Consider the following 72,089-nt stretch of genomic DNA (forward strand, 5'->3'; position numbering starts at 1 on the left):
TCTTTCTTCCCCATGGTTTTACCCCTGATATCACTGTAACTAATTTTGGTATCCTGGATATTGTGTATACATGTACTAGAACTAGGGAAGGGAAAGGAAATACTAAAATTGAGAGACAAAGGAAAAAAGACAAACCAATGCAACAGCAATACTTACAAAACTATATGGTGTAAGGAAGGAGAAGATGGCGCTGACACAATAGGGAGGCACCCCAACTCGCTCCAACCAAATAGTGAGCTGGGACCTTCAACACCTAATGCCCCATCAAGAGACCAGCAAACCCAACAACTAGAACAAATAGAGAAACACACAAAATGAAAAAGAACAAAGAAAGAAAAGCCTATAACCTGCACAGAGCCGGAAAATCTCTGGGGTACCCCCCCCCACACCCCTGCCGACCCCGGCCCAAACAGAGCCAGGCTGGGAAAGTGGCTCCAGTGCTGGTGACCAGGACCGCAGATATTCAGCGAGTGCAGAAGCAACAGCAGAAAAGTCCCTCCGTAAGTGCAGAGACCAGACAGCAGGAGCTCCACAGGACCCAGACCACACACAGACCGGACCAAGCCAGACAGTGGCGCAGAACCGACCAGACCAGTACCAGACAACAGTGAGGGAGCTGGGCATTGCGGACGTGGAGAGCCGAGGCCACCGCTGCCACAGGACCACCACACTTTGCCCCAGAAAATCACACAGCATTGGGGGACACACACACACACTCCAGAACCAGTAAGTTCCCCACTCCCCCACCCCAACCCAACGGGAGATCAGCTCTGGCAGAGACCCAAAACCTGACATGGACCTCATTGCAAGGGGACAAAGAAATCAGAGCTCCCTCCTGCCCCCTTCCCCCACCCTCCCAGCCTCGAGGGAACAAAAGTCACCATATCTGGTGGCTCTGGGACCCTACATCTCCTGGGAGAACACAGGAGCTAGCAGCAGGTGGAGCAACTCCCAATAAAGAGGCTGGGGAAACACATTAGGCTATCATCCCCCAAAGCCCTAGCTGGGGAGCCTGAATCTGCATGCACCAGCTCCCCCAGCAGAGACCCGGGGACTGGTGGGCATTTGACCTCTGGTTGAGGCACTCGGGTTTGCGTGGACTTTTTGAACAACAGTCACACTCATTCTCTTGTGCAATACCAACTCAGCAGGGTCAACTGGGCCCAAGGACACGTCCCCCTCACAGCGGAGGCACAGAGAGGCCATGAGCACAAACCCATGCCCAGACACTTGAACCTGCTTGGGGCCATGCATACCGCCCCACAGCAGAATCTGGAGAGGGCACAAGCACCCTCCAACAATCCAGACAGCGCATCCCTAAAAGAAGCACGAGAGCTCACATGAACGCACCCCCTAGAGGGCCCACATGGATCAGCGTTCTAGCCCTCCGGGAGGAGGGACCCACACCCACTCCCCTGCAGGAGCACACAGGTGGGAGAGCCACCCCTAAGTGGCAACACTCACTCTGAGAGGCGAGCACTCTTGACCCACAGCAACTAGTGGGGAAAGAAACAAAAAAGAGAAAAGTCTCCATGCCACGCTGAAACGTCAAGCTGCGAACCCCTAACAGGGGCTCACAAGGGTCAGCACAGCACGGCGGCAGTCCACGGATCCTCAGAGAAAGCCACAGAACCTACCCTTCCCTAACTGCGGCAAGGGTAACCACGTTGGCAACAACCGAGATGGTCACGCTCATCCATAGGGCAGTAAGATTCAACAGCAGAACTCAGGATACAAACCAGTCCCCACTAGTAGACCAGCAGGAACCAGCACAAAGCCAAGCCAAGGCCGCCACCTACAGGCCCCTGAAAAGAAGTACAGGGTTGAATCAAAAACTCATGACATCCTAGATGTGTAAATCAAAAAGAAATATTTCAAATTTTATGAAAGGTCAAGCCAACTAGCCAGCTACAAGAAAAAGTACGACCGAAGAGGTGATGGAGAATAAAAAACACTTGAGACTATGATAGCAGAAATGATCAAAAAGCCTCAGGAATAATTTTTTTTTTAAATTCCAGGAATTTAGAATGGAATTCTTGAAGGATCTTCAGGAAATCAAGAAAGAAATGGAAGTAAAGATAGACACAGTCCACTCCTCACTTAAAGAAGACCTTAACATCCTAAGAAACAAAATACAACAAAAATTGGAATCAAAATGCAACTCATTAAAAGAAGAAATTACCACAATGAGAGCTGATCTGGCAACCATAAACAGCTCACTTGCCTCAATGCAAACCACACTCGAAGCCACATCACTAAGAATTGATCATCTTGAATCTCGTATCTCACTCCTGGATGATGATTCAGCTGATAAGGACTAGAAGATTACTGCACTCCAAGAATAGGTAACCTCCAAAGCAGACTAATCCAGGAGATCGTGGACAGGGAGAAGAGATATAATCTGAGTATAATTGCAATAGATGAAGGAGAGGAGTATCAGAGCAAATGACTACAGCACATATTCAATAGAATTATTACAGAGAATTTCCCCAACCTCAAAAGGCAAAATCTCACCCAAATAAGAGAAGCTATAGAACACATAGTAGACCAGACCCTAGAAGAAACACCACCAGACACATCATAGTCAAGGCCTCAGATTTTAACAACAAGGAAGATATTATGAATGCAGTCAAAACAAAGAAAGAACTACAATGGAAAAAACATCGGAATCACGGCAGACCTCTCCACACAAACTTACAATGCATAAAGAGCCTGGAAGAACACCATCCAAGTCCTGCAGGCCAACAACTGCCAACCTAGACATAGATACCCAGCAAAATTAGAATTTACTTTTGAAGGAAAATCTAAATCTTTCCATAGCAAAAAGAAACTAAAGGAATATGTGAACAAAAAAAAAAAAAAAAAACAAAAAAAAACAAAAAAAAAAACACCCTTACAGAGAATTCTAAGAGGAGTACCCCCACCCAACAGAAAACATACAGGGCCTCCAGAAACAGACATAGCAGAAACAGAAATAGCCAGAACCCAATAGGAAAAACAGCTCAATAAAGGCAAGAAAGAAAGGAAAGGAAAGAAGCAACACAGCCTAACAGGAAAGTGGAAGGGAAAAAACCACACCTATCCATGATCTCTATAAACATCAACGGATTGAACTCGCTGATATAAAGGCAAAGATTGGCAGAGTGGATTTGCAAACAAAACATATGTATCTGTTATCTTCAAGAGACCCATCTTACAGCAAAGGACAAAAACACACTCCAAATGAAAGGATGGAGCAAGATCTTCCAAGCAAATGCACCTACCATAATGGCAGGGGTAGCCATCCTGATTTCAGACAAGCTAAACTTCTCATTAAAATCAGTTCAAAAAGACAAAAGAAGGACATTACATAGTAATACATGGAGATATCCAGGAAGAAGGGCCTCACCACCCCTAGCTCGCACGCACGCATGTTCATTCTCCATTCTCACGCCCGTTTTCCTACATTTTCCTCTCCTCTTCGAATGAGGAGCCACTCTTGCGAATGGTGCATTGTGGGAATCGAGGCCGATCCTGCCACCGACATGGCAGCCGCCACCGCCTTTGCTGCCTTCGCCTGAGGGGAGCTAGAAGAGGCCACGACCGAAGAGAAAATGTCGAGAAAATGCCAGAGTCGCCACACCAGAGGAGTTGACTTCTCAGCCGCCACTGCCGCCGCCGCCAGAGAGGCCCAACCACCCGTTTGCCCGTCCCCCTGCCCTGTTCACCATGCAGCCTGCTTCTGCGAAATGGTAGGATGGAAGGGACTGTGTCTTCATTGAATTTTGTGTTGAAGACAGTAAAGATGTTAATGTAAACTTTGAAAAATCCAAACTTACTTTCAGTTGTCTTGGAGCAAGTGACAATTTTAAACATTTAAATGAAATCGATCTTTTTCACTGTATTGATCCAAACGATTCCAAGCATAAAAGAACAGACAGATCAACTGTACATGAACATTTACCAGATTCCATGAAGCTGTTGAGGTACTAGGCAATTGACCACAGCAGTTGTGATTTTTTTTTTATTTTTTTCACCTAAATCTCCTTTACTCATAACTTAGTTACTGACAAGGTAGGAAGCTCTCAACTTAGGGAAAGATAACTAAACTTTAAATTCCTAGAACATGGATCCAAAAGTGACTGACACAAATTGGCTGACACCATAAACTAATAAAAACCTGGTCCTCTGGTGTATCCTTGAGGATTGTTTCACTGAAGTTTATATTTCAAATAAATTACTTAACATTATTGTAATAAACGATCACTTTCACTGTTCCAGATGTATCTTAGCTAAAACTAGTGAATGCCCTAAATTAGATGGTTTCTGAAGTCTATACATTTGGTATTGTTTGGCCCTTAATCTTTTACATCTCTTAGCATGGAGGACAAAGAAAGCTGTACATTGTTGCTTGAGAGTATGTACATTTTAGACCAGATTGTATTTGCACTGTCAGTATGGCAAATGAGTACAAAAACGTTAATACAGTATTGGGGTTTTTTCTATTTCTTTTTTTGATTCAGCTTATAAACTGGGCTGAAAAACCTCAATTTATGTTCATGACAGTGGGGATTTTTTTAAATGTCTGCATTCTTTCTAATAAACTGTTGGAACATAAAAAAAAGAAATCCAGAAAGAAGACATCACCATGATAAATTTATACTCACCAAATAAAAGTGGCCCTAAATATGTCAAACAAATTCTTTCAGAACTACAGAACAAGATGGACCCAAATACAATCATAGTGGGAGATTTTAATACTCCACTCTATCCAAGAGACAGATCCAGCACACAGAGGATTAGCAAGGGAGCCGAAGACCTAAGTAACACCATATCCCACATGGATCTGACAGACCTGTACAGTTTTTCACCCTACAGAGACTCAATACACATTCTTCTCAGCAGCCCATGGAACATACTCCAAAATAGATCATATCATATTCCACACAAAGAGCCTCAGAAAATATGAAAGTCTTGACATCTTCCCATGTATTCTATCTGATCACAATGGAATCAAGGTAGCCCTCAATAACAAAGGATACTATAGAAACTACACAAATTCTTGGAGGCTAAACTCCTCATTGTTTTCTAACATTTGGGTCACAGAGAAAATTAAGGATGAAATTAATGAGTTCATAAGCCACAATGACAATGAAAATACATCACAAAGAAACCTATGGGATACAGCAAAAGTAGTGCTGATGGGCAAGATCATTGCCGTCAGCACACATAAAAAGAATGGAATCAGATCAGGTGAATAATCTCATGATACAGTTAACATCCTACCTGAATCCTTGAAACTACTGAAGGACAGAATAGAAAAGACACTGGAACTTACAGGCACAGGTAGGAACTTCCTGAACAGAGTCCCACGGGCACAACAGATAGGGGAGAGACTCGACAAATGGGACTACTACAAAATAAAAAGTTTCTGCACAGCTAAAGACATAGCCACTAAACTAGAAAGACAGCCAACCATATGGGAAAGGATCTTCACCAGCACAGCAACAAAGGCCTAATATCCATCATCTACAGAAAACTCAAGAAACTAACCCCCTCCAAACCCAGCAAACCAAATATTAAATGGGCAAAGGAGATAAAGAGAGACATTACAGGAGAAGAAATAAAAATGGCAAAGGGGGCTGGGGATATAGCCTAGTGGCAAGAGTGCCTGCCTCGGATACACGAGGCCCTAGGTTCAATTCCCCAGCACCACATATACAGAAAACGGCCAGAAGCGGCGCTGTGGCTCAAGTGGCAGAGTGCTAGCCTTGAGCGGGAAGAAGCCAGGGACAGTGCTCAGGCCCTGAGTCCAAGGCCCAGGACTGGCCAAAAAAACAAACAAACAAACAAATAAAAATGGCAAAGAAACATATGAGGAAATGTTCAACATCCCTGGCAATAAAGGAAATGCAAATAAAAACAACCCTGAGATACCACCTCACTCCAGTTAGAATGGCCTATACTCTGAACTGAGCCAACAACAAATGCTGGAGGGGATGTGGGGAAAGAGGAACCCTTCTCCATTGTTGGTGGGAGTGCACTTTGGAGAACAGTATGGAGGTTCCTCAAAAAACTCAGCATAGACATAACCTATGACCCCGCCATACCACTCCTAGGCATCTATCCTGAACAACAGGTCTCAGGATATCATAAAGACATCTGTACATCCATGTTTATCACTGCACAATTCACAATAGCCAAAATATGGAAACAACCCAGATTCCCCACTATAGATGAATGGATTCAAAAAATGTGGTACCTGTACACAATGAAATACTGCATAGCAATTACAAATGATAAAATATTGGTATTTGCAGGGATATGGTCAGAGCTTGAATCATGTTGAGCAAAACAAGCCTAGAACACAGAGAACAAAAGGGCATGGTTTCCTTGATATGTGATTGTTAGGGGCGGGGGTGGGGGGGCGGGAAGAAGGAGGGGTGTGCAGGGGACAGTAGAGACCAGGTCTGCAAAATAGCAAACTTCTTTTCAAATAGTATTTCCACATGTTTGGGTCAGCGACTTTATGTCTCTAAAAACAAACAACTACTAAACATTAAAAGGTCTAGAATAGACCTATCAGTGGATCACAATAGCTCAACAGCTATGTACACATGATCATATAAGACGAGGATAAGCCAAAACATCTCCAAGAGAAGGACACAGGAGGATTCTATTGTTGACGTTACATTTAATGTTCTAGGTGAATTTCCTTTGGCGTACCCTACATGGTTACTGTATATGATTTTGGTACACTGGATATTGTATATATGCCTACCTGATCTAGGGAAGGGAAAGAAAAATGAGAGTGTAAGATATCACAAGAAATGTACTCACTACCTTATTATGTAACTGTACCCCCTTTGCACAACACCTTGTCAATAAAATTTAATTAAAAATTTAAAAAAAAACCTATATGGTGTAAACCAACTTACAGCTCATTGTGGGGAGGGAAAGGAGACATGCAGGGGAGGGGGGAATGAGGAAGGAGGTAACAAGTTGGATAAGAAATGTACTCTCTGCATTATGTATGAAACTGTACCCTCTCTGCACATCACTTTAACAATAAAGAAATGACCAAAAGAAAAGTTAAATACTTCTTCAGCATAATGGAAAAAAAAGAAATGTACTCAATACCTTCCATATGAAACTGTAACCCCTCTGTACATCACTTTGACAATAGAAAAATAAAAAAGAAAAGAAATGGGAGTTACGGAGTCCCTGGATGCTTCTTTAAAATTCTTTGTGCTTCTTCTTCACTTGGCCATGTCCTCTTCTATTATGCTTATTTGGAAGAAGGTGCATTACCATTTGCACTTAAACATCTCTTCTGAGTAGTTGGTATAGACTGAATGTTTATGTCCCCAAAAATTCACATTCAAAGCCCTACCCCCCACCATAGTTATATTTGCTGATGGGGCTTCGTAGAATTTAATGAGGTTAAAATTATTAGTGTCCTTGTAAGAACAGAAATCAGCAAGAGCCTGTCACATGGACATCCATCTGAGAACAGAGACTTGCTTCTGAAAGTGAGGAAGAGGGTCCTCACTAGAAATCAGCCCTTATGGGTCTTTATTCGGGATTTCTGGCTTCCAGAACTATGCAAATTTTAACTTTTGTTGCTCAAGACATGGCAAGGTGTTGTTTTATCAGCCCAAGAAGACTAATAGAGGAGCCATCACAAGATTTGTGGTGTTTGTTTAGGTTCGTAGCAGGTATAGAGTAAGATACTATATTCTAAAGTACCTTGAAGAAAGAAACATAATAAGGGGAGGGAAGATGGCGCCGCCACAGTAAGGAGGTACCCCAACTCACTCCAACTGAATAGCGAGCTGGGAACTCCAGCACCCAACACCCCATCAAGAACCCAGCAAACCCAACAACCAGAAGCAACAGAGAAACACAGGAAATGAAAAAAAAGAAGAAGAAGAAGAGCCTATAACCTACATGGAACTGGAAAATTTCGGGGTACCCCCCACCCGCCGTCCCAGGCCCAAACAGGGCCAGGCTGGGAAAGGGGACCCAGCGCCGGCAAGTGGGGCCACAGACCTTCAGCCACCAGAGAAGCAACAGCCAAAAAGTCACACCAGTTGTGCAGAGCCTAGACAACAGGAGTTCCACGGACCCCAGATGGAGTGCAGACCAACCAAGACAGGTGGCGGCACAGGACCAAGTGGCCAGGCAGTGGCGCGGAACCAAGTGGCCGGGAACTGGGCAGCACAGACGGGGAGAGCCAGGACCACCACCACCAAAGGACCAATCGCCACACCCCGGCACCCAGTCCCAGAAAGCCCACAGCAACATGGGACACACACACAATCCAAGACCAGTAAGTTCCCCATTACCCCCCGCGCCAAACGAGAGTCCAGCCCTAGCAGAGACCCAAACCCTACAAAGAAGCTAGAGCTCCCTCCCTACCCCTCCCTACCCCGAGAAAACAAAGGAGCAGCGCCAAGTCATCCCCCCACCAAACCCATAGCAGAGGAGCTAGAACCTGGCCTCACTGGCCTCACCACCTCCCCAGCAGGGGCCCGGGGTCTGGTAGGCACTGGAAGCCCCACCTGAGGCACCTGGTCCTCACAGTCTTTTTGAAGAACAACCACAGGCTCGAGGGTGTACCAGCCCAGCAAGGACATCTGGGTCCAATCACACGCCCCCCCCTCACAGTGGAGGCACAGAGTCTGTGGGCACCAATCCGCGCCCGGACACTTGATCCTACTGGGGCCCAACCATACCGCCCCCACAAGCAAACTCATGAGAGGGCACAAGCACTACCAAAAACTTGGGTCAACATGCCCCCAAAGGAAGCACTAGAGTACACACGCACTTTCCCCCTGGAGGACCAGCATGCTAACCCTCCAGCAGGAGGATCGGCTGCCCAACCCCATCTGAGAGCGCACAAGCAGGCAAGCTGCAACACCAGCCACACAGGTGGGCAGGGCCCCTCAATGGGAGCGCCTGCTCGCATAGGCGCTCGCCACACAGGTGGGCAGGGCCCCACCAGTGGCAGCGCCCACAGTAGGTGCACTCCACACAGGGAGGCAAGCCGCCTCTCAGTGGCAATTCTCAATCTGAGAGGTGAGCTCCTTTAACCACGGTACCCAGTGGAAAAAAGAACCAAAGAGGGGCTGGGAATGTGGCCTAGTGGCAAGAGCACTTGCCTCGTGTACTTGAAGCCCTGGGTTCGATTCCCCAGCACCACATATATAGAAAATGGCCAGAAGTGGCGCTGTGGCTCAAATGGCAGAGTGCTAGCCTTGAGCAAAAGGAAGCCAGGGACAGTGCTCAGGCCCTGAGTTCAAGGCCCAGGACTGGCCACACAAAAAAAAAAGAACCAAAGAAGAGAAAAGCATCCATGCCACGCTGAATCAGCAACCCGCAAACCACCACCAGGAGCACTCTAGGGTCAGCACAACACAGCAGCAGGATACTATCTTGCATAGAAAGACACAGAACCTACCCACCCCGAAGCGCAAGGAGGGTGACCACCTCAGCAACAACCGAGATGGTCACACTCACCTATTGGGCAGTAAGATTCAACAGCCAAATTCAAACCCAGAGCCAGGTCACAAACAAGTCTCCCACTGATGGAACAGCGGGAACCAACACTAAGCCAACCCAAGGAAGTCACCTACAGATCTCCAGATGCGCAAATCACAAAGAAATATTACAAATTACACCAAAGGGCAAGCCAACTCACCAGCTCCAAAAAGCAGTACCACCGAAGAGGAGATGGAGAATGAAAAAACAACTGAGGCTATGATAGCAGAAATGATGAAAAGCCTCAGAAACAAAATCAGAAAACAATTCCAGGAGTTTAGATTAGAACTCTCGAAGGACCTCCAGGAAATCAAGAAAGAAATGGAAGCAAAAATGGAAACAGTGCAAACCTCTATAAAGAAGACCTTAACATCCTGAGAAGCGAAATGCATGAAAAAAAATAGATATAAAATACAACTCTTTAAAGGAAGAAATTTCCACAATCAGAGCTGATCTGGCAACCATAAATAGCTCCCTGGCATCCATAAACTCTACATTGAATCCACAGCACAAAGAATTGACCATATAGAATCCCAAATCTCTCTCTTGGATGATGATGCAGCCGATAAGGTCCAGAAAATTACCACACTCCAAGAAACGGTAAAGCTCCAGGGCAGACAAATCCAGGAGCTAGTGGAAAAGACAAGAGATATAATCTGCACATAATTGGAATAGAAGGAGACAAATACCAGAGCAGAGGGCTTCAACATATTTTCAATAAAGTGATTGCAGAAAACTTCCCCAATCTCACAAGGGATCACACACAGGTAACCGAAGCCTATAGGATGCCTGGCAAACAAGACAATAGAAAATCCTCACCCAGGCATATAATAATCAAGACTTCAGATCTCAAGAATGAAGAGCAAATTTTGAATTCAGCCAAAGGGAAGAAAGGGATTTATTACAACGGGAAAAAGATCTGAATAACAGCAGACCTCTCCACACAAACCTACCACGCATGAAGAGAGTGGAAAAACACAATCCAAGTCCTACAGGCCAACAATTGCCAACCTAGAATCAGAAACCCAGCAAACTACATATTAGTTAGACTACATATTCGAGGGAAAAACCAGATTTCCATAGCAAAGAGGATCTAAAGGAGTATGTGAATAAAAAAACAGCACTACAGCAAATTCTAAGAGGGGAAACCCACCCAACAGAAATTGTGCAGGACACACAGACAGAAACAGAAAGAAACTATAATAGCCAGTGCCCAAAAGAAAGAGCAGCTCATTAAAGACAAGAAAAAAAAAGAGAGGAAAAACACCCTAACAGGAAAATGGAAAGGGAAAAAACATTCTTATCGTTGATCTCTTTGAATATAAACGGTATAAACTTTCTGATAAAGAGGATCAGACTGGCAGAGTGGATCCGCAAACAAAAAGTTGCCATCTGTTATCTACAAGAGACCCATCTTACAGCAAGGGATAAAAACAGGGTCCGAATGAAAGGATGGAGCAAGATCTTCCAAGCAAATGCACCTATCAAAATGGCAGGAGTAGCCATCCTGATCTCAGACAAGCTTCTCATTAAAATCAACACAAAAAGACAAAGAAGGACACTACATTTTAATACAAGGAAAAATCCAGAATCAAGACGTCACGGTGATAAATGTATACTCACCAAACAAAAGAGGCCCTACATATTTCAAGCAAATTCTCACAGAACTACTGAACAAGATAGCCCCAAACACATTCATGGTGAGTGACTTTAATACCCTACTCTCTCCAAGAGACAGATCCAACACCCAGAGGATTAGCAAGGGAGGTGAGGGCCTAAGTAACACCATATCCCAAATGGAGCAGACAGATCTATACAGAAGCTTCCACCCTACAGAGACCCAAAAAACCTTCTTCTCAGCACCCCATGGATCATACTCCAAAATAGACCATGTCATAGCCCACACAAAGAACCTCAGTAAATACAAAAGTATTGACGTCATCCCATGTATTATATCTGACAAGAGTGGAATAAAGGGGCTGGGGATATAGCCTAGTGGCAAGAATGCCTGCCTCCATATACCCAAGGCCCTAGGTTCGATTCCCCAGCACCACATATACAGAAAACGGCCAGAAGCGGCGCTGTGGCTCAAGTGGCAGAGTGCTAGCCTTGAGCGGGAAGAAGCCAGGGACAGTGCTTAGGCCCTGAGTCCAAGGCCCAGGACTGCCCCAAAAAAAAAAAAAAAAGAGTGGAATAAAGCTAACCCTCAATAACAGCGGTTACCACAGAGGCTATACACACTCTTGGAGGCTAAACTCCTCACTATTATCTAACATGTGGACCACAAACCAAATTAAGGATGAAATTAATGAATTCATAAGCCACAATGACAATGAAAATACATCACAAAGAAACCTATACGATACAGCTAAGGCAGTACTGAGGGGCAAGTTCATTGCCCTTAGCACTCACATTAAAAGAATGGAAGCAGAGCAGGTGAATAACCTCACAATGAAAATAAAACAACAGGAGAAACAAGAAATGACCGAATCTATAATAACTAGGAGGAGAGATCACAAAGATTAAAGAAGAGATAAATCTGATAGAAAATAGAAAGACCATTCAACCAATAAATAAGATTAAAAGCTGGTTCTTTGAGAGAATAAATAAAATTGACTGACCACTTGCAAGACTTACAAAAAAAGAAGAGAAGAGACTCACATAAGTAAAATCAGGGACTCCACCGGAAAAATTACAACAAGTACACATGATATTCAAAAAATCATAAGGACCTATTTCCAGAACCTCTACTGACTAAAAAACAATAATTTTACAGAAATGGATCAATTCTTAGAGAGTAAAAACTTCCCAAACTGAACCAAGAAGAAATAAATCAACTAAATAAACCAATCACTTACAGCAAGATACAGGAGGTAATCAAGAACCTCCCAACAAAGAAAAGCTTAGGCCCAGATGGAGTCACCTATGAATTCTATAAAACCTTTAGTGAGGAGCTAATAGCAATACTCCTCAAACTCTTCTGCGAAATAGAAACAGAGGGAGAAATCCCAAACTCATTCTATGAAGCTAATATTATACTCATCCCCAAACCAGGCAAAGACCCAAAAAAAAAGAGAACTACAGACCAGTATCACTAATGAACACGGATGCAAAGCTCCTCAATAAAATATTAGCTAACAGTATCCAGAAACTGATCAAGAAAAATTATACACCATGACCAAGTATGCTTCATCCCACAGTCACAAGGATGGCCCAACATCCTTAAATCAATCAATGTAATTCACCACATCAACAGAACTAAAATCAAGAATGACATTGTTATCTCAGTCGATGCCCAAAAAGCCTTTGACAAAATACAACATCCATACTTATTAAAAGCTCTGGAGAAAACAGGAAAAGATGAAACATTCCTCAAAACAATAAAAGCCATCTACAACAGACCAACTGCTAATATCATATTAAATGGGAGAGACCAAAATCATTCCCCCTAAACTCAGGAACAAGACAAGGATGCCCACTCTCCCCACTTCTTTTCAACATAGTTCTGGAATCCCTAGCCATAGCAATAAGGCAAGAGAAGGACATCAAAGGGATCCACATTGGCAAGGAAGAAATCAAGCTATCCCTATTCGCAGATGACATGATCTTATATCTGAAGGACCCAAAAAACTCAGTCCCCAAACTCCTACACCTAATAAACCATTTTGACAAAGTAGCAAGATACAAAATCAATCCACAAAAGTCAGCAGCTTTTCTGTACACCAGCAATGTAAAAGCAGAAAAGGAAATTATGGAAATAATTCCATTTACAGTAGCCAAAAAAAGAATAAAGTACCTAGGGATCAACCTAACCAAAAACGTGACAGACCTTTTTAATGAGAACTATAAAAATCTAATAAGGGAAATCAAAGAAGACAGAAGGAGATGGAAAGACCTCCCATGCTCATGGGTAGGCAGAACTAATATAGTGAAAATGGCCTTATGCCCAAATTGTTATACAAATTCAATGCAATCCCTATCAAAATCCCAGATACATTCTTCACTGAAATAGAGAAAGCAACCCATAAATTTATATGGAAGAGCAAAAGACCTAGAATTGCCAAAGCAATTCTAGGCAAAAAAAAAAAAAAAAAAAAAAGCAGTGCAGAAGGTATCACAATACCAGACTTCAAGCTCTACTATAGATCCATCATAACAAAAACTGCCTGGTATTGGTATAAAAACAGACCTGAAGACCAATGGATTAGGATTGAAGATTCAGAAATAAAACCTCACTCTTAGAGTCAGCTGATATTCGACAAAGGAGCTAAAGACATACAATGGAATAAACAGAGCCTCTTCAACTACTAGTGCTGGGAGAACTGGGCAGCCATATGCAGAAAACTCAAGGTGGACCCTAGCCTATCACCATGAACTAAGGTCAACTCAAAATGGATCAAGGACCTCAATATCAGACCTGAATCCTTGAAACTACTGAAGGGCAGAGTAGGAAAGACGCTAGAACTTATAGGAACAGGTAGGAACTTCCTGAATAGAGTCGCAGGGGCACAACAGATAGGGGACAGACTCGACAAATGGGACTACTACATATTAAAAAGTTTCTGCACAGCTAAGGACATAGCCACCAAACTAGAAAGACAGTCAACCATATGGGAAAGGATCTTTACCAGCACAGCAACAGACAAAGGCCTAATATCTGTCATCTACAGAGAACTCAAAAAACTAAGCCCCCCCAAGCCCAGTAAACCAATTAAGAAATGGGCAAAAGAGCTAAAGAGAGACTTCACAAGAGAAGAGATAAAAATGGCAAAGAAACATATGAGGAAATGTTCAACATCCCTGGCAATAAAGGATATGCAAATAAAAACAACCCTGAGATACCACCTCACTCCAGTTAGAATGGCCTATACTCTGAACTCAGGCAACAACAAATGCTGGAGGGGGTGCGGGGAAAGAGAAACCCTTCTCCATTGTTGGTGGGAGTGAAAAATTAGTACAACCACTTTGGAGGACAGTATTGAGGTTCCTCAAAAGGCTCAACATAGACCTACCAATATGACCCAGCCATACCACTCCTAGGCATCTATCCTGAACAGCAGGTCCCAAGATATCAAAAAGATATCTGCACTTCCATGTTTATTGCTGCACAATTCACAGTAGACAAAATATGGAAACAACCGAGATGCCCCTCCACAGATGAATGGTTCCAAAAAATATGGTACCTATACACAATGGAATACTACATAGCGATTAGGAATTTTGAAATATTGGTATTCGCAGGGAAATGGTCAGAACTTGAACAAATAATGTTGAGCGAGACAAGCCTAGAACACAGAAAACAAAGGGGCATGATCTCCCTGATATATGATTGTTAAGATGTGGTAACGGAGAGACAGTAGAGACCAGGTCTATGAAACCAAAAACCGCTTGTCAAATGGTATTTTCCACAGGTTTGGGTCAGTGACCCTATATTATGTAACTAAAACCAAACTCAACATATAAATGTCAAAAATTGACCTCTCAGTGGATCACAACAGCTCAAAAGCTATGTATGTATGATCATATAAGACTATTGTCGTCATATTGTCTATTGTAGACATTACATTTAAAGACCTAGGCAAATTTTCTTTGGCGTAGGCCAGGTGGCTACTGTATATGTTCTTGGTACATTGTATATTGTATATATGTCTACCTGACCTAGGGAAGGGAAAGAAGAACACGGTGTAAGATAGCACAAGAAATGTACATACTGCCCTACTATGTAACTGTACCCCTTTTGTACAACACCTTGTCAAAAAAATTTTGTTTAATTAATAAATAAATCATAAAAAAGAAACATATTAATAGAAAGTAGTATTCATTTGACTGCGAAAAATGAGCTTATTGGGTTTTAAAGAACACCTTTGTGCTGTATTTGAAGATATATGCTTTTGTGTTTTCATTAATTAATGGTGGCTGTAGTTTCTTTTAGGTCAGCATTGCTTCTTTCTGTGATGTTTATGCCTTTTTCTTGGCCCTAACAAAATCATTTGTGCAATCAAAAATTAAGCTTCCAAAACAAATAGTTTAAGATTTTACTGCTTCCCTCAATAACTTACAACTACTTCAGTAAAATCCTACAATGCGAGTTTTTAAGTTCATAATATATACTTTACCAACTTTATACAAGTTAAGACACACTAGACTCACCTGACAAGGATCACATTATTCAACAGTGTTGTGGAGACTGCTGTGATTTTTATCTGAGAGATGCTTTCAGAATTCAAGGTAAGAGATGCTTTCTAAAAACTGTGATAAATTTCCTCTAAAATGAGGAACAAGACAAGGTTGTCTACTCTCTCCACTCCTCTTCAATATAGTATTGGAATTCCTAGCCAGAACAATAAGGCAGGAGACAAATATAAAGGGGATCCAATTAAGAACCCCATAGACTCTTTTCTCATTACTTGAGCTGATCCAAAACTTTGACAAAGTAGCAGTATATGAAATTAACCCACAAAAATCAGTAGTTTTTCTCTATGCCAGCAATGAGAAGAGAGAGGCTGAAATTTTTAAAAAGGGACTTGTTTTGTAATATCCTCAAAAAAATAAATAAATAAAATACCTAGGCATTCACTTAACCAAAGAGGTGAAAGACTTTATGATGAAAACTTTTTAAACCTGAAAAAAGAAATTAAAGTAAACATAAGGAAGTAGAAAACCCTCCCATGTTCCTGGATTGGGAAGATTAACAGCATGAAAATAGCAATACTTCCCAAGACTATCTACAAGTTCAATTCAATGCCCATCAATATCCCAGCAACATTCTTTAGTGAAATAAAAGAAGCAATCCAGAAATTCATATGGAATAACTGAAGACCCCAAATACCAGAATTCTTAGCAGGGAAAACAGTGCTGGAGAAATATCAATACTAAACTTCAAACTAGATTATAAAGCCATAGTTACAGGAACAGCTTGGTACTGGCCTATCAGAAGGCCTAAGGACCAGTGGAATAGAATTGAAGACCCAGAAATGATCCCACAGATCTATGGCCACCTAATCTTTAATAAGGGAGCCAAAAACATCAGATAGAAGAAAGACAGCCTCTTCAACAAATGGTGCTGGCAGAATTAGCTATACACATGTAGAAAACTGAAGTAAGATCCTTATATATCACCCTGAAACAGAATCAATTCTATGTAGATCAAAGACCTCAAGATAAGAGCAAATGCCTTGAAAATATTACAGGAAGGGATACAGGAAACACTAGGGCTCCTTGGCACAGGCCCAAACTTCCTAAATAAAGATCCAGAAACACAACAAATTAAAGAAGAGCTGGATAAATGGAATTGCATTAAAGTGCAGAGCTTCTGTATGGCAAAGGACATAGCTAGCAAAATAAATAGAAAACCTACAGATTGGGAGAAGATTATCACTAGCTGTACAACAGACAGGGGCTTCATATCAAAATTATGCATAGAGCTCAAAAAATTAAATCCCCAAAAACAAATCCTCAAAGAAACAACCACCCCATTAATAAGTGTGCTAAAGAATTAAAAAGAGACTTCTCTGGGTGTAAATAAGAATAGGCAATAGACACATGAAGAAATATTCAACATAGGGCTGGGGATAGGGCCTAGTGGCAAGAGTGATTGCCTCGTATACATGAGGCCCTGGGTTCAATTCCCCAGCACCACATATACAGAAAATGGACAGAAGTGGCACTGTGGCTCAAGTGGCAGAGTGCTAGCCTTGAGCAAAAAGAAGCCAGGGACAGTGCACAGGCCCGAGTCCAAGCGCCAGGACTGGCCAAAATAAAAAAAGAAAGAAATATTCAACATAGCTGGACATAAAAGAAATGCAAATCAAAACAGCATTGAGATTCTACCTCACCCCAGTTAGAATGGCCATTATCAAGAAAACTAATCATAACAGATGCTGGCAGGGATGTGGCCAAAAGAGAACCCTACTACACTGTTGGTGGGAATGTAAGTTTTTTCAGCCACTCTGAAAAGCAGTATGGAGTTTCCTCAAAAGACTAAATACAGAGCTCCCTTATGATCCAGAAATCCTACTCCTGGGCATTTACCTAAATGATCACAAACAAGACCACACTAAAGCTACCAGCATAACTATGTTCATTGCAGCATTGCTTACCATAACTAGGATATAGAACCACCCAGATGCCCCTCAGTAGAAGAATGGATCAAGAAAATGTGGTAGCTATACACAATAGAATTCTACGCTTCCATCAGAAAGAATGACATCATCTCATTCATAAGGAAATGGAAAGGCATGGGAAAAATCATATTTAGTAAAGTAAGCCAGACCAAAAGAAATATAGGCTCCATAGTTTCCCTCATTTGCAATAATTAATATATGTCTAGGATAGTCCTAGCTGAGGATCACAATAGCTGAGTAGCTATGTACATATGACCATAAAAAATGATGCTAATCAAAATGAACTCCAAGATATAGAAACAAGAGAATTTTTTGGTTTAGTTGTTTGTTTATTTGTTTTTGCCAGTCCTGGGTTTTGGACTCAGGGCCTGAGCACTGTCCCTGGCTTCTTTTTGCTCAAGGCTAGCACTCTACCTCTTGAGCCACAGCACGACTTCAGCTTTTTCTGTTGTTTATATGGTGCTGAGGAATTGAACCCAGGGCTTCATGTATGCTAGGCAAGCACTCTACAACTAGGCCACATTCCCAGCCCTCGGGTTTTTTTTAATGTACTGTGTGAAGTTATTTCTTTTTTCATTAATGTTTTTTTTCTTTTGGTTTATCCTGTTATTGCTGTTTTTTATTTTGGTACCCTGTGTCTTGTATATAAGTGATTTGGGGGAAGGAAGGGGAATAACAAAATGGTGAGACAAAGTACAAAGGGTGAAACAATGCAACAGCCATCAGTGATACTCAGAAGACACCATATTGGAAATGAACTTTACAACATAGTGGGAGGGGCAGGGGAGGGAAAGTGGAAGAAAACAAGAGAGGGAAAGTGGGAGAAAACGAGGGAGAGAGTAACACTGTTCAATAAGAAATGTACTAATTGACTTATGTAACTGTAACCACTCTGTACATCACCTTTACAATAAAATAAAATATACTTTATAATTAATTTTTTAAAACTGTGGTAAGAAGCAAATAGATGCAAAATCACTTTGAAATAAAAGTATTTATGTTGTAGAGATATTAAATACACCAATGGGCCTCACCATCAATCATAGTAACAATACATTGTTACTGTAATTCATAACAATAATAATATGTAAAACTAAATGAGCTCTTCCTATAGAATGATTGTTGTATTAAATTCATCACTGGTATTAACACATTTAATCTTCATGACAACCTCTTTAGGTAGGTGAAACCATTATCCCAATTATAGAGCCAAAGAAACTAAATCAAACAGAAATTAAATACCTTACTAACTAAAGATTCTAGTGTTAGAACATAAGATGCTCTGAGATACACTTGGGTGTAGAGAAAAGTTGGGAAACCTTTGATCTAGAATTAGATCGTAACAGCCATTGCTAATATTGTGTCACATCCCCTCTGCCTCCGCTATGTTCAGGTAGCAGCTGTGGATTCTAAGTACATTTTTGTTCAGCCCTATTGCCAGTGTTCTGCTTCCAGCCTGGGTAGCTCATCTTCCCATGTCATGCACTTGGGCCTTCTCTCCCTCTGCTAGAGGTCATATGGTGCTCTGCCAAGGGAGCTGAGTAGTTAATATTCTCAAAAGGAAATGCTTAACCACTGAAGGGCAGAGCTACTGGAGAAATGCTCTGATGTTCATCTTTCTGGGTACCAATTCTGAAAGGCCTCTGTCTGTCACATAGGTTCCTGAGGATTCAAGCCTTGTGGTCTATCCCAGATACAAGTAAGACACTATAATTGTCTGTTTTTCCTTCCCTACTTTGATGTGCCTACTCCCTCACTCCTGCTTGCTGAGTCACTTGTCAAAAAGACCTACCTCTCATCCAGCTTCTTACTGGAAACTCTACCCTGGAGAAACCCAAATTGGATGCATTTGCCCCACTTAACTAAATAAATGGTGTGGGATACCTAGGCTTGAGTTTAACCCACTCACTTTATGAGCATTAGGTGCCATGTTCATTATACAGTTCTGATTATTTTAATAATTTCTTAAAGACTTACAAAGCAGCAGATTTCAGGACAGGGTGTGAGTTTTTTTTTAGAAAACTATTCTTAGCACTTGCTGAAATGTTTCACACTAAAGAGAAAATCCTTTCACTCAACAAGACACTGATTAGATCTTTAGGTAACTGTTACTATGGCAACACTCCAGTTTGGAATATTCCGTTATTTTTCAATCCTACCTCTCAACCAGAGATTAGAGTTCATTACACACAGCCATCCTTTCTAACTCTGTCACTCAATATGTTTTCCACCTGTTACATTCCTCAAATTTTCCTTTATTTCTCTCAAACCTACTTCAAAAGTGGGTTTAATTAATTGAGAATATTTCATTAATCTGTACATTTCATGTGAGTATACATTTGATGATATAAGAATAATAACTTTAGGGGCTGGGGATATGGCCTAGTGGCAAGAAAGCTTGTCTCGTATACATGAGGCCCTGGGTTCGATTCCCCAGCACCACATATACAGAAAATGGCCAGAAGTGGCACTGTGGCTCAAGTGGCAGAGTGCTAGCCTTGAGCAAAAGGAAGCCAGGGACACTGCTCAGGCCCTGAGTCCAAGGCCCAGGACTGGCCAAAAAAATAAATAAATAAATAAATAATAAAAAAAGAATAATAACTTTAATGGTAATTATATAGTAATGAAATATTTTAGACCCTCTATAAAAGTGCTTCACTCTTTTATTGGCAGAAACTAAGATTGTGTGACATACTAAAGGACTAGAAAGCCCTCTTGCCAGTATTATATATTCATTCATTAGTTATTTACTCCAAGTTTAATAAGCTCAAGGAATATTTCAGAGACCAGACTTGGTAACAGTGACATACTTTGAGCAAGAAGACATGGCCACTGAACTCAGAGAGCTTACATCTAGAGGAGGCAGAGAAATAAGCCATCAGCCACACCTGTAATTAATTGCTGTAGTAGGAAAAGCACATACGTCTATAGAAGGGCAGTCCTGTTTTTAGTTTCTTTCTTTGGGGTGTGTGTGTGTGTGTGTGTGTGTGCATGCGTGTGTGTACATGAATGCACATATGTGTGCTCTCTCTCTCTCACACACACACACACACACACATACACACATGCTAGTACTAGGGCTTGAACTTTGTGCCTGGGCTCTATCCCATACTTTTTTTGCTCAAGGCTGGTAGCTCTACCACTTGAACCAGGGCTCTACTTGCAGCTTTTTAGTGATTGATTGGAGATGAGGGTCTTAGAATTTTCCTGGATAGGCTGCTTCAAATCTCAATCCACAGATCTCAGCTTCTTGAGTATCTAGGATTACAAATGAAAGCTATCAATGCTCAGCTAGTTTAGTTGCTTGAGGACCTCCATACTGATTTCGACAGTGGCTGTAATTACTTACATTACTACCACCAGTGTATCGTACTGATTGGACTGAAATAGAATTTCAATAATGTTTTTGTTATGGAGTCCAGGGAGAGGATTCCACGTAGAGTCCACCACACAGAGAGAGTCTCATGCAAGAAGATCTTTTTTAGGGGAAGGGTAAGCTGACTGGCCAGGGATGCAGCACAGACTCGGGAGCTGTAACTGCGACCGTAATCAGTTTTCAGGCTGGACTTATAAAGGAGAAAAACACAAGGCAGGTGGGCAATCAGACTACACAATGTTAATACAGTAAGCAGTGACTTATCCAGTTTGGATAGTTTCTACATATCCTGGAATCCGAGGTACTTAAGAAAACTGGCTGTTTTCCAACAGGGATGCGGTTGCTGGAGATAACATTTGAGCAACTAGCTCTGGAGATAACATTTGAGCAACTAGCTAATCAGTTGTTTTCAATTCTCAAGGGCAGATGAGTTCTCAGTGAATTTAAGATGGAGTCAGTCTTACTCTCCTCTACACTAACCCCAACAGTTTTGATTTACATTTTATGGCTAAAGATGTTGAACTGTCTTTTCACTAGGTTTGACAATTTATTAGCAAGATTATTTGTTTTTTCAGGGTTTCCTTTTTAAACTCTTACATATTCTAAATATTTATCCCTTAGCAGATGAATACTGGCAAAGGTTTTCACCCATTCCATAAGCTACTTGAGCAAAAGCTTTTTATTTATTTTTAATTAAGGTTTATTGACAAGGTGATGTACAGAGTGGTTACAGTCACATAATAAAATAGTGAGTACATTTCTTGTCCTATTTGTTACACTCTCCCTCATTTTTTCCCTTCCCTAGTTTAGATAAGCATATATATAATATCCAGTGTACCAAAATCACATACAGTGACCACGGGGGATACACCACAAGAAATTCACCTAGTACATTAAACACAACGACAACAATAAAATCCTCCTGTTTCCATCTCTTGGAGTTCATTTTGCTTAGCCTCATCTTATATAATCATATGTACCTAGCTGTTGAGCTATTGTGATCCTCTGATAGGTTTATCCTAGACCTTTTCTGTTTATGTAGTAATTGTTGAGTTTTAGAGACATAATGTAAAGTTGCTGACCCAAACATGTGGAAATACCATTTGAAAAGAAGTTTGTTATTTTACAGACATGATCTCTACTATTCTCCGCCACCCCACCAACAACCACATATAAGGGAGACCATGTGCCTTTGTTCCCTGTGTTCTAGGCTTATCTTATTCAACATTATTTGTTCAAGATCTGACCATTTCCCTGTGAATGCCACTATTTTGTCAATTGCTGTGTAGAATTCCATTGTGAACAGGTACCACATTTTTTAGTCCATTCATCTATAGTGGGGCATCTGGGTTGTTCCCATATTTTGGCTATTGTGAATTGTGCAGTGATAAACATGGATGTACAGATGTCTTTATGATATCCTGAGACCTGTTGTTCAGGATAGATGCCTTGAAGTGATATGGCTGGGTCATAGGGTATGTCTATGCTGAGCTTTTTAAGGCACCTCCATACTGTTCTCCAAAGTTGTTGTAGTAATTTGCACTCCCACCAACAGTGGAAAAGGGTTCCTCTTTCCCCACATCCCCTCCAGCATTTGTTGTTGCTTGAGTTCAGAGTATAGGCCATTCTAACTGGAGTGAGGTGGTATCTCAGGGTTGTTTTGCATTTCCTTTACTTCCAGGAATGTTGAACATTTCCTCATATGTTTTGTTGGGGTGGGAGGTTGCCATTTTTATTGCCTCTGCTGTGAAGTCTCTCTTTAGCTCCTTTGCCCATTTAATAATTGTTTTACTGAGTTTGGAGGAGGTTAGTTTCTTGAGTTTTCTGTAGATGATAGATATTAGGCCTTTGTCTGTTGCTGTGCTGGTGAAGATCCTTTCCCATATGGTTGGCTGTCTTTCTAGTTTAGTGGCTATGTCTTTAGCTGTGCAGAAACTTTTTATTTTGTAGTAGTCCCATGTGTCGATTCTCTCCCCTATCTGTTGGGCCCCTGGGAAGTTCTTGCATATGCCTATAAGTTCTAGTGTCCCTCCTACTCTGTCCTTCAGTAGTTTCAGGATTTCAGGTCTGATGTTGAGGTCTTTAGTCCATTTTGAGCTGATCTTGGTGCATGGTGATAGGCTAGGGTCCACTTAGAGTTTTCTACACGTGGCTGCCCAGTATTCCCAGCACCAGTAGTTGAAGAAGCTATATTTCAAGCCTATATTAATATCTTTGATCCAGTTTGAATTGACTTTTGTTTTTCGTTTTTGTCGGTTGTGGGGCTTGAACTCGGCCTGGGCACTGTCCCTCAGCTCTTCAGCTGAAGGCTAATGCTCTACCACTTGAGACAGAGTGCCACTTATGGTTTTCTGGCAGCTCATTGGAGACAAGAGTCTCATGGACTTTCTTAACCAGACTGGCTTTGAACCTCAATCCTCAGATCTCAGCCTCCTGAGTAGCTCGGTTTACAGGCATGAGCCACCGGCGCTGGACTTCAATTGATGTTTGTACACAGTGAAACAGGGATTGGTCTTAGTCTTCTACATATGGATATGCAGCTCTCCCCAACACCATTTGTTGAAAAGGCTACTCTTTCTCTCATTTAAGTTTTCAATGCCTTTGTCAAGAATCAGACAGTGGTATCTAGGTGGCTTTGTTTCTGAGTCTTATGTTCTATTCCTTTAGTCTAAGTGACTTTTTGTAGCAATGTCATGCTGTTTTTGTGACTATGGCTCTGGAATCATTTGAAGTCAAGCACTGTTAACATCTCTAGGATTTTTTTTTTTTGCTCAGGATTACTTTGGCTATTATGTTTCTTGTGCTTCCTTATAAAAATTAGAATTTTTTCTACTTGTGTGAAGAAAGTCATTAGAATTTTGATGGAATTTTACTGATTATGCAATATAGCTATTTTATTATATTCATCCTACTGATCCATGAACATATGAGACTTTTTTTCTATCTTCCAATGACTTCTTCAGGATTTTATAGCTTTTACTATAACAGTCTTTCACTTCCTTAATTAGGATTTTTGCTCATCATTTATGAGTGGAGTGTGTGTGTGTGTGTGTGTGTGTGTGTGTGTGTGTGTGTGTGTGTTGATCCTGAGTCTTGAACTCAGGGCCTCCTTTCCTTTGGCCTTTCGCTCAAGGTTGGTGCCCTATCACTTGAGACACACCTCTACTTTTTGCTAGTTAATTAGAGATAAAATTTCTCAGATTTGTCTGTCCTGGTGATTTTGAACTATGATCCACAGGCCTCAACAGCCTGAGTAACTGGGGTTACAGGCCTGAGCCTGGCTATTTAGTATTTTTTTTCTTTTATGCTATTATGAACACTATTTTCCTGATTTTCTTTTTCATGTTGTTTGTTACTGATATATATTACATTGCTGGAATGTTTATCAGATGTAAGAAATTTTTGGTGGAGAGTTTAGTCTTTCAAGTGTAGGAGCACATCACCTGCAAATAAGTATAATTTTACTTCATCCTTTCCTATTGGCATACTATCTTTTCCATTCTTTCTCTTCTTATTCTGGCCAAGAATTCAAGTCTAATTAAGTAAGAGTGAGGGGAATAAATGCCCTTGTTTTGTTCCTAACTTCCAGGGTTATTCCCATTAAGTATTTCATTTAATGTATTATGTTTATTAACTTCCATATGTGAAACCATCCTGGCATCCTTGGAATAAAACTTCATTTCAGAAAATGCATTTCTAGACAACAAGCACTTAGAGAAATTTTCAAAGCACCAAATACCCTCACTCCAGTAATGCTGCTAATAGTCAACTAATTCCTCAAATTCCTGCTAATGGAAGTTCACCAATGCATGGCCTCTATGTTTCCTCAAAGTAGCTTGCTTGTTCACAAAAACTGTTTAATGCAAGCACAGCAACTTCTTTTTTTTTATGATTAGTTTTCCTGATAAATGGACATTCTTTTTTTGTTTTTGTTTATATATATATGTATTTTTTTATTATCAAACTGAATTACAGAGAGGTTACAGTTTCATACATTAGGCATTGGATACATTTCTTGTACTTGTAATGGGGACCCCCCAAGGGAGGGGCCCACAATGTAACGGGGTCTGAGGTTGGGGGAAATCCCCTATCCCTCCAAGAGTCCACCACTCAGAGACAGTCTCAAGTAAAAAGATGGATTTATTGGGGAAGTAAAAAGTATACTGACCGGCCAGGGTCACGGCCCAGACTCAGGATCTGGAACCGCAACTGTAAAAAGCAGGCTGGCCCGGCTGGGGCTGGAACTGTGTGCCCCGGGCCACACTCAGGGTCGGGTTATAAAGGCAAACACCACATGGTCAAGCTTGCCACACGCAGGTGTAACCAATGAGGTTACAACACAGAGCATGCTAGGTCACACACAGGTGGCCAATGGGGTTACAGTCTGTCTCACAGTATCTGTTTGAACCAACCTATCATTCTAGTTAGAATTCACAGCAACTTCTTTAACAGGTGACATTCAGTTTTTTGTTTTTGCTGTTAAAGGTGGAGTCTTCCTTTGATGCTACCAATAAACCAGTTCCTCTACCTGTAAAACATTTTTTCGATTTTCTCTGTCACTTAATTCTCTATTGTTGAAACTCCTTTGTCACCTCTACTGATTGTTTTTCAACCATTACACCACACAATTCCCCACCCAAAATATATCTGCTTTAAATGCAAGCTGTTGATATGGTTCATCTACATAAAACAATTCAGTGTTCCTTATTGCTTATATAACCCTGTCTCCTTTTTTATCTATTTTAAACACTTTTTAATGTCATTTTTGTTGCAGTCTTTAATCCTCTCTCATTTTCTCTCTATCTATCCCTTCTCACCCCCACCAATCCTAGGCAAGTAATTTGCATCCTTCAAAACCCATTTATTTCTCTCTATTCTATAAAATTTTTTCAACCTCCTAATCAAGGTATCAAGAAGCCTTTTGCTGCTGCTGAAATTTCTCTATCTTTCATTCATTTGTTTTATGTTCCTGTATGAGTTCCAATAACACTGAGGTTCTAAACTAAGCTTCAGGTCAGCATGCATGAAAGATACCATATCTTTCAAGAAGTTTTTAACATATGCGTAATAATCCTGCAAAGAAATCAAAATGGCATATACCTACAGAATCTGGAAAGGGTAATTTTAAGGCTACATTTCTTCCTTTGTGTGTGCACTAGGACTTGAAATCAGGGCCTGAGTACTACCCCTGAGGTTTTTATGCTCAAAGCTGGCATTCTACCAAACAGCTCTACTCTACCTTTTGGGTGGTTAATTGGAGAAAAGAGTCTCAAGGACTTCCCTGGTTGGATTGGTTTCCTGTAGCAATCCTCAGATCCCAGCCTCCTGAGTAGCTAGGATTTCAGGAGTGAGCCACTGGCACCTGGTTAAGGCTACTCTTAACAAATTGGTACTGTGAGTTATCTATTGACTACTCCTACAAGTGAAAGGTGTCTAGCTGAAAGAATTTCCAATGGACAAAAAACTGCCACTTTGAATATTACTTAAGAAAGGGCATAAGGAGTTTATAAATTGGAATTTAGAAATAAATAAAATGTTACAGCTGATCATGTGTCAAAAGCTTTATATTTGTGATCATTTCTTTTTCAGAAATACTAAAATGAATGCATAAGCCCTGGGTTCGATTCCTCAGCACCACATATTTAGAAAAGACCAGAAGTGGTGCTGTGGCTCAAGTGTCAGAGTGTGAACCTTGAGCAAAAAGAAGCCAGGGGCAGTGCTCAGGCCCTGAGTCCAAGGCCCAGGACTGGCACAAAAAAAAAAGGAATAAAATGAATGCATGAAGACATACGTTAGCAGGAAAAAGAAAATAAAAGTTAAAGCTTTAGCTTTGAAAGGTCCATTGTGTATTAGATAAACATGTCAAGCTCTGTACTCAAAGAGAAGAAAAAGGCAATTCATGTTTGTAAATACACCTACAAATGTACCTACAAACTCAGCTATTCTCTTAGTCACAACCAAGTGACTTGGAAAATAAATTAAATATCATTTAATTCTTCATGAATAATTTTGCATACTTAAGGTATAACTTCAATTTTTTCACTGCATCATCTTACTTTAATCTTACTTTAATCTTAAATCACTAAAAGACATCTCATTTTTCTACTGCTACAATAGTTTCAGAGAAGAATGAAGAGGGTAAGGCTAAAGAACCATTTATCAAAGTTGGAGATTTCTCTTACAATCAAATTTGTTTAAGAAATATTGTATTTCATGTGTTGTAATGTTCATTTACTTTATATAGTCTTTAGTTGTCTGAATGTGTGATGAGTAGAATGTCAGCCAGAATTCCATCAAAATGAGTGTGCCTATTCAGTTTTGTGCTTGTTACTTTCCAAACCCAATTAATTGGTATAGTTGCTATTTTTCTCCCAAATTCCTTGAGAGAAATGAACATCTGAATTAGTGTTGTTAGCACAACAAATATTCCTGCATTTGACTCAGTGCTTTCAAACAGTAAAAAGATTTTTTAAAAAAAGTCTTCTCAGAATGGAGACTAGGATAAATCTGAAGAGAATTATCACATAGACTGAGTCAATTTTTCATTCGTTACTACATCTATCTCAACATACAGATCATATATAACTTATGGCGGATTTCAAATATAATATTTCCATAAACCATCATGATTCTTAATATATGTCACATGTAATAACCTGGAAACAAATTGTTCTAGATATGCTACAGTGGTTTAACAATGCCATCAAGGAATTTTTACTCTGCCAATCTCAATGTGTTGACTTTTAGGCCTTTAGGCTTTTAGATACTGTAAGTTCATGGTCACAAGATGGCTACTGAAGGTTCAGGCATCATATCTTTTTCCCAGTCATCCCAAGGTAATTTTACTTTATGCTAAATCACATAGCTAGATACAGATTCAAAGAAAACATAGCAAAGGTCAGCAAAAGTTTTATAGTTAGTTTAAACAAATTTCAAATTATCTCCCATTTTTAACAAAGGTTATCTTTAAGCCAGCACTTGTGGCTAACACCTGTAATCCTAGCTACTCAGGAAACTGAGATCTGAGGATTACAGTTGGAGACCAGCCCATTCAGGAAAAGCTTGATATTCTTATCTCCAATTAACCACCAGAAAACCAGAAGTACAGCTGTGTCTCAAAGTAGTAGAATGCTAAGCCTTGAGTGAAAGCAGTTCAAAGACAGCACCCCAGCCCTAAGTTCAAGCTTTATGATGGAAAAAGAAAATTGTCCTTAAAAAAATTGTATCATAAGCCAAGCATTGATGGCTCACTACTGTTATCCTAGCTACTTAGAAGGCTGAGTCTCTTGCAGTTCTGAAAGGAAAAAAAAAAATGAAACTAATAAAACTAAAACCATATCAATTTTCCTGCTACTTGGCACCCATTAATATCCCAATACCATTTTTTAATGAAATAGAGGAAGCACCCCAGAAATTCATATAGAACAATAAAAAGACCCCCAATAGCAAAAACAAGCCTAAGTAGAAAGAACAGTGCTAGAGTGTTGGACCCGGCTACCTGCAGCCGAAAGTCAGGACATGGAGGATGCAGAGTGTTGGACCCGTACTAGGATTTCGCACCTACTATGAAGACACTTCCCCCGAGCAACTGGGCAAACAAGTCTCCCCAGGGACTCTCTATTCAGGGGAGGAGAGTCTCAGGACAAAGTGGCTTCCTTTGGCCAAAAAAAAAAGACAGGAGATTCTTTAATGGAGATGTTTCCCCATAGGCCCAGTAGTTTGCTAATAATGCATCAGGATATCTGTGCCGAGGCTAAATCCCCTATAGTCAGAGAAATCATCCTCCCACACTGGAGGAATTACAATACCAAACTTCAAGCTGTATTATAAAGCTGTAGTAATAAAAAAAAAAAATAGCTTGGTATTGGCACAAGAACAGACCTGAGGACCAATGGAACAGAACTGAAGACGCAGAAATAAATCCGCAGAACTATGCTTACTTAATCTTTGATAAAGGAGCTAAAAAAAATAGGATGGAAGAAAGATAGCCTCTTTAACAAATGGTGCTAGCAAAACTGGTTCAACACTTGCAACAAATTAAAACTAGATCCTTATATATCACCCTGCACCAAAATCAATTCCAAATGGATCAAAGACCTAGAACTTAAAACAGATACCCTGAAAACACTAAAGGAAGGAGTAGGAGAAACACTTGGGCTCCTTGGCACGGGACGAAACTTCCTTACCAAATGCCCACAAATACAACAAATCAAAGAAAGATTGGACAAATGGGACTGCACCAAACTGTAGAGCTTCTGCAGGGCAAAGGACATAGCTTCCAAGATAAAAAGAAAGCCCACATTGGGAGAAGATCCTTACCTGCCATACAACAGACAAAGGCCTCATATCTAAAATATATGCAGAAATAAAAAAATTAAATTCCTCCAAAACAACCTCAAAGAACCAACAGCCCACTCAACAAGTGGGCTAAAGACTTAAAAAGAGACTTCTCTGAAGAGGAAATGAGAATGGACAAGAGAAACATGAAAAAGTGCTCTACATCACTGGCCATAAAAGAAATGCAAATCAAAACAGCATTGAGATTCCACCTCACCCCAGTAAGAATGTCCATTATCAGGAAAACTAACAATAACAAATGCTAGCGGGTATGTGGCCAAAAGGGAACCCTACTTCATTGTTGGTGGGAATGTAAACTTGTTCAGCCACTCCAAAAACGGGTATGGAGATTCCTCAGAAGACTAAACATAGAGCTCCCCTATGACCCAGCAGCCCCACTCTTGGGCATCTACACAAAAGATTACAAACAAGAACACACTAAAGCCACCAGTACAACAACATTCATCACAGCACAATTTTTCATTGCCAAAATATGGAACCAACCTAGATGCCCCTCAGTAGACGAATGGATCAGGAAATTTTCCTTCATAAGGAAATGGAAGGACTTGGAAAAAATTATACTAAGTGAAGTGAGCCAGACCCAAAGAAACATGGACTCTGTGGTCTCTCTCATAGGGAATAGTTAACACAGGTTTAGGCTAGTCACAGCAGAGGATCACAAGAGCCCAATAGCTATGCCCTTATGAACACATAAGATGATGATAAGTAAAATTAACTCCATGTTATGCAAACGAGTGTTATATCACTGTTGTAATTACTTTCAACATGCCATGTGAAACTATAGCTTTTTTTTCTTGATGATCCTCTTGTATCCCCTTCCTGTGGCTGTCCTCGCGCTATCACTGTATCTCATCTGAATACCCTGTATACTGTGTATACTGGTATTAGAACTAGGGAAGGGAAAGGGAATATCAAAATCAAGATACAAAGAGTAAAAAGACAATTCCCAAAGCAATACTTGCAAAACCATTTGGTGTAAACCAACTGAACAACTCTTGGGAGGAGAGGGAAAGGGGGAGGGGAGGAATGAGGGAGGAGGTAACAAATTGTACAAGAAATGTACCCACTGCCTTATTATGAAACTGTAACCCCTCTGTACATCTCCTTGGCAATAAATAAGTAATTATTTTTTAAAAAAAAACAAAACCTAAAACCAAGCTATTTGACAGATTTTCCCCCTAGGGGCTCTAGAAGAGAATTTACTTGCATTTTCCAACTTATAGAGGCTGTCTACATTTCTGGTTCATGGTCCCTTTCTCTCATCCCTCTAACCTCTGCTTCCAACCTCCTCTTTCCTTGATCTCTCCTGCCTTTCCTCCTACAAAGATGTGTGTGCGCGCCAGCACATGTGTATGTGTGTGGGGTGCCTGTCCTGGGGCTTGCCTTCAGGGCCTGGGGGCTTTAACTTCTTATGCTCAAAGCTGGTGCTATAACACTTCAGCCACAGCTCCACTCTGACTTCTTGATAATTAATTGGAGACAGGAGTCTCACGGGCTTTCCTGACCCAGATGGTTTCAAACTTATCAGATTGCAGCCTCCTGTGTAGCTAGGGTTGTAGGTATGAGCCACCAGCGTCTGACTTCCTTCTCTTACAAAGACTACATTTAGGCCCTATTAAATACCACATAATAATAGCCTATGCCAGAATCCTTAACTTAATCCTTAATCATATCCACAAGTTCCCATTTGCATGTTGTATACCATATTTACAGGTTTCTGAGATCAGGAAGAAACCATTGTGGCTGAGGTCTGCCTATTAGAAGATATTCACATTTCCCCCTAGAGAAAAAAGTTTGTTTTATCAAGATAGCAGCCTATCTATTGAGGAACTTCCAAACTTTTCCACACCCCATGTATCTTACACCTCCCTTTCATCATGTCCACCTCTACTCTGCAAGTATTAGAAAGGAAAGGAAAATAACTAATTCATTTGTATTTGACTATGAAAAATATTATCTTTCAAAATTATTAGTGGAATATAATTTTATTGCAATAGAGCTACAAAAGTCAGATTTTAATGTAAATATTATTTTCTATATACTACCATAAGAATATTAAAATGAATGAAAGATAAAACTAGAAGAGAATAAAGAGACAAGTTGTTTCTTTGGAATACTGTAGTTTTATAGTATTGTTCTTAGGTACATATGATCCATTCCAAAGTCTACATTATTTGGCTTTATCTTTTTTAAACCTTTTCTTTGAAAAACAAAAGCAAATTATGGATTCTTTTAGTGGCTCACCAGTTTAAATCACTTATTTACAGGTCAAGCTATTGACTTTAAAGAAAGTCTACTATTTTAAGAAGATTGGGGAAATTTCTCTTATAGCCAAAATAATGCAAAGGTCAGTCTTTAATAGAATTTAGAATTAAAGGGACATTCTGAACATTGCTACTAGCATGAAATCACCTTGGAAGACATAAAATAGCATACCATGGGGCTTGTTTATACTCATCATAGATAAAACCTAACAAAGATGGTCTTTACGAGATAAAATGTCAGAGAAAAAAACTGTAGGATTAGTCATGTACAAAAGGAAGCAGTTTATCACCAGCCTTCAATGTAGAGTATCAAAGGAGATGCAGAATGTGAAGTGCTTATAGGAAATGAATGAGTAAGATAGGTTAACACAGATCTTTTTCTCAAATATTGAAAAGCTTTATTCATAGCAGGGTATTTCCAATACTCTCCTTGGGGCATATATTAGAATTTTGATTCCACCTGGGATAATTCAATCCTAGCGACAAAAAGAAAAAAAATCCAGGACATTCTGACCTGAACATCTGACTCTCACTCAGATGGCAAGATCACAGCTCAAAGGCCTTCACCTCTCAGTTGTCTTTTGTTTCCATTCACCTCCTCCACTTCAATTAACCTACAGATCTTTTCTCAGGACAGAAAAAACAAAACAGCAGTTAGTTTCCCATCTTTTTCAGGAAACTTAGTCTGGTCTTTGTACTAGTGACTAGGAACACCCCTGACCTCCCCCACCCATGTCTAGAAACCTAAAGTGTTATTAAAAGCTTTGAAGTAGACAACACTCTTCAAACAGTCCATCTTTCATTCCACCTGTCAGTTCTGAGTCTTTCATATTCTTTCCTACCTGCCTCTGACCTTCCTTCTCACACAAAAACAAGCCTGCCCAGCAACTTAACAAAATAATACTCAGAGTCATTGAAATTTTTTTTATAGAATCCCAGTCTGAAGTCATTTGCTTCAAAAGGCAAAATCTGAGCATGTACAACAAGTATTTTCAGTGAAAGAAACCCAGTAAAATGTTGCAAATGTGATCCACTCCTGTAATCCCAGATACTTGGGAGATGAAGACTTCAGACAAGCTCCAGTAAGGTTAGTGTAAGGCCCTGAAGGAAGAAATTTTTATCAAGACGTGTCATACTCACACATTGTCACGTTGAATTGAAATCCTTTTGTACAACTACTTAAATATAAAAATAAAAAATAAATAAACTATTTTTTTAAAAACACTACAGATATGGCTCAAGTGGTTAAGTATTTGGTACCAGGCCCAAGATTCAAGATTTAAGTTTCTCTCCATTTAATATGATGTTAGCAGTTGGTCTGTTGTATATGGCTTTTATTGTTATGAGGAATATCCATCTATTATGTTCTCTCCAGAGCTTTTAATAAGAATGGATGTTGTATTTTGTCAAAGGCTTTTTGGGCATCGACTGAGATAACAATATGATTCTTGATTTTAGTTCTGTTGATGTGGTGAATTACATTGATTGATTTACAGATGTTGGAGCATCCTTGTGACTCTGGGATGAAGCCTACTTGGTCATGATGTATAATTTTCTTGATCAGTTTCTGGATACTGTTAGCTAATATTTTATTGAGGAGCTTTGCATCTGTGTTCATTAGTGATATTGGTCTGTAGTTCTCTTTTTTTGCTAGGTCTTTGCCTGGTTTGGAGATGGGTATAATATCAGCTTCATAGAATGAGTTTGGGATTTCTCCCTCTGTTTCTATTTCGAGGATGAGTTTGAGGAGTATTGGTATTAGCTCCTCACTAAAGGTTTTGTAGAATTCGTTGGTGAGTCCATCTGGGCCTGGGCTTTTCTTTATTGGGAGGTGCTTGATTACCTCCTGTATCTCGCTGTAAGTTATTGGTTTATTTAGTTGATTTATTTCTTCTTGGTTCAGTTTGGGCAGTTTGTATTTCTCTAAGAATTGATCCACTTGTGTAAAATTTTTGTTCTTTAGTGAGTAGAGGTTCTGGAAATAGTTCCTTATGATTGTTTGCATATCGTGTGTATTTGTTGTAATTTTTCCGGTGGAGTCCCTGATTTTACGTATATGAGTCTCTTCTCTTCTTTTGTTTTGTAAGTCTTTCAAGGGGTCAGTCAATTTTATTTATTTTCTCAAAGAACCAGCTTTCAGTCTTATTTATTTGTTGAATGGTCTTTCTATTTTCAATCATATTTATCTCTTCTTTAATCTTTGTGATCTCTCTCCTCCTAGTCATTTTAGATTTGATCATTCTTGTTTCTCCAGTTGTTTTAATTTCATCGTGAGGTTATTCACCTGCTCTACTTCCATTCTTTTAATGTGAGTGCTGAGGGCAATAATCTTGCCCCTCAGTACTGCCTTAGCTGTATCCCATATGTTTCTTTGTGATGTATTTTCATTGTCATTGTGGCTTATGAATTCATTAATTTCATCCTTAATTTGCTTTGTAGTCCACATGTTAGATAATAGTGAGGAGTTTAGCCTCCAAGAGTGTGTATAGCCTCTGTGGTAACCGTTGTTATTGAGGGTTAGCTTTATTCCACTCTGGTCAGATATAATACATGGGATGACGTCAATACTTTTGTATTTACTGAGGTTCTTTGTGTGGGCTATGACATGGTCTATTTTGGAGTATGATCCATGGGGTGCTGAGAAGAAGGTGTATTGGGTCTCTGTAGGGTGGAAGACTCTGTATAGATCTGTCAGATCCATTTGCGATATGGTGTCACTTAGGTCCTCAGCTCCCTTGCTAATCTTCTGGGTGTTGGAACTGTCTCTTGGAGTGAGTGGGGTATTAAAATCACCCACTATGATTGTGTTTGGGTCTATCTTGTTCTGTAGTTCTGTGAGAATTTGCTTGACCTATGTAGGGCCTCTTTTGTTTGGTGAGTATACATTTATCACCGTGATGTCTTGATTCTAGATTTTTCCTTGTTTTAAAAATCTTTGATTTTTGAGTTGATTTTAATGAAAAGTCCAGGTTGTCTGACATCAGGATGGGTACTCCTGCTGTATTGGTTAGTGCATTTGATTAGAAGATCTTGCTCCATCCTTTCATTCAGAGCTTGTTTTTATCCCTTGTTGTAAGGTCGATCTCTTGTAGACAACAGATGGCAACTTATTGTTTGTGGATCCACTCTGCCAGTCTGCTCCTCTTTATCAGAGAGTTTATACAATTTATATTCAAAGAGATCGAGGATGGGAGTGTTTTTTCCCCTTCCATTTTCCTGTTAGGCTGTTTTTCCTCTCTTTTGTTTCTTGTCTTTAGTGAGCTGCTGTTTCTGTTGGGCTCTGGCTATTGTAGTTTCTTTCTGTTTCTACCTGTGTGTCCTGTGTAATTTCTGTTGGGTGGGTTTCCCCTCTTAGAATTTGCTGTAAGGCTGGTTTTTATGGAAATAATTCCATTTACAGTAGTAAAAAAAAGTATAAGGTACCTAGGGATTAACCTAACCAAGGACATAAAAGACCTATTTAATGAGAACTATCAAAATCTAATAAGGGAAATCAAGGAAGACACAGGAGATGGAAAGACCTCCCATGCTCATGGGTAGGCAGAATCAATATAGTGAAAATGGCCATATTGCCCAAATTGTTATACAAATTCAATGCAATCCCTATCAAAATCCCAGATACATTCTTCACTGAAATAGAGAAAGCAACCCATAAATTCATGTGGAACAGCAAAAGACCTAGAATAGCCAAAGCAATTCTAGGCAAAAAAAAAAAAGCAGTGCTGGAGGTATCACAATACCAGACTTCAAGCTCTACTATAGAGCCATCATAACAAAAACAGCCTGGTATTGGTATAAAAACAGACCTGAAGATCAATGGATTAGAATTGAGGATCCAGAAATAAAACCTCACTCTTAGAGTAAGCTGATATTCAACAAAGGAGCTAAAGACATACAATGGAATAAACAGAGCCTCTTCAACTACTGGTGCTGGGAGAACTGGGCAGCCAAGAGCAGAAAACTCAAGGTAGACCCAAGCCTATCACCATGCACCAAGATCAACTCAAAATGGATCAAGGACCTCAACATCAGACCTGAATCCTTGAAACTACTGAAGGGCAGAGTAGGAAAGACGCTAGAACTTATAGGCACAGGAAGGAACTTCCTGAATAGAGTCCCAGGGGCACAACAAACAGGGGACAGACTCAACAAATGGGACTACTACAAAATAAAAAGTTTCTGCACAGCTAAGGACATAGCCACCAAAACAGAAAAACAGCCAACCATATGGGAAAGGATCTTTACAGCAGAGCACCAGACAAAGGCCTTATATCTGTCATCTATAGAGAACTCAAAAAACTAAGCCCCTCCAAGCCCAGTAAACCAATTAGGAAATGGGTAAAGAAGCTAAAGAGAGACTTCACAAGAGAAGAGATAAAAATGGCAAAGAAACATATGAGGATATGTTCAACATCCCTGGTAGTAAAGGAAATGCAAATATAAACAACCCTGAGATACCACCTCACTCCAGTTAGAATGGCCTATGTTCTGAACTCAGGCAACAACAAATGCTGGAGGGGGTGCAGGGAAAGAGGAACCCTTCTCCGTTGTTGGTGAGAGTGAAAATTAGTACAACTTTGGAAAAGAGTATGGAGGTTTCTCAAAAAGCTCAATATAGACCTACCCTATGACCCAGCCATACCACTCCTAGGCATCTATCCTGAGCAACAGGTCCCAAGATATCAAAAAGACATCTGCACTTCCATGTTTATCATGGCACAATTCACAATAGCCAAAATATGGAATCAACCCAGATTCCCCTCCACAGATGAATGGATCCAAAAAATATGGTACCTATATACAATGGAATACTACATAGCGATTAGAAATGGTGAAATATTGGTATTTGCAGGGAAATGGTCAGAACTTGAACAAATAATGTTGAGCGAGACAAGCCTAGAACACAGAAAACAAAGGGGCATGATCTCCCTGATATATGACTGTTAAGGTGGGGGGAGGGGGAGACAGTAGAGACAAGGTCTGTGAAACCAAAAACTTCTTGTCAAATGGTATTTCCCACAGGTTTGGGTCAGTGACCCTACATTATGTAACTAAAACAAAACAACTACTCAACATATAAAGGTCAAAAATTGACCTCTCAGTGGATCACAATACCTCAAAAGCTATGTATGTATGTTCATATAAGACTATTGTCGACATTACATTTAAAACCCTAGGCGAATTTTCTTTGGCGTAGGCCTCATGGCTACTGTATATGTTCTTGGTACATTGTATATTGTATATATGTCTACCTGACCTCGGGAAGGGTAAGATAAACAGGGCGTAAGATATCACAAGAAATGTACACACTGCCCTACTATGTAACTGTACCCTTTTTGCACAACACCTTGTCAAAAAAATTTTGTGTAATTAATAAATAAATTACAAAAAAAATAATTTCACCCTTGCTGAAACAGAAATAAACTGCTGTCACTAAAAAAAAAAAAAAAAAAAGAAGAAGAAGAAGAAAGTAAAGATGGGTGGAGGAAGAGAGGGAGGGAAGGAGGGAGGGAGGGAAGGAAATCCGTGTAATACAGTCATGAAAAACTGATTCCTCAACGTTGTTTTGTATAAAATCCAAATGATTTCAAATTGTTCTTGTGCCAGTACATATATTCTACTCCTCAAAACTAACATCATGCTTAAATTCTGTTTGAATATTTAAATAAAGTTTTATTTTAAAATGTTTCCGTGTTTTTAAAATAAAATTTCGCCTTGCTGAATTTAAGAAGCTGGTTTTGAATATTTGTTTTAAACATGAAACTGAGTAGTCTTTAACTCCTATTTCCTTTATGGGGAACAGAAAACATTTCTTTTTCTATATCTCCCTTCTTTAGCTGTGTCATATTAAAATAAAGTCTCACAAAAAGTTTCAAAAAATATGAAACTGATATGTATTTCATTCCAGAATGAATAATTTCAGCTGTTGAATATATTAATGATAATTTTACTCAAACATTTGGTGTGCAGCAATGGATTCTGACACCCCTCAGTTTGTCCTGTGGATGTTTGCTTAGTTTGTTAGGAATGTCCTGGGTAGCCATGCATAAAATTATAAATTGGATCACTCCTTATTTATTCAAGCAAAAGATTAACTTCAGATTAGATGTAACAATGAAATGTCATAGAAACATTAAAAAGAAAATGTAAATAGACTTTTCTAATAACATTGCGGTATGGATACGTTCTAAGCATGACACAAAATCCAGAAGCCTTGGAAAGATTGTTAGGCATAGCCACACAACATCAAGAATGTTCTCCCAACAACAACAAAAAGTCACACCAAATGTCAAGGAGCATTCTATGAGATATTTGCAGTGTATGTTTAAGACCAAATTGTATTCAAAAAGTCTGAAAATCAATAAAGACCAGTAGCCTTAAAGAAAAATGAAATAAGCAGACAGAAAATCAAATGGGAAAAAAATATATTAATACCTGAAAAAGTTTGATATGTATGTGTGTACATGTGTAATATTTTAAGTGTATAATGTATACATAAAATATACAGTATGTATATTTATACATGTGTATATACGGTGATAGATATACATAAAGAAACTGGTTAAAAGTACAGCTAGATGCCATTTTTTACTTAACATATTAGCAGTTACCAGGAAATATGGAAACATTTCTCTGAACTTTGACTAGTAAGGAAATGCTATTAATTGAATATATCCTCTAAAATTCTCATGTCGAAATTCTAACCCACAATGTGCTGATATTTATAGGAGTTAATTGGGGTTACATTAGACATGATAAAAGGCAAACTTCTTTCACTTACTGTGCTCCAGTTCATACATGTTGCTACAAATTATAGGATTTTATTCTTTTTATGACTGAAGAATACCTCTTTTTCTTTCTCCATGGACATATAGGTTGATTCTATATTCTTGCTATTGCGAATAGTGATACCATAAATAATGAATGCAGTTATCTCTTGGATATATTTCATTTGGTTGGTTTTTGCCAGTCCTAGGGCTTGAACTCAGGGCCTGAGCACTGTCCCTGGCTTCCTTTTGCTCAAGGCTAGCACTCTACCACTTGAGCCACAGTACCACTTCTGGCTTTTTCTATATATGTGGTGCTGAGGAATCAAACCCAGTGCTTCACATATATGAAGCAAGCACTCTACCACTAGGCCATATTCCCAGCCCCACTCTTGGATATGTTTATTCAATTTCTTTTGCATATACACCTATATTCACGGGTAATAGGGCAGATCTATTTCTTTTTTTAATCTTCACCCAGAATTCCATAATGGCTACATGAATTTATACTCCCACCAGCAGTGTATAAGTAGCATAGTAGAATAGTGTGTAAGTCGTGTAGTACTAGTGTATAGGAATTCTCTCTTCCTCTGTATCTCCTCTGTACATCACCTTTATAGTAACAACTTTTTAATTATTTTTATTTTTTTTAATTATTTTTAAAAATTCCTTGCCAGCATTTGGTTGTGGTGATGGTGTTTTTTGTGGTGGTGGTGGCTGCTTTTGTTTTAATAATAGTCACTCTGACCTAGTGGCATGATATCTCTTTGTATTTTTGTGTTGTATTTTCCTGATTAAGCAGTGAATGTTGAGCATGTTTTCATATACTTGCTGGTCATTTGTATTTCTTCTTTTGAGAAGTGTCTGTTCAGATCATTTGATCCATTCAAATTTGGGGGCTTTGATTATTGAGGGTTTTTTAGCTTTTTATATATTCTGGACATTAATATTTTGTCAGATTAATAGATTCTGTAAGTTTTGAATAGCATTGTTTTCTTTACTATGCAGAAGATTCTTAGTTTTATATAATCCTGTTTGTCTAATTTGGCTTTTGTTTTCTGTGCTTTGGGGGTCTGAGCCACAAAAGTCATTGCCTATTACCAGTGTCTCCCCTTGCATTTTTTTCTAATAGCTCCATAATTTCAGGTCTAATAACTTAATAGCTTTGGGTCCTTTGTCCATTTTTAGTTGAATTTTTGCACAGGGTAAGAAATTATAATGAAATTCTACCCATATGGATACTCATTTTCCCTAATATAATGTACTGAGGAGTCTGTCCTTTCTCCAATGTATATGCCACCTTTGTTGAAAATCAGTTGGTTGTAAATGAACAGATTTGTTTCTGGGATCTCTACTCCATTCCATTGATCTATATGTCCATGTTTATGCCAGTACTTTGCTGACTTATTGCTATATCTCTATAATATGTCTTGAGATCAGGCCTTTATGACTCCCAGATTTGTTCTTTTTGCTCAAAATTGCTTTTGATACTCAGGTTCTTTTTTGCTTCCATATGAGTATAAAAATAATTGCAAGAGAAAACAAATATCAGTGATTGACATTTCTCAATTTCAAACCTATCACAAAGCTACAGAAATCAATAATATGCTGTTAGTGTAAAATCAGGACTATAGATCAACGGAATAGAATAACCCAGAGATAAATTCTCACATAGATAGTTAAATGATTTTTACAAGGATGCCAATCTCATTCTATTATCTAAAGAGAAAAAATCTTTCAATAAATAGTGCTGGAAAAACTGAATAGCTTCATGCAAAAGAATATAATTAGACTCTTACCTAACACTATTTATAAAAATTAATTTGGAGTGGATACCTGAATGTAAAAAAGAAAAAAAACATGGAGCAAAAGTTTATGGCACTGACTTTAACAATGATTTCTTGGGTATGATACCAAAGGTATGGAAAGCTGTGGAAAAAGTAGATCAATTAAACCTCATAAAAGAGTAGCAGAGGGCTGGGAATGTGGCTTAGTGCTAGAGTGCTTGCCTAGCATGTGTGAATCCCTGGGTTCCAGTCCTCAGTACCACATAAGCAGAAAGAGCTGAAAGTGATGCTGTGGCTAAAGGGGTAGAGTGCTAGACTTGAGCACAGACAGGCTCAGGGACAGAACCCAGACTCTGAGTTCAAGCCCCAGGCATAGCAAAAAAAAAAAAAAAGGATAACAGAGTGGATGAGCATGACAAAAGTACATTACATGCATTATAGGATTATCATAATGAAACCTCTGATTTTTCATACTTAATATTGACTATTTTAAGAAACAATTTAAATTTTCTGAAATTTTGACATCACAAGATTATCAACAGCCTGGCACTGGTGGCTCATGCCTCTAATCCTAGCTACTCAGGAAGCTAAGATCTGATGATTATGGTTGAAAAACAGCCCAGGCAGGAAATTCTTTGACTCATATCTCCAATTAGCCACCAGAAAACCAGAGTGGAACTGTACACTGTATACAAGTGGTATAGAGCTAGCCTTGAGCAAAAGAGCTCAGGAACAGTGCCCAGGCCTTGAGTTCAAGCACCATGACTGGGGAAATGATTATCAACAAAATTTTAAAAAACTTTTAAGAGAATATAATCAATTCAAAATGGATCACAGATCTCAATGTAAGGCAAAATACTATGAAAATATTACAGGAAGGGGGGAGGGAAAACACTAGGGCTCCTAGGCACAGGTCGAAATTTCCTAAGATCTAGAATCACAACAAATCAAAAAAAAAAAAAAAAGACTTTATAAGTGGGATTGCAACAAACTGAAGAGTTTCTGCATGGCAAAGGCCATAGCTAGGATGATAAACAAAATGCACAGAATGGGAGAAGATCTTTACTAGCTATTCATCAGACAAGTGCCTCATATCTAAAATATACTTAGACCTTAAAAATTAAACCCCTAAAGGGACTGGGAATATGGCCTAGTGTTAAAGTGCTTGTCTCATATACATGAAGCCCTGGGTTCAATTCCTCAGCACCACATATACAGAAAAAACTGGAAGTGGCGCTGTGGCTCAAGTGGCAGAGTGCTAGCCTTGAGCAAAAAGAAGCCAGGGACAGTGCTCAGGCCCTGAGTTCAAGCCCCAGGACCGGCAAAAAAACCAAAACCAAACAAAAAAAAATCAAACCCCCAAAAAACAAATTCTCAAATAAACAACAACCCAATTAATACATGGTCAAAAGACTTAAAGAGAATCATCTCAAAAGAAGACTAGCCACATGATGGGGCTGGGGATATGGCCTAGTGGCAAGAGTGCTTGCCTTGTATACATGAGGCCTTGGGTTCAATTCCCCAGCACCACATATACAGAAAACGGCCAGAAGTGGCGCTGTGGCTCAAGTGGCAGAGTGCTAGCCTTAAGCAAAAAGAAGCCAGGGATAGTGCTCAGGCCCTGAGTCCAAGCCCCAGGACTGGCCAAAAAAAAAAAAAAAAAAGACTAGCCACATGAAGAGATGTTCAGCATTTCTGGCCATAAAAGAAATGCAAATAAAAACAAAATTGACATTTCACCTCATCACAGTTACAATGGCCATTATCAAGAAAACAAAATAACAAGTATTGGTGAGAATGTGAGCAGTATGGAGGGTCCTCAGAATGCTAAGCATAGAGCTTCTCTATGACCCAGCAATTCCATACCTGGGAAGTTATCCAATAGGACACAAACATGCTGAAGCTAGTAGCACAACCATGTTCATTGCAGCATTGCATTGTTTACCATAGCCAAGATATGGAATCAATACAGATGCCCCTCAGTAGATAGGATAAATAGATCAAGAAAAAGTGATATGTGTGTGTGTGTGTGTATATGTGTGTGTGTGTGTGTGTGTGTGTACTGTAGTTCTATGCTTCCATAAAGAAGAATGATGTTAAAACATTCTTAAGGAAATATAAATAAGTAAAGTAAGCCAGACCCAAAGAAACATAGGTTGTGTTTCTCTCATTTATAGTAACTAGCATAGTAACACACTGGATAGTAAAAGACCACACCAAAAAGAAAAAAAAAAAAAAAGCACACCAGGACGTGATAAATTACACAGGTCTCTAGGCATTCACACAGTAAGACCAAAGAAAGACATTCTTAGGAGAGGATCACAGGGGCTCAATAGCTGTGTGCATATGACCAGACAAAATGATGCTTATCGAATTGAATTCCAAGAAATGGAAATGAGAGTTTTGTTTATTGTGCTGGTTTCTGTTCTTTGGTTTTCTTTTTTTCTTTGGTTTTTTTTCTCCTTGCTTTTTTTCTGTACACTTTGTCTTGTATATAAGTTTACCTAATTTGGGGAGGGGAAAGGGCAGCAGAGAAACAGTGAGACAAAGGGTGAATCCATTTAGCAGTGATATCACTAAACAGTATACAGCTTGGGAGAGATCAGGAGAAGAAAAATTGGAAGAAAATGAGAGAGAGGGTGACACTGCTCAAAAAGAAATGTACTCATTACCTGACTTGCATGACTGTAACCCTTCTGTACATCAGCTTTACAACTAAAAAGAAAAATTAGAAGACTTAAATGGACATTTCTACAAGTAAGATAGATATAAAAATGGTAATAAGCACATTAAAATTATGCTTAACATAATTAATCATTAAGAATATGAAATCAAAACTACAAAATACCAGCTCATATCCATTATGATACTTACTGCTGATACAGATAGAAAGACAGACAGACAGATTAAGTGTGTGTAGGAAATTGAATAGCTAGAACTCTTGGGTATTATTGGTAGAAATAAATAACTATTTAAATAGTTGCTAAGAAAACCATATGGAAGTTATTTTAAAAATTAAAAATAGAACTACTGTATCATCTAGCAATTCCACACCTGGATATTTATTCCAAGCTTTGAAATAGGAGTCTTTACTTCAAGCTCTATTATAGAGCCATCATAACAAAAACAGCCTGGTACTGGCATAAAAACAGACCTGAAGACCAAGGGAAAAAGATAGAAGACCAAGAAATAAAGCCACATACTTACAGTCAGCTGATATTTCACAAAGGAGCTAAAGACATACAATGGAAAAAACATACCCTCTTCAACTACTGATGCTGGGAGAACTGGGCAGCCACATGTAGAAAACTCAAAGTGGACCCTAGCCTATCACCATGCACCAAGATCAACTCAAAATGGATTAAGGACCTCAACAAATCATACCTGAAAGCCTGCAACTATTGAAGGACAGAGTAGGAAAGACACTAGAACTTATAGGCACAGGTAGGAACTTCCTGAACAGAGTCCCACGGGCACAACAGATAGGGAAGAGACTCGACAAATGGGACTGCTACAAATTAAAAAGTTTCTGCACAGCTAAAGGCATGGCTACTAAACTAGAAAGACAGCCAACCATATAGGAAAAGATTTTTCACCAGCAAAGCAAAGCAACAGACAAAGGCCTAATATCCATCATCTACAGAAAACTCAAGAAATTAACCCCCTCCAAACTCAGTAAAATAATTATTAAATGGGCAAAGGAGCTAAAGAGAGACTTCACAGCAGAAGAAATAAAAACAGCAAAAAAAATGAGGAAATGTTCAACATCCCTGGAAGTAAAGTAAATGCAAATAAAAACACCCTCAGATACCACCTCACTCCAGTTAGAATGGCCTACACTCTGAACTCAGCCAACAACAAATGCTGGAGGGGATGTGGGGAAAGAGGAACCCTTCTCCACTGTTGGTGGAAGTGTAAACTAGTATAACCACTCTGGAGAACAGCATGGAGGTTCCTCAAAAACCTCAGCATAGACATACCCTATGACCCAGCCATACCACTCCTAGGCATCTATCCTGAACTACAGGATCCAGGATACCCCAAAGACATCTCTACATCCATGTTTATCACTGCACAATTCACAATAGCCAAAATACGGAAACAACCCAGTTGCCCCACTATAGATGAATGGCTCCAAAAAATGTGGTGCCTGTATACAATGGAATACTACATAGTGATTAGAAATGATGAAATATTGGTATTCGCAGGGAAATAGTCAGAGCTTGAACAAATAATGTTGAGCGAGACAGGCCTAGAACACAGAGAACAAAGGCACATGGTCTCCTTGATATATGACTGTTAGGGCAAAGTGTGGGGCGGGGGGGGGGGGGGGTGGCAGGGAAACAGTAGAGACCAGGTCTGCAAAATAACAAACTTCTTTTCAAATGGTATTTCCACATGTTTGGGTCAGCAACTTTACATTATGTACCTAAAACCAAACAACTACTAACCAAACATAAAAAGGTCTAGGATAGATCTATCAGTGGATCACAATGGCTCAACAGCTTATGTACATATGATTATATAAGATGAGGATAAGCAAAAAGAACTCCAAGAGAAGGACATGGGAGGATTCTATTGTTGTCATTACGTTTAAAGTTCTAGGTGAATTTCCTTTGGCGTACCTACTACATGGTTACTGTATATGATTTTGGTATACTGGATATTGTATATATGCCTATCTGAACTAGGGAAGGGAAAGAAAAATGAAGGTGTAACAGATATCACAAGAAATGTACTCACTACCTTATTATGTAACTGTACCCCCTTTGTACATCACCTTGTCAATAAAATTAAAAAAAAAAAGAAATAGGTGTCGTTAGGAAGCATTTGTCTACCCATATTCATATTAACATTGTCCTGAATAGCCAAGACATGAAAGGAAACCAAGTGTTCATTGATGAATAAATGAATAGCAAAATGTGATATATACAAACAATGGATTTTATTCAGGCTTAGAAAAATAGAAACTTAGCTGAGGGTTTTGGTACATGCTTGTAATCCCAGCACTTAAAGAGGCTGAGACAGAAGGGCCATGAGTTCAAGGCCAGCTTGGGCTACAAAGCAAGAACCCATATCAAAAAATAATCAGTGATGTTAGAAGACAATTTATCTAGAAGCATTAAAGATTCAGAGGAAAATGTGGGCCTTTGTGTAAATATCTGAATTTCTATTTTCCCTCTCTTCATCACTATAGACATAGACACCAACTTAGATAGGAAGAGGAAGGAAAGGAATGAATTTAGGAAATCATCAAATTTCCCTAAAGCTGGTGATTTTTAACTCTCCTTCCCCTATTATTTTTTTCTTCCCTTGTTTTTCAAACCAGAAGAAACTGAATTAACTTTCATTAGAAAGTTTAAAAAACCATGTCTGTAATTGAATGTTTCCATACTGGCAGACAAGATTTTTAATAGCAACAAGCCTTTTCATTTTCTAGTAAATATAAATAACAAATAGTCTTATTCAAAAATTATCAAAATATTTTGACACTAGACCAGATAATACATGAAACAATTCTGAACTGAAAATGATGACAGTAAGATGGTCACAAGGACAGTAAAAAATTGGAGAAGTCCTGAAATATTTTTAATTAAAATTTGAAGTAGTCATACAAAGAAGTTGCAATTTCCTAAGTCATGTTATGAGTACAATGAATCTTGATAAATGTTACTCATTCTGTCATTCTCTGAATTTTTAAAAAATTATTTATTCCCAGTCCTGGAACTTGAACTCAGGGCCTCAGTGCTGTTTCTGAGCTTCCTTTGCTCAAAGGTAGCACTCTATCACTTCAGCCACAGTGCCACTTCAGTCTGTGTTTATTGGAGAGATTGCCCAGACTGCCTTCAAACTGGGATCCTCAGATAGCTTCCTGAGTGGCTAGGATTACAGGTGTAAGCCACCAGCACCTGGCAATTCTCCTTGTCTGAATGTCTTTCTTGATGCTGGTATTGTGTTATTTACTAATGCATGTACTTGTCTTCTTCAGAGTTCACCATTTAGTTGTGGAGCTGTTAACTTATGAATCTTCTAAAGGAGTGGAAAGGGGCTGGGGATATAGCCTAGTGGCAAGAGTGCCTGCCTCATATACACGAGGCCCTAGGTTCGATTCCCCAGCACCACATATACAGAAAACGGCCAGAAGCGGCGCTGTGGCTCAAGTGGCAGAGTGCTAGCCTTGAGCGGGAAGAAGCCAGGGACAGTGCTCAGGCCCTGAGTCCAAGGCCCAGGACTGGCCAAAAAAATAAATAAATAAATAAATAAATAAATAAAGGAGTGGAAAGGAAGTAGGAAAGGCAATAAACAAATAATAATTAAATAAGTAACTTTTTCTCTGACCATCCTGTTCAGAGTTGGATACTGTTTCCATGGGAATGTTACTCCCTCTGTAGAACTCAGCTACTCCCTGTAGCTAACTGAGAAAAGTCTGTAATGAGACTTAAATAATCACTCCAGTATGAAATAAATAGGCTAGATAAAATAACTAATATAACATTTTTGCTCTCCAGAATTTTTAGAAAGAACCTAATGCGTTTCTGGTCCACCTGGTGGGTGACAGCTTGGTAACCCAGTGTTCTCTCCATCCCTGATCAAAACAGTTCAAAACAAGGGGATGGAACAAAAAAGTAAGCAAAAGGTAAGGACTTAGAAAGAAAGATGTGTGTGTGTGTGTGTGTGTGTGTGTGTGTGTGTGTGTGTGCGCGCTAGTACGTGGGATTGGACTCAGGGCCTTGAGCTCTTGCTTGGCTTTTTCATGCAAGGCTAACACACTGCCACTTGAGCTACAGGTCTACTTGTGGCTTTTTGCTGGTTAATTGGAGATGGAGTCTCACAGACTTTTCCGACTGGGATGACTTGGAACCATGATTCTCCTATCTCCGTCATCTGACTAGCCAGGATTACAGGGGACCCTCCAGCACTCAGCTTCATCCACAAAATTTGAGATTCTTAACACCAAAATCTCTCTCCTACTTGATTTGTCTTCCAAATACTCCCTTCCTGCCATAAATAATAACAATAATGATAATAATCATTCCCACTGTCATGCACCCAGACATTTAGTCTCAGCCAGTTAATCATGTTAAAGTAAACATGTATATAAAATATGAGAGAAAGTCACAGATGGCGCCGACAGAATAGGGAGACACCCCGACTCGCTCCAACTGAATAACGAGCTGGGAACTCCAACACCCAACACCCCATCAAGAACCCAGCAAAACCAGCAGCCAGAAGCAATGGAGAAACTCAGGAAAACAAAAAGGAGCAGAAAAAAAAGAAGAACCAAAAACCTACACAGAGCCGGGGAATCTCCGGGGCACCCTCCCCCCACCAGCCAACCCTGGCCCAAATAGGGCCAGGCTGGGAAAGGGGAACCCGGCGATCGGCAGACAGGCTGCCAGGAGCACAGAATTCAGATAACGGGAGACCCCACGGACACAAGGCAGGCTGCGGACCAAGACACACACCGGCAGCGACGAGAAGTTCGGGTCCACACTGGGTTCGGACAAGGGAACCCAGCGAGGCATAAAGAGGGAACCGGGGAAGCCACCACGACACTTCGCCAACCCCTGAAAGGCCAATGGCTGCATGGGACACACACACACACAAAGCAGCAACTGTGAGTCCCCCATTATCCCCTCCCCCAACGGAAGACCAGCTATCAGAGACCCAAGCCCGACAAAGAAGCTAGATCTCCCTCCCTCCCCCTCCCCACCCCCGAGGGAACAAAGAACCCCCAAATCAGGCGGGGAGCTCCCATCAGGCGCTGGGAAGTCAGTTTAGCAGGGGAAGGGCAGAGCAGCCCCAAGGACCCACAGGTTCCTGAACTGGCAGAACCGGCCCCGCCCCCTTCCCAACAGGGGCACCCAAGATATCAAAAAGACATTTGTACTTCCATGTTTATCGCGGCACAATTCACAATAGCCAAAATATGGAAACAACCCAGATGCCCCTCCACAGACGAATGGATCCAAAAAATATGGTACTTATACACAATGGAATACTACATAGCGATTAGGAATGGTGAAATATTGTTATTCGCAGGGAAATGGTCAGAACTCGAACAAATAATGTTGAGTGAGACAAGCCTAGAACACAGAAAACAAAGGGGCATGATCTCCCTGATATATGACTGTTAACAAAGGGAGACGGAGAGACAGTAGAGACCAAGTCTGTGAATACTGTATATGTTCTTAATACATTGTATATTGCATATATGTCTACCTGACCTAGACAAGGGATAGAAAAACAGGTCGTAAGATATCACAAGAAATGTACACACTGCCCCACTATGTAACTGCACCCTTTTTGCACAACACCTTGTAAAAAAATTTATGTTCAATAAAAAATTTTAAAAAATATGAGTGCACACAATACTGCAAAACAGGAATTATTTCTTTACAGTGTATTGATTCAAGGCAGAGAACAAGGAAAATAATTTTGACAGGAACAATCAAATGAGTAATGAGAGCCAAAGATTTGAAATAATAATTTATATGAGAAACAACCCAAGTCCATGAGGAAAACATCACCGAATTTAGAAATTAAATGAGGTATTTACTAAGGAAGTATCAAATTGAACAAGCTAACAGGTCTCTTATTTGAGCTCAAATAAATTGGTGCCCTTGCACACTGAGAGGTTGGCGGTAGGTGAAGTTTTACACCTCTGATTTTTTACTCTTCACAATCACCCCGATGTGACCTAAAGCAGAGAACTACAAACTATAGCATTGATAATAAAAGGTTGGTCTATGTCCTCTCCATTTTCTCTGCCTCCCTAGGAACATCTCAGTTTAATACCTCCACAAATTTTAAGAGCCACAAATAACCACCACTGTAAGCATTCAGGTGAATTCCATGAACAGAAGTAAATTTCACAAGACTTGCATTGAACAATAGTCATTTTAACTGTATAGTATCATCCGGCATAATGTTTCTAGCACAATGAATGGTCTGTATGATCATTTAACCAAAAGGATAATTTAGATTAAGTTGCCCCCTAGAGGTGGCCAGGAAGAAAATTAGACTCTCAAAAAATAGGAGGAAGTTCAAATGAAATGCCAGTAAGTTGAAAAAAAATAGAAAATGAATAACAGAATCCTTACTGTTTACATTTTTCTGAACCAAGAATAGAGAAAGGATTTTCTAATCCTCTGTTGTATATAAGTATTCCAATTATCAAAATAACATTATTAACTTCTGTCCAAAAACTGTACTTCCTGGAAACTTATATTGCCTAGTAATTCAATTACACACACTGTAACAGAACATAAGTAAAATAATAGAGTTTTAATAACAATTGTTTTTCCCATAAATAAACAATGCATACCTGTGACAGGCTCAGAGATCCATTTTAAAATGGGATAACCAGTGGTTACTGACTGGTGATATATCAAGGACTAAAAAATGTATAACTAACTTTTCTTAATTAAAAATGAATAAACCAAAAGAGCTTTGCTAAAGGAAAAAAACACCTCTATAACCAGATAATAATAATAATAATAATAATAATAATAATAATAATAAAACATACCAGGGCTGGGAATGTGGCTTAGTGGTATAGTGCTTGCCTAGCAGGCATGAAGCCCTGGGTTCTATTCTTCAGAACCACATAAACAGAAAAAGCCAGAAGTGGTGCTGTGGTTCAAGTGGTACAGTGTTAGCCCTGAGCAAACAGAAGCCAGGGAGAGTGATCAGGCCCTGAATTCCAGCCCCAGGACTGTCCAAACCAAACCAAACCAAACCATACCAATGTAACAAGTTAAATCCAGTATGCATTGTTTTCCAGGAATCATGGGACTTCACTTTGGTAATAAAATCTTTTTTTTTCATATCTTTCTTTTTGTATTTAATTTATTTATTAATTGAACACAAATTTTTTTGACAAGATGTTGTGCAAAAAGGGTACAGTTACATAGTAGGGCAGTGTGTACATTTCTTGTGATGTCTTACGCCCTGTTTTTCTTTCCCTTCTCTAGGTCAGGTATACATATATACTACACACAATGTATCAAGAACATATACAGTATCCACGTAGTCAGTTTTCATATCTTTCTTTCCAACGATGGATCCACTTTTTTTTTCTCAAAAAGACCTACCACCCATCATGACATTATCTCAGGAAGGTTTCCTTCATCAATGTATGTAAAAGTCACTGCCAACAGGAGGTGAGCAACAGGTTTCTGCTACCTTCTAGAATATATGTCCAATTGGTCTGGCACATCTCTATCATAAAATCTTTTAAAAAACAAAACATGGGTTGGAATTCACACTGAAAGTCAGTTGAAGTCCTAGCTCTGTATCATCCTATATCTAACTCAGTCTTATGAAGCAACTATGTCTCCCTCTAAAAGAGAAAACTAAAAACTCTGTTAGACCCCACATTGGCTATTAAGTTTGTTGATCTAAGAATGATTGCATCATTTCTGTTCCAACTCATCTAAAGACTCTAGGCAACCATAAGGAAGCCAGAAAAGGCTACCCACCCAGAGAGGAATAAATAGTTAAGGCATAGCATTCTTAATTCTTCAGGAAGTATTCTCAACCTTTTGTTATTAAAAAAAAGAATCTGTAAAGAATAGCCTTGTATATCTATTATTTCTCAAATATGTCTTCAAAATAAATTCCTAGAAATGAGATTGCTGAATCAGAGTTTATATTTATTTATATTTTATAATAAAATTGCTTAATATGGGCTGGGAATAGGGCCTAGTGGCAATAGTACTTGCCTCGCCCTGGGTTCGATTCCCTAGCACCACAAATATAGAAAACGGCCAGAGATAGAAGGAAGATGGTGCCGCCACAGTAGGGAGGCACCACAACTCGCTCCAACTGAATAGCGAGCTGGGAACTCCAGCACCCAACACCCCATCAAGAACCCAGCAAACCCAGCAGCCAGAAGCAACAGAGAAATGCAGGAAACAAAAAAGAAAAATTTTAAAAGAAGAGCCTATAACCTGCACGGAGCCAGAAAATCTCCAAGGTACCCTTCCCCCACCCACCGACCCTGGCCCGAACAGGGCCAGGCTGAGAAAGGGGACCTGGCACCAACAAACCAACTGCCAAAAAGTCACACCAGGAGTGCAGAGTCCAGACAGCAGGACTCCATGGAGCCCAGGGGGTGTATGGACCAATGCAGACAGACGGCGGCAGATGGGAGGTATGGGACTGCACAGCCGGGATGGGATGTGAGTGGTGGGGTAACTGGGCGATGCAGAAGGGGAAAGCCGGGGCCGCCCCCAGCATCCCACCCCCAAAGAGCCAAAAGCAGCACAGGACACATACACAATCCAGGACCAGTAAGTTCCCCATTACCCCAGCCCCCAATGGTAAACCAGCTATCAGAGACCCAGACCCTCCAAAGAAGCTAGAGCTCCCTCCCTCCCCCTCCCCACCCCGAGGAAACAAAAAAAAACCAAATCAGGCGGCAAAAGGTCCCTGCAGACTCTGGGAGGACACAGGAGCTAGCCTGAATTGGCCACACCTGCCCCGCTCCTTCCCCAACAGGGGCCTGGGGACTGGCAGGCATTGGAAGCCCCACCTGAGGTGCCTGGTCCTCACAGACTTTTTCAACAAAAGTCACAGGCTTTCTGGTGGGCAATACCAGCCCAGCAGGGACACCTGGGCTCAATCACATGCCCCCCTCGCAGCGGAGGCACAGAGTCTGTGGGCACCAACCCGTGCCCGAACACTTGATCCTACTGGGGCCCACATATACCGCCCCTCACAGCAAACTTGTGGAAGGGCACAAGCACACCCCAACAACCTGGGGCCCACTCTGGTAGGCGTAGTCAGCACAGGTGGGCATGGCCCATCTGCGGCAGCACCCGCTGTGGTAGGCAAACTTCACACACGTGGGCAGGGCCCCCCAGCGGGAGCACTTTTCTGGTAGGCACACCCGCACAGGAGGGCAGAGCCCCCCAGTGGCAGCGCCCACTCAGATTGGCGCATTTGACACAGTGGGTGGGCTGCCCCACAACAACACCAATCCCGGAGCAATCCACACAGGTGGGCAAACTGCCTGAGTGGTGAGCTCCTCTGACCAAGATACCGAGTGGAAAAAAGAAACAAAGAAGAGAAAAGCCTCGATGCCACACTGAATCAGCGACCAGCATACCACCACCAGGGGCACACTAGGGTCAGCACAACACAGGGCCAGGACACTATCCCACAAAGAAAGACACAGAACCTACACACCCCCAAGTGCAGTGACTGTGACCACCTCGGCAACAACTGAGACGGTCATGCTCACCCATTGGGCAGTAAGATTCAACAGCCAAACTCAAACCCAGAGCCAGGACACAAACAAGTCTCCCACTGACGGACCAGCAGGAATCAGCACAAAGCCAAACCAAGGAAGTCACCCACAGATTTCCAGATGCGCAAATCACAAAGAAATATAACAAATTTCATCAAAGGGCAAGCCAACTCACCAGCTCCAGAAAGCAATACAACTGAAGAGGAGATGGAGAATAAAAAAAAAAAAAAACTGAGGCTATGATAGCAGAAATGATGGAAAGCCTCAGAAACGAAATCAGAAAACAATTCCAGGAGTTTAGAGTGGAAGTCTCAAAGGACATACAGGAAGCCAAGAAAGAAATTGAAGCAAAAATGGATACAATGCAAACCTCCAATAAAGAACACATTAACATCCTGAGAAGTGAAATGCATGAAAAAATAGATTTAAAAAAACTCTTTAAAGGAAGAAATTTCCACAATCAGAGCTGATCTGGCAACCATAAATAGCTCTCTGACATCCATGAAATCCACACTTGAATCCACAGCACAAAGAATTGACCATATGGAAGCCAATATCTCTCTTGGACGATGATGCAGCCGATAAGGTCCAGAAAATAACCACACTCCAAGAAACAGTAAAGCTCCAAGGCAGACAAATCCAGGAGCTAGTGGACAAAGACAAGAGATATAATCTGCGCATAATTGGAATAGAAGAAGGAGCTGAATACCAGAGAAGAGGGCTTCAACATATTTTCAATAAAGTGATGGCAGAAAACTTCCCCAAACTCACAAGGGACCTCATCAAGGTAAACAAAGCTTATAGGACGCATGGCAGACCAGACACTAGAAAAGCCATGCCCAGGCACATAATAATCAAGACTTCAGATCACAAGAATAAAGAGCAAATTTTGAATGCAGCCAAGGCGAAGAAAGAAATTTATTACAATGGGAAGAGGATCCAAATAACAGCAGACCTCTACACACAAACCTACCACGCATGAAGAGAATGGAAGAACACCATCCAAGTCCTACAGGCCAACCACCGCCAACCTAGAATAAAATATCCGAGAAGCTGGACTTCATATTCGAGGGGAAAACCAGATCTTTCCATAGCAAAGAGGATCTAAAGGAGTATGTGAATAAAAATACAGCCCTACAGTGAATTGTAAGAGGGGAACCCCACCAAACAGAAATTGTACAGGACACATAGACAGAAACAGAAAGAAACTACAATAGCCAGAGCCAAACAGAAAGAGCAGCTCAATAAAGACAAGGAAAAAAAAGAGAGAAAACAGCCTAACAAGAAAATCAAAGGAGGGCTGGGGATATAGCCTAGTGGCAAGAGTGCCTGCCTCGGATACACGAGGCCCTAGGTTCAATTCCCCAGCACCACATATACAGAAAACGGCCAGAAGCGGCGCTGTGGCTCAAATGGCACAGTGCTAGCCTTGAGCGGGAAGAAGCCAGGGACAGTGCTCAGGCCCTGAGTCCAAGGCCCAGGACTGGCCAAAAAAAAAAAAAAAAAAAAAAATCAAAGGAGAAAAAACATTCTTATACTTGATCTCTTTGAATATAAAAGGTATAAACTCTCCAATAAAGAGGAGCAGACTGGCAAAATGGATCCGCAAACAAAAAGTTGACATCTGTTGTCTACAAGAGACCCACCTTACAGCAAGGGATAAAAACAGGCTCCAAATGAAAGGATGGAGCAAGATCTTCCAAGCAAATGCACCTACCAAAAAGGCAGCAGTAGCCATCCTGATGTCAGACAAGCTGGACTTTTCATTAAAATCAACTCAAAAAGACATTCAAGAAGGACACTACATTTTAATACAAGGAAAAATCCAGAAGCAAAACATCACGATGATAAATGTATACTCACTGAACAAAAGAGGCCAAGCAAATTCTCACAGAACTACAGAACAAGATAGACCCAAACACAATCATAGTGGGTGACTTTAATACCACACTCTCTCCAAGAGACAGATCCAACACCCAGAGGATTAGCAAGGGAGCTGTGGACCTAAGTAACACCTTATCCCAAATGGATCTGACAGATCTATACAGAATCTTCCACCCTACAGAGACCCAATACACCTTCTTCTCAGCAGCCCATGGATCATACTCCAAAATAGACCATGTCATAGCCCACACAAAGAACCTCAGCAAATTCAAAAGTATTGACGTCATCCCATGTATTATATCTGACCACAATGGATTAAAGGAAACCCTCAATAACAATGGTTAGCACAGAGGCTACACACATTCTTGGAGGTTAAACCCCACACTGTTATCCAACACTTGGGACACAGACCAAATTAAAGATGAAATTAATGAATTCATAAGCCACAATGACAATGAAAATACATCACAAAGAAACCTATGGGACACAGCTAAGGCAGTACTGAGGGGCAAGATCATTGCCCTCAGCACTCACATTAGAAGAATGGAAACAGGGCAGGTAAATAACCTCACGATGAAACTAAAACAACTGGAGAAACAAGAAATGATCGAGTCTAAAATGACTAGGAGGAGAGTTATCACAAGGTTAAAGAAGACATAAATCTGATTGAAAATAGAAAGATCATTCAACAAATAAATAAGACTAAAAGAGGTTCTTTGAGAAAATAAATAAAATTGACAGACCCCTTGCAAGACGTACAAAACAAAAAAAGGGAAGAGACTCATATACATAAAATCAGGGACTCTACAGGAAAAATTACAAGTACACACGAAATTCAAACAATCTTAAGGAACTATTTCTAGAAACTCTACCCACTAAAAAAAATAATTTTAAAGAAATGGATCAATTCTTAGAGAAATATAAACTGCCCAAACTGAACCAAGAAGAAATAAATCAACTAAATAAACCAATCACTTACAGCGAGATAACAGGGGGTAATCAAGAATCTCCCAACAATGAAAAGCCCAGGCCAGGATGGATTCACCTATGAATTCTATAAAACCTTTAGTGAGGAGCTAATAGCAATACTCCTCAAACTCATACACAAAATAGAAACAGAGGGAGAAATCCCAAACTCATTCTATGAAGCTAATAGCATACTCATTCCCAAACCAGGCAAAGACCCAACAAAAAAAGAGAACTACAGACCAATATCACTAATGAACACAATGCAAAGCTCCTCAGTAAAATATTAGCTAACAGGATCCAGAAACTGATCAAGAAAATTGTACATCATGACCAAGTAGGCTTCATACCAGTCACAAGGATGGTCCAACATCCGTAAATCAATCAACGTAATTCACCACATCAACAGAACTAAAATCAAGAATCACTTGTTATCTCAGTCAATGCCCAAAAAGCCTTTGACAAAATGCAACATACATACTTATTAAAAACTCTGGAGAGAACAGGAATAGATGGAACATTCCTCAAAACAATAAAAGCCATATACAACAGACCAACTGCTAACATCGTATTAAATGGTGAGAAACTAAAATCATTCCCCCTAAACTCAGGAACAACACAAGGATGCCCACTCTTTCCACTTCTTTTCAACATAGTGCTGGAATCCCTAGCCATAGCAATAAGGCAAGAGAAGAACATCAAAGGAATCCACATCGACAAGGAAGAAATCAAGCTATCCTTATTCGCAGACGACATGATCTTATAGCTAAAGGAACCAAAAAGCTCAGTCCCCAAACTCCTACACCTAATAAACCATTTTGGCAAAGTAGCAGGATACAAAATCTATCCAAAAAAGTCAGCAGCTTTTCTGTATACCAGCAATGTACAAGTAGAAAAGAAAATTATGGAAACAATTCCATTTACAGTAGCAAAAAAAAAAAACAAAAATTACCTAGGGATCAACCTAACCAAGGACGTAATTGACCTATTTAATGAAAACTATAAAAATCTAATGAGGGAAATCAAAGACGACACAAGGAGATGGAAAGACCTCCTATGCTCATGGGTAGGCAGAATTAATATAGTGATAATGGCCATATTGCCCAAATTGTTATACAAATTCAATGCAATCCCTATCAAAATCCCAGTCACATTCTTCACTGAAATAGAGAAAGCAATCCATAAATTCATATGGAACAGCAAAAGACCTAGAATAGCCAAAGCAATTCTAGGCCAAAAAAAAAAGCAGTGCAGGAGGTATCACAATACCAAACTTCAAGCTCTACTATAGAGAGATCATAACAAAAACAGCCTGGTATTGGTCTAAAAACAGACGGGAAGACCAATGGATTAGAATTGAAGATCCAAAAATAAAACTTCACTATTACAGTCAGCTGATATTCGACACAGGAACTAAAGACATACAATGGAATAAACAGAGCCTCTTCAACTACTGGTGCTGGGAGAACTGGGCAGCCATATGCAGAAAACTCAAAGTACACCCAAGCCTATCACCATGCACCAAGATCAACTCAAAATGGATCAAGAACCTCAACATCAGACCTGAATCCTTGAAACTACTGAAGGACAGAGTTGGAAAGACGCTAGAACTTATAGGCACAGGAAGGAACTTCCTGAATAGAGTCCCAGGGGGACAACAAATAGGGGACAGACTCGACAAATGGGACTACTACATATTAAAAAGTTTCTGCACAGCTAAGGACATAGCCACCAAAACAGAAAGACGGCCAACCATATGGGAAAGGATCTTTACCAGCACAGCAACAGACAAAGGCCTAATATCTGTCATCTACAGAGAACTCAAAAAACTAAGCCCCTCCAAGCCAATAAACCAATTAGGAAATGGGCAAAGAAGCTAAAGAGAGACTTCACAAGAGAAGAAATAAAAATGGCAAAGAAACATATGAGGAAATGTTCAGCATCCCTGGCAGTAAAGGAAATGCAAATAAAAACAACCCTGAGATACCACCTCACTCCAGTTAGAATGGCCTATGTTCTGAACTCAGGCAACAACAATGCTGGAGGGGGTGCGGGGAAAGAGGAACCCTTCTCCATTGTTGGTGGGAGTGCAAATTAGTACAACCACTTTGGAGAACAGTGTGGAGGTTTCTCAAAAAGCTCAATATAGACCTACCATATGACCCAGCCATACCATTCCTAGGCATCTATCCTGAACAGCAGGTCCCAAGATATCAAAAAGATATCTGCACTTCCATGTTTATCGCTGCACAATTCACAATAGCCAAAATATGGAATCAACCCAGATTCCCCTCCACAGATGAATGGATCCAAAAAATATGGTACCTATATACAATGGAATACTACATAGCGATTAGGAATGGTGAAATATTGGTATTCGCAGGGAAATGGTCAGAACTTGAACAAATAATGTTGAGACAAGCCTAGAACACAGAAAACAAAGGGGCATGATCTCCCTGATATATGACTGTTAAGATGGGGTGAAGGGGAGACAGTAGAGACCAGGTCTGTGAAACCAAATGCTTCTTGTCAAATGGTATTTCCCACAGGACTGGGTCAGCGACCCAACATTATGTAACTAAAACCAAACAACTACTCAACATATAAAGGTCAAAAATTGACCTCTCAGTGGAATACAATAGCTCAAAAGCTATGTATGTATGTTCATATAAGACTATTGTCGACATGTTGTCTAATGTCGACATTACATTTAAAGCCCTAGGCAAATTTTCTTTGGCTTGGGCCACGTGGCTACTGTATATGTTTTTGGTATATTGTGTATTGTATATATGTCTACCTGGCCTAGGGAAGGGAAAGAAAAACAGGGTGTAAGATATCACATGAAATGTACACACTGCCCTACTATGTAACTGTACCCTTTTTGCACAACACCTTGTCAAAAAATATTGTGTAATTAATAAACAAATTACAAAAAAAAAACTGCCCGAAGTGGCGCTGCAGCTCAAGTGGCAGAGTGCTAGCCTTGAGCAAAAAGAAGCCAGGGATAGTGCTCAGACCCTGAGTCCAAGACCCAGGCCTGGCCCAAAAAAAAAATATTGCTTAATATAACAATCACTGCAATTCATTTAAATTTTGATTAGGAAAATTTCATATCATGCATGAAATATTTAGAATACCTCTATTGAATAAGTCTTAATGGATTTTTTATCTGCACATTATAGCTGTAGTATGTGGCCATTTATAAGAAATTTCACGAGTGTTTGAATTGACATAGTGTGTTGAGAGGAATTACATACAGCTAAACGATTTCATAAGGATTCATGTAGAAAGTAAAGCTTAATGGACATTTTATTCTCTGCCTTACTTTTCCTGGTATTTCTCTCCTTCAGTCCCTGTAGCTATCAAAACAAGAACTTTGGAAACATATGTCTTCACTAACCTCACTTTCAGAAGGTTACTGAATGCATCAATGTGTGTGTGTGTGTGCGCGCGTGTACTGTGACTTAAATTCTGAACCTGGGTACTATCCTTTTTTGCTCAAGTCTGGTACTTTACCACTGTGCCACAGATCCACTTCCATAGTTCCTAAAATTATTTTTGGCTATCCTCCTAGCATTGCTTTCTGTGCCATATGCAATGGCAACTAATGTCATATAAAACAGCAGCCAATTCCTTACTTTCTCAGCTCCCTGAATCTCAACCAAGAGCAGGCTACACAGTCACGGAGTGCTTGCTTATGATTGAAAAGCTATTATTTCACAGGCTTAGACTGACTTGAATAAATGAAACGAATCATTTTAACTGAAAGACTTCAGTTCCACAGAAATGATATGGCCTTTCATTCTCTCAGAAATAAACTAAATTTTAAGTCAATGAATTCTGTGTTTTTATTCATAATACGGGGATCACATCCTAGAACTATCAGTAACTATACACCTGATATCAAAAAGATGGCTGTACAAGGTACAATGTTGACTGAAGCATGCAAGCTGGTACTACAAATTTCAGTAAATATCTCCCCTTTTGCAGCAGTTCACTTATTGCACTTTAGTAGGGTTTTGGAAGGCAACACGCCTCTCTGAGGAAAGGTAGTAGGGATAAGTATTGAGTTCAGCTTCACTTCCTTGAGGACTATTTATGGCAAGCCAGTCCTTTGGGAAGTGAGACTTCAGACTGTTGTCCTAGGCATGGCTCAACCATCAAGGAAGTGGGCCACAACTACTGACTGCTTGCTTCCTCTGTTGACTAATTACTAAACATCATTTTGTTGTGTTTTTCTTATACCTGGTATATAGTACTCCCCTACATTAATACTTTTTTTTATCATTGTGACCAAAATAGCTGAGGGAAACTGTTAGGTCCTCTCCCTGAGGGCTCCATGTAGCTGCCCCCACCTCATTAAGTCTCCACCTGGGTAACCTGCAGACCTGGAGGCAGTTACCTCCCCTTTCCCTGAGGTCACATCCTAATACACCTGGCCACACCCCTTGCCCCTGCCCTAGATATAAGGCAGGGCTGGGTGGGGGTCGCTCTCTCTCTCTCTCTCTCCTTTCTCTCGGGCCATGGGTCATCTTGGCCACAGGCCAGCAGTTCTTTCCTCCCTGAATACCACGTGGTGTTCTCCTTTACCGGCTACCTACTTTAAAAACCTAACAGAAACAACCTAAAGAGAAGAATTATTCATTTTGGTCATAGTTTCAGACCATGATTACCTAGCATTCCACAATTGACTAGAACATCAAGGGAGCTAGAATGTGTGGCTAAGGACCTTCTCTGCCTTGTTTGGATAGGAAGCAGAAAAAAAGGAATATAAAAAAATAAAAAGGTAAGGCCTGGGAATATGGGAATAGTGGCAAGAGTGCTTGCCTCCTACACATGAAGCTCTCGGTTCGATTCCCCAGCACCACATATATGGAAAACGGCCAGAAGGGGTGCTGTGGCTCAGGTGGCAGAGTGCTGGCCTTGAGCGGGAAGAAGCCAGGGACTGCTCAGGCCCTGAGTCCAAGGCCCAGGACTGGCAAAAAAAAAAAAAAGTACATTAAAAAAAGGTAAGGTAAACAACCTACTTTGTCTGACTAGATTTCACTTCCTACTTTTCACCACCTCTCATTACCATTATTAAGTCATTCATTAATTCAGAGCCCTCATGATGCACTTGTCCCAGAAAATTCCATCTCAAACGCACCCAAAGGTGTGCTTTACTAATCCCCCAGACATCTCTAAATTCTGCCAAATTGATAATAAACATTAAATGTCACATCTCAGAAAGATATGTTCATGTTTTAGTTGTCAGAACTGGTGAATTGCCTACCTTCTTTGGAAGACAGCATCCCTGTAGATGCAACGGAAGTGAAAGCTTCTAAAATAAAAACATGTCTTACATCATAAAGTGGACCCTAATATCCAATGAATGATCATATAAGAGAGAAATACCCTGATGAAACAAGGAGACGTAATATGATGATAAAGATGGAGAATACAGTGAGGCTGTCCAAACCAAGGAAGCATAGGGGTTCCAGGAGCCACCAGAAGCTAGAAGAGGGGGGGAAAAAGATGTGTCCTCTAAAGCCTTCTGAGGGAGTTTGGCCTTGCTGACAACACTCACAGAATGAATTTCTATTGTTTGGGGGGAAGGAGTTGTTGTTAACATACAATACAGCTCAGTGTTATAGACTGACTCAGCATGTGCTAGGCCACAGGTTTGACCCTCATTAACACACACATACACAATCTGTTGTAGTAAGCCACCTAAAATGGTTACACTTTGTCTGTGATCCCTAGGACATCTCACTAATAGTAGCAAAAATCAGAACTAGTGATAAAGAATGTGAATGGCAATATGGGCACTGATGACTCACATCTGTAATCCTAGCTACCCAGGATCTGAGAGCTGACTATCTTAGCTTAAAGTCAAACAGAACAGCAAAGTCTGTGAGTCTCTTATCTCCTCTTAACAAAAGGCCAGAAGTGAAGCTGTAGCTTAAGTGGTAGGGTGCTGTCCTTGAGCAAAAAAGCTCAGGGGCAATGCCTAGGCTCTGGGTTCAAGGATCGGGACTGGAAGAAAGTGAATGGCAACCACACACAAAGTAAAAATATAATATCTCAACAAGAATGAGTTTAGGGGCTGGGGATATGGCCTAGTGGCAAGAGAGCTTGCCTCCCATACATGAAGTCCTAGGTTCGATTCCCCAGCACCACGTATACAGAAAACGGCCAGAAGGGGCACTGTGGCTCAAGTGGCAGAGTGCTAGCCTTCAGCAAAAAGAAGCCAGGGACAGTGCTCAGGCCCTGAGTCCAAGGCCCAGGACTGGCAAAAAAAAAAAAAAAGAAGAATGAGTTTAGCCAAAGAAAAGAAGAAATGCTAGTCAGTAATTCCCATTACTAGGAAGGATGGTAAGAGAAGGACAAGGACAAAGACTGCGAAGTCAACTAACACCCTAATTTGTTTTGATTGCCCATGCTGTACAGAGGGAGGGTAAAAACAGAGTATAATTGTATGCTCTAATGTGCTCAGTGTTTTCAAAATGAAAACCCCCTTATCTGAGGAATTGCTATGGGGCTGGGGGGGCAGAGGGATATGTCAAGGTTTGTGGGAATGTCAGTGATTTCACAAGCTAAGTGAAATGTTTATTTCTTGGATTGACTTAACATGTCACTTTTTAATTTTTTTAATATAGAAAAAATAAGTCCAGTGTAGTGGTTCATACCTTAATTCCAGCTATGAAAGAGGCAGAGATAAGGAGAATTGTGGAGCAAGGCTAGCCCTCATTAAAAAAAAAAAAAAAACTATGAGATCTTATGTGAAAAATAATTAAAACAAAAGGGCTGGAGGAGCGTCTCAAACAGTAGAGTTCTTGACCAGCAAATACAAAGCTCTGAGTTCAAACCCTAACACACATACACATATACAGAGAGAGAGAGAGAGAGAGAGAGAGAGAGAGAGAGAGAGAGAGAGAGAGAGAATGGAGTAACAAAGTATTATTTTAAAAAAAGAAAATGTGGGGCTGGGAATATGGACTAGTGGCAAAAGTGCTTGCCTCGTATACATGAAGCCCTGGGTTCAATTCCCCAGCACCACATATATAGAAAAAAAATGGCCAGAAGTGGTGCTGTGGCTCAAGTGGCAGAGTGCTAGCCTTGAGCAAAAAAAAAAAAGGAAGCCAAGGACAGTGCTCAGGCCCTGAGTCCAAGGCCCAGAACTGGCAAAAACATTTTTAAAAATGGTTTTTTTTCTTACTATTTTTTATTCTGATAGAAACAAATACAAATTAAGGGCTAACAATTGAATTATAATCACAAAGAAATAGATTTTGTTTCATTCTTTTTGTTTTGTTTTGGTTTTTGCCAGTCTTGGGGCTTGAACTTGGGGCCTGAGCACTGTCCCTGACTTCTTTTTGCTCAAGGCTAGCACTCTACCACTTGAGCCACAGCACCCACTTCTGGCTTTTTCTGTTTATGTGGTACTGAGGAATCGAACCCAGGGCTTCATGCATGCAAGACAAGCACTCTACTGCTAAGCCTATCCTCAGCCCCTATTTCAACTTTTTAATTGCTGGCAATAGTGCAATTGCTAAGAGTAGTAAAGTGATATCACAGACAAAAGTTTAATGTTTGCCTGTAATTTTAGCTCCTCGGGAGGCTGAGATATGAGGATCACAGTTCAAAGCCAGTCTGGGCAGAAAAGTCCTCATGAAACTCTTATCTCTAATTAATCACTCAAAAACTGGAAGTGTAGCTGTGGCTCAAATCCTATTTACATGAGGACCAGTAGTATAGCCAACATTTATTGTGTTCACTGTGTATTAGAACCTACACACATCAACTCATTTCCTCACAATAGTCCAGATACATACATGCAATTATCATTTCCATTTTATACAGGAAGAAATTAAAGCACAGAGAAATGAGACAACTTTGAAATGCCAAATTTAAGGTGCTAACGTATGCATCAAACCCAGTTTGGTCCCAGTTTGGTTCCAGAGTCAGCACTAACAACTAAGAATGTCTGAAAGGCAAATCGTAAATGAAGATATAAAATTTTCCATTTATTCAAGTTCAATAGCTATTAATAGGTTTAAGGCCCTAGAATTTCCATGTTATCACATATGACCAAGTGATTTCGACATCAGAATTAATATGTATGTCTAACCAAGGATATTACATTAAAATCAACATTCATTTAAAATGCCTATGCTTTATTACTGTCTTTTTCCATATGATAAGAGCTTACTTGCTTTTCTTTCTTTTTTCTTTTTTTTTTTTTTGCCAGTCCTGGGGTTTTGACTCAGAGCTTAAGCAGTGTCCCTGGCTTCTTTTTGCTCAAGGCTAGCCCTCTACCACTTGAGCCAGTGTCACTTCTGGCTTTTTCTGTTTATGTGGTGCTGAGTAATTGAACCCAGGGCTTCATACATGCAAGGCATACCCTCTACCGCTAAGCCATGTTCCCAGTCCTTATTTGCTTTTTAATCTATGAAGAAGGAATGAAACAGAAGTTGCAAAGGAATAGAATCTCATTACAATGAGATAATTAAGAAACATATTCCCCAAACTGAAATTGCCTAAATTTAACCAAGAAGCTATAAATCAACTAAGTAAGCCAATAACATACAATGAGATAGAGGAAGCAATCAAAAGTCTTCCAATAAGAAAAATCCCAGGCCCAGATGAATTCACCATGGAATTCTACAAGACATTTAAGAAAGAATTAATAACCATATTCCTCAAGCTCTTCCATGAAATAAAAGCCGAGGGAGTTATCCCAAACTCATTCTATGAAGCCAGGCAAGGATCCAACAAAGAAAGAAAACTACAGACCAATCTCTTTAATGAACATAGATTCAAAGCTCCTCAGTAAAACATTAGCCAAAAGAATCCAGAAACAAATTTTAAAAACCATACACTTTGACCAAGTTGGCTTCATTCTACAGATGCAAGGCTGGCTTAACATATGGAAATCAATAAATGTAATTCATCACATCAACAGAGCCAAGGTCAAGAACCACATGGTTACCTCAGTTGATGCTGAAAAGGCATTCTACAGAATACAGCACCCATTTATGTTAAAAGCTCTGGAGAAAATAGAAATAAAAGGAACATTCTTTAAAACAATAAAGGCTATATATGACAGACCAACAGCTAATATTATGCTAAATGGGGAAAAACTAAAGCCATTTCCCCTAAGATCAGAAACAAGACAAGGATGCCCACTCTCTCCACTCCTCTTCAACATAGTTCTGGAATCCTTAGCCATATCAATAAGGCAAGAAAAAGACATTAAAGGGATCCAAATAGAGAAAGAAGAAATTAGGATATTCCTATTTGCAGATGACATGATTTTATACTTGAACAACCCCAAAAACTTTACTTCAAACTCCTAGAACTAATAAACCAATTCAGCAAAGTAGCAGGATACAAAATTAATCTGCAAAAATCAGTAGCTTTTCTGTATAGCAACAGTGTACAAGCAAAAAGGGAATAAAATATCTAGGAACAACCTAACCAAAGATATAAAGGACCTATTTAGTGAAAACTACAAAAATTTTAAGAGAGAAATCAAAGAGGGCAACAGGAAATTGAAGGACATTCCCTGTTCATGTATAGGCAGAATCAATATTGTAAAAGTGACCATACTGCCAAAAATGATATACAGATTGAATGGAATCCCCATCAAAACCAATGAAATTCTTCACTGAAATAGAGAAAACAATCCACAAATTCACTTGAAACAGCCCTAAAATAGCCGAAGGAATATGGCCTAGTGATAGAGTGCTTGCCCCATATACGTCCCTGGGTTCAATTCCTCAGCACCACGTATATAGAAAAAGCCAGACATGGCACTGTGGCTCAAGTGGTAGAGTGCTAGGTTTTTTATGATGTGTAAATGCCTATTTTTTTCTTTATTGTCAAAGTGTGATACAGAGGGGTTACAGATTCATATGAAAGGCAGTGAGTACATTTCTTGTTCTACTTGTTACCTCCTCCTTCATTTCCCCCCCTCCCTTCCTCCTTCCCCTCTCCCTAGAGTGCTAGTTTTAAGCAAAAGGAATCCAGGGACAGTGCTCAGGCCCTGAGTTTAAGCCCCAGGACTGGCAAAAAGAAGAAGAAGAAGAAGAAGAAGAAGAAGAAGAAGAAGAAGAAGAAGAAGAAGAAGAAGAAGAAGAAGAAGAAGAAGAAGAAGAAGAAGCAATGCAGGTGATATCACAATCACAGATTTTAAGCTCTACTACAGAGCTATAATAACAAAAACAGCTTGGTATTGGCACAATAATAGACCTGAAGACCAATGGAATAGATTGGAAGACCCAGAAATAAAACCACATACTTACAGTCAACTGATTTTTTACAAAGGAGCCAAAGACATACAATGGAAAAAACATAGCCTTTTCAACTATTGGTGCTGGGAGAACTGGGCAGCCACATGCAAAAAACTAAAAGTGGACCCCGGCTTGTCACCAAGCACTAAGGTCAACTCAAAATAGATTAAAGACCTCAATGTCTAGACCTGAAATTCTGAAAGTACTACAGTACAGAGTAGGAGAAACACTAGAATAGGCAAGAGCTTCCTGAACAGAGTTCCAGGGGCACAACAGATTGGAGAGAGACTTGACAAATGGGACTATATTAAAATAAAAGGTTTCTGCACAGCTAAAGACATTGCTACTAAAGTAGAAAGACAGCCAAACAACTGGGAAAAGATATTTACCAGCAAGGCAACAGACAAAGGCCTAATACCCATCATATACAGAAAGCTCAAGAAACTAACCCCTTCCAAACCTAATAAACCAATCACTAAATGGGCAAAGGAACTAAATAGACACTTCTCAGAAGAAGAAACAAAAATGGCAAAAGAAACACATGAGGAAATGCTCACCATCCCTGGCCATAAAGGAAATGGGAATAAAAACAACTCTGAGATCCTCTTTACCCCAATCAGAATGGCCTATACTCTGAACTCAGGCAATGACAAATGCTGGAGAGAAGTCCTACTGCTCTGCTGGTGGGAATGTAAACTAGTACAACCACTCTGGAAAGCAATCTGGAGGTTCCTCAAAAAACTAAACATAGACATACCCTATGACCCAGCCATACCACTCCTAGGCATCTATCCTGAGCAACAGGAACCAGGATATGACAAGGACATCTGCACTTCCATGTTCATTGTTGCACTGTTCACAATAGCCAAGATATGGAAACAACCCAGATGCCTTACTATAGATGGATGGATCCAAAAATTGTGGTACTTATATACAATGGAATTTTACCCTGCCATTAGAAAAGACAAAATAATGGCATTCACTGGAAAATGGATGGAACTAGAATCATGCTGAGTAAGACAAACCATGAACAGAGAGACAAATGGTGTGTGGTCTCCCTGATATGCGGGTGTTAGAATGAAAATGCAAAGAGGTAGAACAAAGTAAACAAGTCTCAAGATACCAAACACAGTAAAAAGAAAAGAGGACACACAATGCCTGGAAATTGTATGAGAGTAGTAATAACAACAATAATAATATAGCAGAGGGGACCATCACTACATTTGACACTGATGAAAGGGAACTAAGCAACTCATGGTGGGAATGGGAAGGAAAGATTAAGTGAAGGAGGGAACAGATGTTGCTAAACAAAAGGAACATAATGTACATATCATCCAAAATGGAGAAAATGATTTTATTGTTAAAGTTCATAGAGTTCATAAGCTATGTAGAGTAGAATAATAATTTTCATCATTGTGAAAGTTAAAATGTATACTGTGAAATATATGAATAACTTAAAATCAATAAAAACTGATTTGTATTTTTAAAAAAAGAAAAGAAATATACTCTGCTCAGCACAGGTGGTTCTCACCTCTAATCCTAACTACTCCAGAGACTGAGATGTGAAGATCCAGAGTCAAAGCCAGCCTGGGCACAAAAGTCCATTAAATTCATTTTTTGTTTGTTTTAATTGTTATTCTCTTTAAGTTGTTATACAAAAAAGGTTGCCACTTTACAAAGCAGCTTATGAATACAATGCATCTTGATCAGTGTCACCCCTTTCAACTTTCATACCCCTTTACCCACCCATCCCTTTACTTTTCTTAATTTTGTAGTATATACAGTGAATTCTTGACTGAATTTTCCTCCAACCCTTCTCCTCTTCATTAATCTACTCCTCCCCCTCTGGTCCTACCACCCTTCCTCCAAGTACCCCTTTCCTTGTGCTAGGCTTTGACTTTGTCTTCCAAAGGAATTATATTATCTGAGTCATCCCTCTAGTCTACCATAGGTCAGTTAATACATTTGCAACCACTTGCACACCTGCTCCAATTTGTTTACTGATAGATGAATAGGCACATTCTAGCTACCACAAATGAGGGAAACCATGCAACCTTTGTCTCTCTAGGTCTGACTTACTTCACTATATATAATTTTTCCAAGTTTTTCCATTTTCTTACAAATGGTGCAGTATCGTTCTTACAGATGAATAAAATTCCATTGCATATATAACATATATACATGTATATCTACATCCTTATCTCTAATTAACCAACAAAAATCTAGAACTGGATCTGTGGCTCAAGTGTAGAGATCAGACTTGAGTGAAAAGCTCAAGTACCAAAAAAAAAAAAAAAGTATTCAGGACTGGAAGTGTCAGCTCACACCAAATACTCAGGTTGTAGAAATTGTGAACATTGCATTTTGAGCCTATATTGGGCAAAATGAGTCCCCATCTCAATAAATGGACCAAACATGGTGGCACATGTCTGTAATTCCAGCTATGCAGAGGGCAAAGGTAAGAAGATTCTGGTCTAAGGCCAGCCCTGGGGGGGGGGGGGAGGGGAGGGGGGAACATTAAACCCAATGTGACAAATAACTTTAAAAAAAAAAAAAAGGAAGTGTGGGGGAATGGATCAGGTGATACAATACCTGCCTAGCAAACATGAGGGTCTAAGTGAAAACCCTCAAAGCCCAGTACCATCGAAGAAAATGGAGCTTGGCATTGGTGGCTCGTGCCTGCAATCTTACTTCTCAGAAGGCTGAGATCTGTGGCTTGGGATTCGAAGCAAGCCTGGACAAGAAACTCTGTGAGACTTTAATCTCCAACAAACTTCTCAAAAAAAAAAAGTCAGGAGTGGCACTGTGGCTCAAGTGGTAGAGCACTTGCTTTGAGCAAAAGAAGCTCAGGAACAGTGCCCAAGAGCAGAGTTCATGCCCCAGAAACCAATAGAGGAGGAGGAGGAGGAGGAGGAGGAGGAGGAGGAGGAGGAGGAGGAGGAGGAGGAGGAGGAGGAGGAGGAGGAGGAGGAGGGGAAATGTATTTAGTTATACTGTAAGTTAAACTACAGTCCTAAATGCCTGGGAATATATTATCTAAATTTATTTTACATGGCATACTTATAAAATGGGTGCTGTTCTTTCCATTGCTGACAGTAAACACATCAGTGGACCCAAATATGAAAAGAGAGACAGAAAGACAGAGAGTGAGAGAGATAGACAGAGACAGAGACAAAGAAGCAGAGAGACAGAGCTTCACTTATGATCTTGCATAATGTAAGTTTATAAATGCATTTCTCATAGAAAAAGTAGAGTATATAGAAAGACTCTAGTGTATTTGATGCAATTTAAATTCTGCCAATTAACAAGCATTCACAGTTCAGTAGACCCACGCATTCAGCCTGAGGCAAGAACTTGTCTCTGTGTGTTTTAATAGCACCCAGTGGGACTATTGTCCTCATCAATGTATGAAGAAGAGCAATCTTAACTTCACAGTTGCATCAAGCATGTGGTGATCCATGATTATTCTCTGAAAGCATGCATCTGCTACTTAGCTTTTAAGAATTATGACAAAACTGATTACAAAATTATAATTGTTAATATCATAGCATTTATCACAAGTCAAATAATTGCAAGAGTAATGCCACAGCTAATAGCAGTTACTAGTGAAATAAAGACTTAGCTTACAAGTGAAAGGAAAATTGTCCCAGAAGAACCACAGACCATAGACAAAGTCACATAGAGCAAAAGAGTTTATTGCCAGCAGGACCAGCAAGTCCAAGTTCCCACAGAGGAGAGGAAAATGGCACCTGAACTCTCTTTTAGGGGGGTCTTTATACCCTCATGCAACTAAGGTGGGAGGTGCTCCACCTGCCCCTCAGGTAGCCAGGGGCAGAGTCACATTGCCAATGGCAGAGCTTATGGGCCCGGGGACATTCTATAAGCTTACATTCCCCCCTTTGTTGTTTATTATGGGCAGTACCAGGCAAGGGGGTATGGGCGAAGGTCTTTTCTTCTGGATCTACTTCCTGCTGCAAGGGGGCGAGGTAGTCAGAAAGGGGAAAAAAGGAAACCCGGTACTGTCCAAGTTGGCTGAGGTTATAGAGGTGTTATTCATCTGCTGTGGGATCCTCTGGGTCCTCAGTGACTGGAGGGAGGCTGGGTCCCAACTTTATCTGTAGAGACAGGGGTCCAGTTGGCTCGCAGGTGTACGAGGGTGGTTCAGAAAGGTGTCGTTTGACGTAGTGGATATGGATCCAGTGTGGATGTCCCTGAACCTGTACAGCTGAAGGGGTAGAGAGAGTTACTGGATAAGGCCCATCCCACTTAGTAGAAAGCTAGGTAGAACTTGATGTCTGCGGCAGATAGTTCTTTGAAATGTACACCAGGACCCCAGCCTTAATGGAGGGCTCGGAAGATGAGGAGGGCCTGGGGCTGCATTGGTTAGCATACTTCCAAAGGAAAGTGTGCAGGTGCTGAAGGAGAGAAGACAGCATGGTGGGGGGGGGTAGGGGGGAATCTGAGGCTTGGAACCCGGGGGGGGGGGTGGTGGGAAAGGTGGGCGGCCATACAACACCTCAAAAGGGCTTAGCATCAAAGGCCTTCTAGGTAGAACCCGCAGGCGGAGAAGGGCCAGGGGTAGGAGCTTTAACCAGTCTAGGTGTAACTCAAGGGACAGCTTGGTTAAAATCTGTTTGAGGGACCAGTTGGCACGTTCCACCTTCCCTGAGGACTGAGGATGGTAGGGAATGTGGAAGTTCCAGGAGATATTTAGAGACTTGGCCAGGAGCTGGGTTACAGAGGAGATGAATTCTGGGCCGTTGTCCGTCTGGATGAAGGCTGAAAGGCCAAAGTGGGGAATTATTTCCTGTAAAAGAAGCTGAGACACAGAGGAGGCTCTTTTGTTTGTGATGGGAAATGCCTCTATCCATCCTATGAAGGTGTCTACAAGAACCAGCAAGTACTTGTACTTTTGGATTGTTGGCATGCGGGTAAAATCAATTTGCCAATCCACCCCTGGGAGGTTACCTCGCACCTGATGGGTTGGAAAAGGAGGTGGGCGCACATTGGTGTTGGGGTTCACCTTTTGGCACACCTTACAGGTTTGTGAAAGCTGTGTGAGAAATTGTATATCAGCCGGGGTTAAAGGGAGGCTCTGCTTAAGGAACTCCCTTAAGGAGCCTGTGTGAGGATGAAAAAGACAGTGTTAGTATTTAAGAATGTCCTGTCTGGAGGGAGAGGTAGAGCATTCTGTTATCAGTAGTACTAGTGCCCATTGTTTTGAGGACATAGCAGCCAGCTTGGCAGTCTCATCAGCCAGGTTGTTTCCTTCAGTGATAAAGGAGTCATCTGACCTGTGGGCTCTGCAGTGGACTATGCCAATGGCTGAGGGCAGAAAGGGGGCTTCTAAAAGCTTGCTAATCTAAGGGCCATTCATGACTGGGGTCCCCTTGGTTGTCAGAAGCCCGCGTTCTTTCCAGATGGCTGCGTGAGAAAGGACAGTATAGAAGACATACTTAGAGTCTGTATATACTGTCAGGGAGTGGCCTGCAGCCAGGTGAAAGGCCCGTGTTAGGGCTACTAGCTCAGCCTGTTGATTGTTAGTCTGGAGAGGCAGGGGGTCAGACTCCACAACACCAGAGATTGACACCACAGCATACCCAGCCACCCATGAACCTTTCCAGAAGAGGGAGCTGCCATCTGTAAACCAAGTAAAATGGAAGTCCTTTAATGGTCATTCACTGATGTGGGTTGGATGAGGCAGCAGACCCTCCAAGGTTTCCACACAGGAGTGTAGTGGCGAGATTTCCATATCTGGAATGGGTAGTAGGGTGGAGGGGTTTAGTTGGGGGCAGGTTTGGAAGGTTAGGGTGGGGTCCTCTATCAGGGACACCTGTAGAGAGAGAATACGGGAGGGAGACATTGTATGTAGCCCCTTGTAGGTTAGTAACTCAGAAAGGTGATGGTGGGAGAAAATAGTGAGAGCTGTGCCAAAGGTTAGTTTCTTTGATTCTTGTATTAAGACAGAGGAGGCAGCCAGGGTGCAGAGGCAAGGGGCCCATCCCCTAATAGTCAGATCCAGACATTTTGATAGGTAAGCAACCGGCGCAAATGAAGGTCCACTCTGTTGGCCTAGAACACCCGATGCAAAGCCTTGATTTTCAGTTACATACAGAAGGAATGGGTGTGTAAGATCTGGCAACCTGAGGGCGGGGGCCTGTGACAGGGCCCGTTGGAGCCTCCTGAAAGGGGAGATGAGAGAGGAGGGGGATAAAAGGGGTTCCTCCAGTGAACCTCTGGCTGCTTCATATAAGGGGTGAGCCAAGATAGTATAGTTGAGGATCCAGGCCCTGAGATAGCCAGCCAAGCCCAGAAAGGAGCGAAGCTCAGACTTAGTGGAGGGAGTAGGGTAGTTAGCAATCAACTGCTTTCTGGGAGTTGTAATAGCCTTGTGTGTGGGAGTAAGTTGAACTCCCATGTAGGTCACAGACTGCTCGACAGCCTGCACCTTACTGGGTGAGACCTGGTATCCTCTGGAGGCCAGAAAGTTAAGAAGTGTTACAGTATGCTTG

General features: G+C 40.4%; 1 long non-coding RNA gene across 1 annotated transcript; it reads left to right on the top strand.

Moving 5' to 3' along the window:
- Window positions 1-5,119: 5,119 nt before the first annotated feature.
- On the top strand, window positions 5,120-12,003 carry LOC125357669. Its single transcript, XR_007212184.1, has 3 exons — window positions 5,120-5,171; window positions 11,119-11,120; window positions 11,896-12,003. It is a non-coding gene; the product is annotated as an uncharacterized LOC125357669 (long non-coding RNA).
- The last annotated feature ends 60,086 nt before the right edge of the window (window positions 12,004-72,089 follow it).

The sequence above is a fragment of the Perognathus longimembris genome, chromosome 9 (assembly GCF_023159225.1).
Source record: "Perognathus longimembris pacificus isolate PPM17 chromosome 9, ASM2315922v1, whole genome shotgun sequence".
Classification (NCBI taxonomy): Eukaryota; Metazoa; Chordata; class Mammalia; order Rodentia; family Heteromyidae; genus Perognathus; species Perognathus longimembris.